At 36.6% G+C, this 72,089-nt stretch overlaps 4 protein-coding genes across 7 annotated transcripts in view; 2 read left to right on the top strand and 2 right to left on the bottom strand.

Annotated features, from left to right (window-relative positions):
* Window positions 1–18,485, top strand: part of LOC122332864 (ankyrin repeat domain-containing protein SOWAHC) — a 22,255-nt gene extending 3,770 nt beyond the window's left edge. Inside the window, exons 2-15 of one of the 2 annotated variants that reach the window (XM_043230306.1) lie at window positions 1,789–1,850; window positions 2,971–3,210; window positions 5,416–5,523; window positions 7,845–7,901; window positions 8,650–8,751; window positions 8,895–8,906; window positions 9,561–9,563; window positions 11,831–11,851; window positions 15,754–15,840; window positions 15,946–15,948; window positions 16,364–16,366; window positions 17,196–17,268; window positions 17,491–17,580; window positions 17,843–18,485. In XM_043230306.1, coding sequence (XP_043086241.1) covers window positions 1,789–1,850; window positions 2,971–3,210; window positions 5,416–5,523; window positions 7,845–7,901; window positions 8,650–8,751; window positions 8,895–8,906; window positions 9,561–9,563; window positions 11,831–11,851; window positions 15,754–15,840; window positions 15,946–15,948; window positions 16,364–16,366; window positions 17,196–17,268; window positions 17,491–17,580; window positions 17,843–18,027 — 1,046 coding nt within the window. In that variant the 3' untranslated portion in view covers window positions 18,028–18,485. The remainder of the gene's footprint in view (window positions 1–1,788; window positions 1,851–2,970; window positions 3,211–5,415; window positions 5,524–7,844; window positions 7,902–8,649; window positions 8,752–8,894; window positions 8,907–9,560; window positions 9,564–11,830; window positions 11,852–15,753; window positions 15,841–15,945; window positions 15,949–16,363; window positions 16,367–17,195; window positions 17,269–17,490; window positions 17,581–17,842) is intronic. The other variant, XM_043230307.1, reaches the window with a different exon arrangement.
* Window positions 18,486–18,526: 41 nt separating this feature from the next.
* Window positions 18,527–26,301, top strand: irx7 (iroquois homeobox 7). 3 transcript variants are annotated; one of them, XM_043230367.1, is made up of 4 exons: window positions 18,527–21,062; window positions 22,683–22,747; window positions 24,840–25,187; window positions 25,381–26,301. In XM_043230367.1, exons 3-4 carry the CDS (start codon window positions 24,981–24,983, stop codon window positions 26,101–26,103), a joined length of 930 nt encoding a protein of 309 aa, XP_043086302.1. In that variant the 5' UTR covers window positions 18,527–21,062; window positions 22,683–22,747; window positions 24,840–24,980; the 3' UTR covers window positions 26,104–26,301. The 3 variants fall into 3 exon arrangements, with proteins under 3 accessions (XP_043086302.1, XP_043086301.1, XP_043086300.1); XM_043230366.1 differs by having other exon boundaries at window positions 22,843–25,187; XM_043230365.1 differs by having other exon boundaries at window positions 22,683–25,187.
* Window positions 26,302–28,426: 2,125 nt separating this feature from the next.
* cd40 (CD40 molecule, TNF receptor superfamily member 5) lies at window positions 28,427–33,284 on the bottom strand. The gene is made up of 9 exons (XM_043230317.1): window positions 33,129–33,284; window positions 32,079–32,163; window positions 31,739–31,861; window positions 31,399–31,548; window positions 31,116–31,206; window positions 30,242–30,297; window positions 29,827–29,928; window positions 29,557–29,576; window positions 28,427–29,480 (listed from the first exon to the last, which is right to left on the bottom strand). The coding sequence occupies exons 1-9, from the start codon at window positions 33,153–33,155 to the stop codon at window positions 29,250–29,252; spliced, it is 885 nt and encodes a 294-aa protein (XP_043086252.1). The 5' UTR covers window positions 33,156–33,284; the 3' UTR covers window positions 28,427–29,249.
* A 4,473-nt stretch (window positions 33,285–37,757) lies between these two features.
* LOC122332731 (uncharacterized protein C1orf87 homolog) lies at window positions 37,758–38,800 on the bottom strand. The gene is made up of 2 exons (XM_043230099.1): window positions 38,353–38,800; window positions 37,758–38,024 (listed from the first exon to the last, which is right to left on the bottom strand). Exons 1-2 carry the CDS (start codon window positions 38,488–38,490, stop codon window positions 37,758–37,760), a joined length of 405 nt encoding a protein of 134 aa, XP_043086034.1. The 5' UTR covers window positions 38,491–38,800.
* Window positions 38,801–72,089: the final 33,289 nt, after the last annotated feature.

Genomic DNA, 72,089 nt, shown 5'->3' with positions numbered 1-72,089 from the left:
GCACCACCTGTGTAATATGATTCGCGAACAAATGACTCTCATGACTCGGTTCTTTTAATAACTCGTTCTCAAAACTGGCAGTTACTGGTTTGAATCAGTCTTATGAATCTTTTACTGAGTGAACTCCGCTACTCAATGATGATTCACTTTCTAAACTTCCATCTCAAAGCTCATTGTATCACTATATTTATAATGTTGATCAACAGAAACATCTTTAGTTCGTAAGCTCATCAATTATTAAAAGCATATTTGACATTAAAAATTAGTTTATACGTCAATACATTAGCACCTCCTGTGTAATACGATTCGTGAACAAATGACTCTCATGACTCGGTTCTTTTAACAACTCGTTCTAGAACTGGCAGGTACTTGTTTGAATCAGTCTTATGAATCTTTTACTGAGCGAACTCCGTCAGAGCCGCTACTGAATGATGATTCACTTTCTAAAAAGGGAAAATATCTTCTTGGGATCTAAATGAAACCCTAACCCAGTGCTGGGGGCATCCGAGTGATGACCCACTGGGAACGGTAGTTGAAAGGGCATATGAGCACAACAGTAATGATGGATTTGTTTGTGCCGCTCTCCTCCCTCTCTGTCATTTAATCATTTTCTATTCTTGTATAGTAATTGGAGCCAGTTTCTGGTTTCTCACTGCTGCAGTCAGTCTGTGCTGAAGTGATGTTGCATAACATCACAAACTCCCACAGGCCAAGAATCAGAGTCCATTGTTCGTGCCAAACGTTACACAGCTAATCTTTCCAGTCAAAAACACACAGCCAGAACAAATCGATCAATAAAGAAGCGTTCAAGGTTTGGTTTCAATCTCAAATCAGGACATGATGTTTTCAATGAAATGGTTCACCCAGAATTGAACATTCGCTGATTAATTTACTCTCAGGCCATCCAAGATGTAGATGAGTTTTCCAAAGCAAAATAGTTTAATTTAATTTAGCATTGCATCGCTTGCTCACCAATGGGTGCCGTCAGGATGAAAGTCCAACAGCCGATAAAAACATCACAATAATCCACTCCAGTCCATCAATGAACATCTTGTTAAGGGAAAAGAGACGTGTTTTTGTAAGAAACAATTCCTTCGTTAAAGTGTTTGCTTCCAGCTAGTCCTCCAATGTAGAAGTGTTCTTGTCTAAATAAGGAGAGACATATGCACAGATCAAACACCATTTGCGAGCAACGTAATGAAGTCTAAAACGGTAGGACAATAGGAGATGGTCTTTTTCACTAGAGGAAGCATCATTATTAATTACGGAGTAGTTTGATGGTTTAAATTATTTATTTTTCAGCTTTTCACTACAAGATATTAATTGATAAACTTTAGTCGATTACTTGTGGATTACTGTTATGTTTTTATCAGCTGTTTGGACTCTCGTTCTGACGGCACCCATTCACTGCAGAGGATCCGCTGTTGAGCGAATGTAATGCTAAATTTCTTCAAATCTGTTGCGATGAAAAGACAAACGAGGATGAGTACATTTTCAGCTAATTTTAATATCTGGGTGAACCATTCCATTAAAGCTACGCTGATTCCGTCACCTTTTAGCACCTTTCAGTGCAAAATGTAACTCATTTTGTGTTCCACAGAAGAAAGCCATACAGGTTTTAATTCTAGCTTTTTTTTCTGATGCTGAGTGCAGATTCATAAAGCAAAGAACGAATGCAAGGTCATATATTGTACGGGTAACCTAAGCTAAAGATGGTAGACGTGCAGTAGAAATGTTTGCAAACACGTACTCATGACACTTTAATCTCTTTTTTTTTTTTCCCTCCAGCCAAATACAGAGAAGAGTTCAAACTCATTATTGATCGAATCGCGGTGGTGAAATCTGAGAATGTGAGTACATGCGTTGTCTAATCATTACTGCACAGTTTAAACGAATCAACTCCTCCATCAGTCTAATTATATAATCATTAAGACATTTTTGCATGTGTGACACGACCACATTTTATTCCCTGTCTCTGAAGAATAGTCGCAGAGGACTCTATTCCCACAATGATTCATTATTTACTGAGCGAGTGGGATAGTCTACACTTTCTCACATTAATACTATACACCACACCCTTATGATCTTGGATCATTGTCCTACGTGTGTACTTTCCCTCGGATGAGATCACTTTCAGTCTGTTCTCAACTGTAATCCATTGTTTTCCAGCCATACCCCAGCATTCATAAGTCTGGGCTCAGTAAGGTTTTCGAAGGCTATATCTTGTACTCCCAAAGAGTGCGTTTATTTGATATAAAACAGTAATAAATTGATAAAATGTATTACAATTTCAAATTAAATTTTCTGTTGAAATTTAATTTATTTCTGTGATGGCAAAAAATAAATAAATAAGTAAATAAATTATTTATATATATATATATATATATATATATATATATATATATATATATATATATATATATATATATATATATATATTTATTTATTTATTTATTTTTTTGCCATCACAGAAATAAATTTTATAATGTATGTGTGTATATATATATATATATATATATATATATATATATATATATATATACACACATATATATATATATATATATATATATATACATATATATATATATATATATATATATATATATATATATATATATATATATATATATATATATATATATATATATATATATATATATATATATATATATATATATATATATATATATATATATATATATATATATATATACATACATATATATATATATATATATATATATATATATATTATTTTTTATAATTTAATGCATCACTGCTAAATAAAAATATGCATTTATTTAACAAAAACAGTTAATTTTGTTTTAATAATTGTTAATAATAATAATAATAATAATAATAATTGTGTTTTAACGGTAACCCAAAACATATTTGTAGTCACAGGAGGTCTTTTTTTTTTTTTTAAAGTAACAGAATGAAGGTAATGGTTCCTTTTTAATTTTTTAGGGAGAGAAATATCTCGTCCTCAAGAAGAAGTATAGACAGCAAATGCAAGAGCGAGAGTCTGGAGCTGGGAAGGGAGGAGAATCAATCAAGCTGGTTCATACAAACCTACAAAATGATCTCCGGGTCGCCAGTCCAGTACAGAACCGTAACCCGACCGCTCAGAAACCAGCGATGGTGGCCTGGTGCTCAGGACCCATGATTACAGTCACAGAGGCACCAAAACCGACCCATACAGATGATGTGAGTGATTATTGATCATAACGGTTCTGTTTCATTCATCGTGGATCAGTATTAAATGAAGATGGAATTTGGAATGGAATTAAGAGGCTTTTAACATCAAACTGTCAAATTCTAATAATACTGATAATTCAAATTCGAATAATTCAAATAATACCGCTTTCTCCATGAAATCATCTCGCCTGAAGAAATAGTCCATAAATAGTGAAAACAGTCCAAAAGAAGATATAAACGGATATGTCGGTGGATTTTGTTGTGAGAGGACAGCATGGGATGGGCTTTTTGTTATTAAGCGTCATTTATTATGAACTTTACGTTGTAACGTTGTAAGGTTAAAATGCTTTATTGATGGATTTGTGACTGCTTTTATCGGCCTCATTCTGACGGCACCCATTCACCGAAAGTTCATTGTTCATTTTCGGGTGAACTGTTTCTTTAAGAGGAGTAAACATCAAATGAACCTATTTTATTTCTCAGTGATTCGTGTTGTCATACATGACGCATCATGACATGATTTTATAAAAAAAACAAAGAAGAAGGAGAAACAAGAACTAAAGAGGAATCCGGAGGAGTGATTCAACCACAGCATTTCATAAGTGTTCTGCGTTGCGACGTTATTCCATCAAAAGATTTGCTTCAGTGTGAGACGTTATTGTTGTCCTAGCATGTGTCATAGTCTCAGTTAGACGAGCTTGACATGTTCGCACCAATTGTGAAACTCGGGTCTTTGTTAATCACTTTCCTGGATATCATTCAGAATCCTGTGTTTTTCTTCAGACTGTTTGCTGAAGCTTTTCTAGTCTGGATTAAATCAGCAGCTGGTGATAAGAGAACGCTTGTCAACGGCAGATAATGTAGTGTTTCGGTTGCCTTATCTTTAGCTGTAGGACTTCAGCTGTTAAAGGCGTTATTTTGAACCGCATATTGAGACTTCCGGCAAGTGGAAAGTATAGTGGGCATGTGAAATTTCATTTTTGGAACGATTAATTGCTATTTTATTTTTTTTTTTTTTTGCTAGGGTTTTAAGATGATCTTCGCTTATCTATGATGCCTTGAAGCATCTTTGGATCGTTTAAGCCTGTGAGGTTTGCTTCTCCGTGTGCTGGACTTGGTCAATACTCTTGTGAAGTTTTTAAGTTCGCAAACAACTGTCACGGCACAACCTTCACATTGCTATGATTTGTAAGCACAACTATTAGTGCAAGTCTATGAGGGTCTTATAATGTGAAAAAGTGGTTTATCTCTCGAAAAAAGGTTAACATTATAGGCATATTCATCCTCAGTTTGTGAGCTGATGATAGGGCAAAGTAAAATTAAAATAAAGTTAATTAAAATTAAAGCTGAAATAAAATGATTAATATTTGATGGGGAAAAACTTGAAACAATCGCCTCTCAGCAACATTATTGAAGCACTAAAAGTACCTAACTGGGGAAAATTATTTTAAATAAATTAAATAAATAAAAAAAAAAAAAAATATATATATATATATATATATATATATATATATATATATATATATATATATATATATATATATATATATATATATATATATATATATATAAATATACCCTAAAAAATTAAATAAATCAATCTAATAAAAAAGCTAAAGTTTTATTCAAAATGTACAAATTTTATGTGAAAAGTATTTAAACATCATAAGAATATCCATTATGAGTTCATATTTTTTAACATTAATCGCTGATAAAAAATAAATAAAGTTTAGGTATATTAAAGTGTTTGTGTGTATTTATTTATTTGGTTTGTAATCTTTCCTTGCTAACTAACTGAAACAAGTTTGAAGCAATACACTTACTACTACAACAAAAATTCAATATATATTTTGTGTATAATAATAGAGACACTGATAGAAGATTCTGCCAAAACACTGTTGATGAGTGTCAGTTTTCACTCGGCGTGTGCAGTAGTGTGAATTTCCTGTTAGCGCTTATTTCAGTCACTTTAAAACTGTGTCTAGAAAACTGTTCAACAGATACAGCCTGCTATATGACAAGCATGGAAGTAGCTGCATTTATTGATGAGCAATGGAAACAAAATCTTCCTACTTCCTGATCTCGTCATAAGGAGCAGCGAATTTCTGCTATTTATGTCTGCTGAGAATGAGTGTGGCCGTTGGCCTGGTGTTTTTGTCAGCATCAGCTGATTTGAGCACAGTTAAGTGTAACTTCTGCTTTTCTTGTGATTAGCAGGCGGACGGCACCCTCTCGCCGCCAGCGGCAGCAGAGGAGGAGAAACCAGAGGAGCTTTCAGCCTCGGACCGAGAAGATGAACTCGACAAGGATTCGGGGTCGAAGGTTAGAGTCAAGTAGCTTCACTACCTTATTTGTTTTGGGGGATTCATCACGCATTATTTAAGATATTTCTGTTGCTCTGCCTGAGATGGAACTGATTGTAATGATTTAGTTGTCATAGAAAGCACCAGAACATGCCATGTCTCTATGTACTTTACAAAACAAAATGCATTTCGTACAGACGATGACTTTAATATACCTTTTGTGATTTAACATGATTAAAATATTAAAATCAAAAGTTTTTGATGCTTTAACCTGGCCTTGAAGTATCTAAAAACCTTTACCATCCAGAATAAAATATTATATCTTAATCATAAATTATATCATTTATAAATAATCAATAAATAATCACTAATTATTTTATACATATTACAATATTAACATATGATATGACAATTATATTATGACAGTAATAATATAATATAATGGTAAATAAAACTAATTATACTGTAATTTGTATAATGTAATTTCACTGAAGTAAATTATCAGCTAATTAAATGGAAAGAATATATGTGTATATATATGTGTGTGTATATACAGTATACAGTATGTGTGCATATGTGTATATATACAGTATATGGTATATATGTGTGTGTGTGTGTGTGTGTGTATATAAAAACTATTATTAAAAACTATTAACTAAATATTTAAAAACAGGATGTGAAGATGTTTTTTAAGTGAAAAAAGGTGGTTTGTCATGTGTCGCTGCTCTTATTTGTACATCCTTATTTATCATTCACCCCAGAGCTAACACAGCAACTGAGGAACCCCTGAACGATGGTCTTATTTGATATCTGTAATGCTAGGACTTACCAAAAGGTGGCGCCAGAATAAATAGCTGGATTTTAAAAGGACCTTATTTCAGCCAGGGGTGACAGCATGAAAGACACGCTCATTTGCATCTGAATGCGGCTTTCTATTCTTGTGCAAAACAGCAACATGCTCCACCTCATTATAGAGAAAATGATCATCTGTGCCCTGCCAACATTTGTATGCAGATTAACCTGCAGAGATGCGGCTAGTTAAAGGCCAATGGCATGACGTGAAAACATATACGATTTAATCTGCTTTAATGCCGTTTTTATTGCATTTTTGAAATATTTAATTTAAGTGCAAGTGATACGAGTAAACAGAGTCTTATAGTTCGCTCTCGGAGTTTAAAACATTCATTGTTTAAACTGTTTAAGTGGAAGAGATTCGCACTCGAAAGCTCTTCACGCCTGAGAGCTCCTTCCAAGAAGTGAGACGAAGCGGGCAAGTACTTCGCGAGAATTATTCATACGGTGCGTCGGAGCTGAAATCATCTGCATAAAATGTGATCTTTTTAATATTTTACAGCGCCGCCAACCTCTTTCGTGGACGCATTCGTCACTGCCTTTCCGGTTTCACAGCTGTGGCGATTCGTCGCATGGAAGAAATAACAATTGCACACGCAATTATTCAGTCGCTCGCCCGCTCTTTTCATTCTGGTGTCGAAAGGGAAATGTCTCTGGCTTGGTTCCTATTCAAGCACAGGTAAACAAACATCGCGCGGCCTTTTTTTAGGAAAAGAGACCTCGTTGGTGTAGCCCATATGAAAGAGTGCGAGTGTTTTCCCACTGTCTCGGACACTCCACATCTGTCCTGAAAACAATTAGCCAATCGCGTGCTCCGTGAAAAAATGACCGTTTTCCCTCACATTAATCAGCCTGACTGACACTTCGGTGCGTGAAGAGAAATCGAGCATCGCTTTGGCTCGCCAAACTAGTGGCTTCTGGTAAAACGGCGTATTATAAAAAAAACAAAAGGCATGGGCAAAGCAATTTGGTGCTCGTTGGAGCCAATCATTCACCTCTGAGGGGTTTTTTTATGGCCGTGTGACCTGTCAAGAGGGCTAATTGGGGGAATTATCCTTTGTTTTTACTGTTCCCCCCCGTTTCCAAGATCAGATTTGTTGTGTTTTTGAGGTAAACGTCCCTGGAAGTCTTGTTTCTGGTATTCAGCGCGAGTCTGCGTACTGATAAACAGAACGGCGTCACGGGTGTTTCCTGCATTTGCTGTGATGCATCTTTGCTGGGGTCCGTTCGCGTCCCGATGGCTTTGTTGGGCCGCTTACGTCGTTTATTAGCTTGAGTTTGTTCGTTCTTCGCAGCGCTGGCTTTCTCTCAGCTCGTACAGGAAGAGGAAGAGGAACCTGTCAAACCCGAACGCCTGCTTTAGCGTGTCGCATTATTTGCGTTACTAACTGTACGGTTTCAGACTGACTCCCCCGGGCTCCAGATGATGCTGACAGGTGGTGTTGTGAGTGATTTTGTGAATCGTATGTAATCCTGTTTCTTTCCCAGAGTGAATCGGAGCAGGATGACGAGTGTGGAGGCAGTTTGGGATCCACCGCTGTGGCTGTGAGTGTAATAACTGACCATAACTTGCCTTATAACAAACACTTAACATTATATATTTACAGGAACATTTTTTGTTACTGCAGTAAATGCTATATGTTATATATGATATATGTTATATAGAAAAAGGAATTAAACCAAATTCACAGACTTTTTCATAAACTTTTATCATGATTTGACATTAAAATAATTAAAGAGTATATCATAATTTGAAATTTAAGCTCAGGTTACTCCAGGTGTCTCTGTAAGATTGGTAGGATAAACACATCACTTTTTTTTTTTTACTATTTGATGAAATAAAAAAAAAATAAAAAAAAGTAATAATAATTTGCCAAGGTAAATGTTTGGTATCATGTGGAATGAGATCGATAAAAAATGTTCATTTTTTTTTTTTTTTTCAGCAAGGACACCAAAAGTGACAGAAAAGACATTTATGAAAACATCCAGAAAAATATTAAGCGGTGCAACTGTTTTTAGCATTTATAATACTGAGAAATGTTTCTCGATCCGCAATTCAGCATATTAGAAAACATTTTGCTATATTTATCTTTTTAAATTGTGATATTTTACAGAATTGCAGTTTTACTGTTTTTGATTAAATAAATGCCGACACGTCCTTCCAAAACATTTTTCAGACTCTTTAGGAGTAGTGAAACTGTAAGTGAGTAGTCATGTGATATGAGGGATACGGAAAATTCAGATTTGATTTCAGTGCGATGTAAAAAATGTTTCTTGTTTGGTTCGTTCTTAGCTTGATCCTCTTGAGAAAGAGTGGATCTTCTCTGCAGCCAGTGGCAAGCTGTCTCACCTCACTCAGCTCCTGAAGCAAGACTCCTCCCTGGCCAATAAAAAGGTACATATCATCACTATTTACTCGCATTGAGTGCCTCTCTGCCTGAATGCATGAATGTAATCTGAATGCATGCATCTCGTATCATAAGCTCGGTTATAATAATGAATTGTTTCTTGGTCTTTTCACATGCTCGGAACAAAAAGGACTTCACCTCAGTAAGTTTGCAACATGTCAACACTGCAATTACAGTAAAAGTTAAAGTATAAGTTGGGACATGACTGAATTAATATGTCCCGTGATATTAAAAAAAAAAAAAAACAACATAAGATCGTAATTAATTTGTGAACTTTTCTGAATGTTAAATAATTTCAATAAATTATACAGTATTAATAAATTAGATGTGTTGTGTTAATAAAGTATAATTATATTAATACACTGTGTTAATAAATTAATAAAATATAAATGAATTAATTTTTAATCAATCATTTAAATGTTTTAAACTATTAAAACATATGTAAAAAAAAACTAAACTTTTAGTTCCTTAAAGTTTAAAAAGTAGGATGACGCTTGAAACATTGATGGAGTGACACATAATCAGTAAGTCACTAAATAATAACCTTCCACTTCTGATATTTGATAGTTTTATTGAATTTCACTGATCTTCTAAAATGTCAAATGCAAAAAAAAAAAAAAAAAAAAAAACATAATAAGGAAGCAGATGTTTCCAAACTTAACTGGTGATGATGGAGTATACACAAAACCTAAGTCTTGAATGAATTTCTAATAAGTTTGTCATTGTAATTTTATTCATTAATGAATTTCTTTCTCTCTCTCTCTCTTTTACTTCTCCTGGATTTCAATTCCAAAAGGGGGTAAGTTCACTAGTTTTCCAAGTCAAGCTCGCATCTTCTAATGAGTTTTCTTGGCTGCAAAGCTGCATTCTTACTCAAAACAGCAATATAGTATTTAGCGATTTTGTTCAAGTTTTTTTTTTTAAGCTTCGTTATGTTTGAGGTCATTACTTCTGCTCATCGAGTGCGTTCCAGCGCGCGTAAACGTTGAGAAGCTCGTCAGTGACGTGCGTGACGTTAACTAGAGTTCTGGACCGCCGCTTCCCTTTGGCTCGTCGCGAGGTTGCCGACTTTCCACAGTTTCCACTCTCGTACCCAGGTGCAACACAGACCAAAGAGCGGAGCTCAACCCCGATCATGCATTTCAAAGGCTTATTTTCAGTAGGATTATGAAAGATAGCTTTTTAGCTCCTTCACCCCACAAAAACAAGCTCAAATCCTTTTATTTGTCCCCCCCCGTGCGCTTAAGAGCTTTGAGCCGGTGTTTGTGGTCCCTGCCTGGGCCCTAGTTCTCACACTGTCCCGTGTCGGACCACCTTCTAAGAGCCTCTAAGCCTTTCGCCTTCCCCGTGCAGACAAGATACAACGGCAGCCATTGAAGTGCGGGAGAGATTAGGCCTCACCTCAAAGACTTCAACCACTTAAAGATAATCTGAAAGTAATAGAGCAGGCTGGGATTAATTGGAGAACAATCCCCAGGAAGGTGGTAAGTCTGACCCCCGTGTGGCTTTGATGCCCCCCTTCCTGGACCGGGACGGCGTGCCAAGGTTTTTGGTTTGGTACAGTACGACTGTGCTAGCGAGATGATAGTTTTAGGGGCATCTTACCTGTTACAAAAAAATGGAGTTTACTCCATTTATGGAAAAAATCGTTTAACAATTAACGTTTCATCAATATGCATATGTACTGAAATCTCACTGAAAAGAATCACTCGAATGGTGACTTGAATACAATCAAAAACACTACATAGAGCTAAAACATGAGATGTTTCTGAAGTTATTGTCAAGAATATTAGTCAAGTGCATCAATGCTGATCAAACATATTGGACTCTCACCACTAAACTTGACATTTCCCAAACTAAATGAACAAAAAATTGATTTTAATATTACATTTCAGCTTCCTCGAACTTTAAAGTAGAATTTGTCTGAGAAAACAAAAGTTTTTTTTTTTTTTTTTTTTTTTTTTTTTTTCCAAGGATGCTCATTTTTGCTGTCCTGGATCTTTTCTGCCACTTCTATTGTTTAAGTCTTAAGTTTAAGTAGTTAAGCTTCGCCTTTAGCCTCTCAGTCGCTAAAGTTACACATCACCCCGAGCCCGTAACCCGACACGACGCGCTTTATCTCTGTTTTCTTTTCACACGTTGGAAGCTCCTTTGGGGGAAAATTCCAATTGAGGCTCTCACAGTGAAGCCCATAAATAAACAGTCACGATCTCAGATGCAGCGTAAACACTCCTTGCTTTGAGCCACTCGAGCAGGACCGCTCGCTTTCTGGCCACAAACGAGATAACGGCCCTGATGTGCTTCAAGGGGAATCAAAGATTAACTGGTGTGACGTCATTTTGAATGAAATTGAACCAAAACATTGTTTTTTTGGGGAGTTCATTTCATGAGAGCGCCGTGCAAGAATTTGTTTCCTCATTTTATTAATTCCTTCCCTTGGTTTAGTCAACTGTGACCATGTTGTTTTACTTCATTACATTGATTACAGTTAATTTAAACTACTAGTTCAACATGGCCATTATTTACTAAAAGGGTTTCTCACTTCACCCTTCCACAAATTAAAACCTAAAAAGGTCTTAAATCAGAGTGGAATATATATTAAATTCATAGTCATGCCATGTTGCATGGGGAAAAAAAATGGAGAAAAAAAAATTTATATATATATATATATATATATATATATATATATATATATATATATATATATATATATATATATATATATATATATAAATATATATATATATATATATATATATATATATATATATATAAATATTATATATATATATATATATATATATATATTATTCCTTTGGCTTGGTTTTCCAATAATAAAAATCATCCTAAATTCTGCTTTCTGAAAAATTGTACAAAAATAAGTGATAATTATGCTTAAAACAATAACAGTGAGGAATGAAAACTTGCTTTAAGTCAATCTTTCTGAAGCTATAGATGGATCTTGCTTTAATAGTAAACTAAGTGTTCTTATTTTGTCTTTTTGCTTGTTTTGCAATACAAAAATGGATTTCTGGTGAAGAACATATTTTTCCTCACTGTGATTAGGAGATAGATGTCTTTAGGTTTGTATAGATTTGTCTTCTTTTTTTTTTTTTTTAACTTAAGCATTATTCATGAGATTTACTTTTAAAAAGCATTTGACGCATTGTGTTTCATTACATTTTCTCCACCTGGTGATAAAAGGTCTAACATTTACTGTCATAAAACGTGCAAAGCCTAACTAAAATACAGTGGACAACGTATGCCTTCAAATATTGTTCATGAAGTAAATACATCTCACTATACACCAGTAACCATCAGCTGTGTTGTTACACGACTATTGCAAAATGAACAAAAATAGAAAGCAGCATTGTTAATAATAAGCAGCCAATCAGCATTACCGAATGATTTGTGAAACAAACTTTGCCGTACTTCAGGTGTAAATGTTAATCCACCTGTTCGCTCATCTCTTTCTCTTTCTCTTCTTCTCCGCCACGTCATCCTCTCCTGATGTATCCCGGACTTCCTCCGCCCAGTTTGTGAGTACATCATTTATCCATCTCTCTTCTTTAAAAGCCGCAGTGAATATGTCTCCCCTGTGCCCCGATGGTAGCCACAAAGGTGCTATTTGGTTAGTGAGAGTTGAGGGTTCCCCGCTAGGCCGAAACAGGAACCCGAGGAACAAGGGTAGGAGACGTCACATCCTGTTGGCCGTCGTCCGTCACGCCGAGCCTCCATGAGACCTGTCGCGCTGTCAGTCAAGCATGTGTGCCGGCCAATCCGTCTCAAGGGTGCGACAGCCCAAACAATAGAGCGGCTGATAGGGAAACCAGACTTCATCTATCACAATATGTCCCGCGGGCAGGACTGGAAACACCTACAGGAGACAGGACCCTCCCGTAGTACACAGCTCACGCTTAAGAATACTCAGTAGTGGAGATGCGATGCGTATTGTGTACAGATGAAATGGCATGCGTATGCAAATATAGATTTCAGACTGTAGTGCACTGTTGTCATGTGAATGTAGTCGGTGAGTTGGGTCTAGTTCTTAGAAACTATTCGTGTAGTTTTGCGTTTTTTTTTAATTGCATTGTGTAAAAACGTCTTTTGTCAGAATCAGGCTTGGTAGTATAATCGTAGCTGAGAGATGCTGCTTGCATTTAATTTTCATAAATAAAAAATAATAAATATATAAATATAAATATATTTTTAATATTTTAATATATTTTAAAATATATTATATATATATATATATATATATATATATATATATATATATATATATATATATATATATATATATATATATATATATATATATTTATTTATTTATTTATTTATTTATGAAAATTAAATGCAAGCAGCATCTCTCAGCTACGATAACTGTTTTAAACCTCAAATTTGGATATTATAATATGCAGTTATGATATATAGTGACACTTAAGACAGGAGTAATGATGCTGAAAATTCAGCTTTGCATTGCAGAAATAACATTTTAAAATATATTGAAATAGAAAAACGTTATTTTAAATGGTAGTATTTCGCAATATTATTTTTTTCTGTATTTATGATTGCAACCTTTAAGCCTAAATCGATGTTTTGTAAAATCATTAATAAGAATCAGAATCACTTTATTGCCAGGTATGTTTGCACATACGAGGAATTTGTTTTAGTGACAAAAACTCTACAGTGCAACACGATAACAAGACAAGACAGATATAAAGAGATATAAAGAGAATTATGTACAAAGACAAGCCAGATATAAAGAGAATTATGTACAATTAACAAAATCTTACTGATGCCAAAACGCTAATGAACTCACTTCAAGCCCATTGCACTGTGGGATATAATATTTGTAAGCTATTCGGAGCCATAGACACTAAAAACAGCCCAGTGCGATATATTGTTGTCACATGACTTCATTTTGTTTACTTCCTATAATTATTTTGTGCTTTTAATGTAGTTTTGTTTAGAAATATCTAGTCCAAATTAGTATTTGACAAATTGATGTAAAAATCAATAGTGTCCGCTGATATAGCACAGAGAACTGATTTAAATGTTTAGTTTGGATACAATTATTTGGCTTTTTTTTATAATGCATTAAAATGAGTGAGAAAGAAATTTGAAGTTAAATAATGCAGATCAGAATTGTATTTTATTCTTTGCTGCATATACGTTTTGTTGCAAAGCAAACAAATTATTTTTTTAATCTTTCATTTTTAAACTTAAAAAGATTGTTCACTTAAAAATAAAAAATAAAAATAGAATCAGAGTTAGATTAAAAATGTCCAGTAACACGAGAACGGCTGATTTTGACCCAGAGTCGTCTTAAAAAAATCCACTTCACATGCTCGTCTTGATAAAGGAGGTGCGTATCGTTCAGGCTGAGGTCAATGGCTTTCCCATCTTGTCCATGGGTCGCGTTTGAAGCTCCGGCGTCCGAGTGCATGTGTGCGGTGCGCGGCCCCTTCTCCTCCTGACAGGCCTTGTCAACAACCTGATGCCTGGGTGGGTCCTCCATCAGAGGGTCATACCAACATCATCAATCTTGCACCCCGTGACAGGCCTGTGCTCCCCCCGCAGTGGGCACACTGGTTTGTTGTTTTGTAATTAGACCGCCATTAGATGGCAGGAAACCGTCCCCTCCACACCCTCTGTGCACAGCTGGGGCCCGCTGGCAGCCTATGGGAGCCCGGGCCGCTCCACCGCGTGGCGCTAAAGGGGGGTGGGGATCTACCTAGTGGGAGAGAATGAACATGCAGGGTGTAAATGATGTATTACAAGATGAATCAGATGGCTTGACGATCGTGTGCTAGCTCAAACAAGCTGCTCAAACAAAGCTGTATGGGGATTCAGAGCGACCCCGCTGCCCAAAAGCCTCGGAGCCCACTGAAAATCTGCTGTTTTTTAGATTTAGACAGAAAATAATCTTATTTTGTTTAGTTTTCTCATTTTGGAAGATGTTAAATGATTCGACGCATTTGATTGATTCTATACATTTTAAATGAATTAATTTTTTTAAATGTTTAAATGGTTAAATAATCATTATTATTGAAAAAAATGTATTAAAACGCAAGCGTGAAAATTATGCAGTTAAACCAATCCTTTCAACCGAGTTCGTTATGTGAAAAAATAATGAAAAAAATAAACGAGTGAATGGAATAAAGTCTAATAAAGAAATATTAAAATAGTCAAATAACGAAATATGAAAAACATAAAAATGCAGAATGTATATAAAAGTCATTTTTGAAGGTATTTTTAAGATTAAGTAGTAATATAAAAAGCGAGCAAATAAATGTAATGAGATCAAATAAATTTACATTATGATGTTATAATGGAAAATATTTAGTATTTTACAATTTCTAGGTTATGTCGAATTAAAACATGGGTGAATACATGAACGAGTGAGTAATTTATGTAAAAGTAAATATTACAATAAAATTATTATCAGTGTTTGAGGATTAAATATTTAGTTTTCTGCACAATTTCTACATCCAATTTAATAAAAGCATTTAAAAATGAATATAAGAAAATGTTCAAATAAAATAAAATATATAAATATATAAATACAAACACATGCATGTATATATTTAAGAAAAATGTTTTATACATTGAATATATTTACATAAGTATATAAATATACACGCTTTTAAATATAAAAATAACTACATGCAGTACACATTATATAAGCATAAACTTATTTCGGAATGCAATCAATCTCTTGATAGCATGAATTAAAATGCATTTTAAAATAAGTAAATATTATAACAAAAAGTCCTACTTGCAGACTGCGTGTTTAGAATTCTGCACAATTTCTAGATTTTCAGATGTAAAAAAAAAACAAAAGCATTTTTAAAAAATGAATGAAAGAAAGGCTGTGCACATGAGGGTGTTGTTTAAACGATGCGTTTTATGCAACCGTCTCTACATATGAATCATATTTAAATGAGTACATGTTAAGTGATGTTACGTTTGAATGTCTCTAACAGACCGCTCTGCACTGGGCTGCAAAACACGGTAAAGAAGACATGACCACGATGCTGGCGGAGGCCGGGGCTGACATCAATACAAAAGCAGTACGTGCCGCCGCTTCACAAATCAATGCTTTTTTTTTTTACGTGCCCAAACTTAAACGCGTTCACTAATCATCGCATTTCTGTGCCTCTCTCCTTCTCTCACAGCATGTAAGTACCTCTCACCTCACATTCACCCTCGCCTGGGTTAATGTTTCTCATGTGCCAGGCTGCCAGAAAGTGTCCGGCTTTCGAAACGTCCGCTTCTGACATAACTCCCGTGAAAGGGTATGCGGGTGCCCAGCTGTGCAAATGAAGCCGGGGCGCTGTTAGAGAATGCCTGTTCATAAATCAAACTCTGTCATGTTAACAGCTTCCCTTAAACAATGTCTTCATGTATTCCAACAGCAGGCTCAGAGCAAAGCAATTTCACTGAATTACCGAGCAATTATGATTCTGTCATTAGATTTTGTTGCCGTAACCTCGGTTAATTTGTGTCCCGTCTTTCTCTCCCCCTCTTCTCTTCTTTCTGTCACTCTCTGATTCTGTTGTGTTGTGTTTTTTGTGATTGGGACATGGGCACTAGGGGGTGAGTGTCCAATTTTACTTCACCCCGTCCGTTTCCTTTGCATTTCTGTTTTGCGGTGAGATTGGTCGCCAGAGATGCTTCAAATAGTAAACCTTTTCTGTTTGGGTCAGTCTCACAAGTAACATTTTCACTCCAAAATTAAAAGAAAATGGATGTGTGCGAAAATGTCACGTTGCAAAAATTTTTAAATATATTTTAATATATTTGTCAGTGTAAAATATTCTGTTTAATTGAAATAAATATTTTTAGCGAATTGAATTTAATACAATATATTTATTTAAGTGTGTTTGTGTGTGTGTTATGTACATATTACAGTAGTAAAAATAATTAAACAGGGTTAATTGTCCTGAAAATAATGTCACTTTATGTAAAATAATTGTTAGTAAAATTTCTGTTTGACTTATGCAAAAAATATATAATATAGATATGTTTATGTATGTGTCACAGCAGTGACTATTATTAAATATGCTTAATAATTGTGCAAAAATGTAAAATATTTTATACATAAAACAATATGAAATACTTTTTGTATAATTAAATGTTATATATGTATATATGTGTATATATATATATATATATATATATATATATATATATATATATATATATATATATATATATATATATATATTTATATTATATATATATATATTTATATATATATATATATTTATATTTATATTTATTATATATATATTTTTTTATTTTTTTTTTTTATTTAATATGTATTTATTTTTCTCTTTTGGTTATGGGATGAAATATGGACTGAACCTGCACTTGCTCTTGACACTTTTTAAAATATCTTTAAAAAAATCTTTTATTCTTACAGGGATACACACCGTTACACATCGCAGCGCTGCACGGTCATCGACACATATTTGACCTGCTGGTCAGGACATACGGTGAGCGTTCATTCCTCACAACCACACATTTCATTTCAGTGCATTTATTTATTTAATTTTATTGTTAAAGCATGGGACTCAAATTAACATAGCAAAAAAAAAAAAACCCCAAAACATCTTGACACACTGCGTCTGATTCATTCAACGTTTCAACAAATACGAAAGCAGCAACATTTAAGTCGCTTAACGCAACGCATCTGAAACATGAACGTGTTTTCGCAGGAGCGAAGGAGAATCTGCGGGACTACAGTGGACACTTAGCGTATCATTACCTCAATTTAAGGGAGACGCAAGTAGAAGAGCACGAGTTATGTGAGTCGGTCTCAATTCTCCTGTTTTTGTGTGCATATGCGCTTCAGCGTGAGGGTGTTTGGTGTGCGGCACATGTGGAAAGATCAGCGCTGAGGATGTTTTCCACATTAGCGCAGGCATGCGGTTTCTCTGAATCCGCGGGGTGCCTCGTGGATCAGTTTTGGACCGTTTGTCTTCACCCTTCCAGCGTGTTGTTTCGTGCACGGTGTGGTCTTTTTCTTTTCTTTTTTTCTTAACGCTGCTTTGATGTTTGTTTTCCAAGCTGAAGTCGGCGAGTGCCACAGCCTCACCCAGGCCGGAGAGCGCAGGAACAGGAAGATCGCCTCCTTGTTTCAGTCTATGAAGAAGTGGGGTTCGGCCGAGGACCTGGCGCCCGTGCCGGAGGAGAGGACCGTTGCTCATCAGCTCATGCTGCCTGCGTTTAGACCCAGAAAGTTCTCACGGTAGACTCTGTGAATAGTGTACAGATGAAAACGCACTTTGCTGCTTTCTTCGCACAAATAGTATGATGTAGGTGTATTCACGTTTGAGTAGCTTTTTAGCTTAATTGGCGTTTGTAGTGTGATTTATAAGTGTATCGTCTTAATTTCTGTGCTAAAGGTCAATAAGCAATGAAAAACTTAAGTTTTAAGTTTAAGAAAAACTGTTGTCTGTATATTAATTTCTAAAAGTCTGCCTTAAATAGAGACCAACTTCAGCTTTTTATTTGCCTTGTTTTCACCTTAAACTTAAAAGTCAGAATCTCAAGTTTAAGGGCCCGCGAGAATGCTTTTCATCCTTTATATTTTAGATATTCTTATTAATAATTTTATAATATATCAATATTTCTCACACACACCCACGTATATAAATGTGTGTAAATAAATAAATAAATAAATACACACACATATGTATATATGAGTGTGTGTGATAAACTGATTTTGTATTTAAGTATAAAAATATGATAGATAGATAGATAGATAGATAGATAGATTTGTTACAATCTACTATTCTATTATTTCACTTTTAAAAATTTAAATATTTTTATGGAATTTAAATACCTTTCTATAGCCTTTTATTTTATTCTTTTCTGCTGCTAATGTCTTTAATTGTATGTTTTAGCCCTTTTTTTTTTTTTTTTTTTTTTTATATATATATTAAAGTAAATGCCTTGCTTTCCAAATGATGATGTTGAGTTTGTGCCTTATACTGGAACTCCGAGGGTCTTTCCGAGTGTTTATTTTCATACTGTAATTTATGTTCCCTTTGCATAAACCTCAAAATAAACAGTACTGTGTACTTCCTGTTCGTTATTCGGTTTTCTTTCCTTTCCCCTCTAATTGTGAAGATCCATTTTTTTTGTAGCTCTGATCTCCCACCTTTCCTCCGGGCCCTTGCTGTAATCTAGCGCGCGGCTCTTTCATCGCTCTCCTGGATCGCTTTAACAAGATTACACCCTATCAGATCTCCCACCTCGGTCGCCGTCCCCCCGGCCCGCACCTTCCCCGGCGAAGCCTCCCCGGTTCCTTTCTCCTCTACCTTCTTTGATGCCCATCGGTCGTTCGGCTTTGAGCTCCCCAGATGGAGCAAATATGGGCCCTGGCGGCCCTCCGTAAGGTCCTGAGCCCTTAATTCCAGCTTAGTCGCAAAAGGCCAGCGCTTGCTTTCTGGTTTTGGGTATCACAGGAGAAGACAGGCAAGTGGTTTTGTGCCTCATTTCTGAAGGGCATGGGGGTGTTTGAAGGATAAGAGGGCCTTGCTGTAATAGATACTTATCTGACTGCCCCGCAGTCCTCAAACACGCTGCTCCTCTGAAGAGATTAGAACCCAGGGAGGGCACATTAGCTCTAATCCCGTGCTTTGAGGGCTCTGCCCCACCCCGCGCTCCACTTATTCTTGCCCCTTCTGTTGCAGGGGGATACCTTGTATCTGGCCCATGTGTAAGGGGAGCCTGTGGCTACACGGGAGGGGGGTCGGAGGGTGTGTGTGTGTCTGTGTTTGCGGGGGGGAGGCCGCTGAAAAGCCCGGAGAGGCCTCCACTGCTGTGTAACTGATTCCCGGCTCTCTGAAGAGATTAGGCGCTACATTGTTGGTTTGGTTGCTCATTTCCATCTGAGGGCCGCTCCCCCTGCGGTTAGGGGCCGCCGTCGTGCCGGGGAGGGGGAACTGAAACCAGCGGCTCAAGGCCTCCAGCTTCCTTGTAGTCTTTGTTTTACAAATGACCCAAAATGTAGATGTCATGTCACAGATGCCTTACAAGCACACCGGGTATTGATTGTGAGGAGAAAACAGTGCATTTGTTAAGCGCTTCGTGAGAGTCTCAATGCTGGCTGTTACTCTGAGTTTCTGATCACAGACGAACAATAATACCTTTTATATATCCATCAGTTCTCATTCTGTCTATCCACCTGACTGTATGTCTATCACACATTTCTATCTGTCATTTATCTATCTTTATCTATCTATCTCATAATTTTTTAATCATCTATCATCACATCATTTATCAGACGCATATCTCTATCATCACTTTTTGCATCATCACATTTGTCTATCAAAACCAATGTCTATCTATATAATCACTTTTTTGTCTATTTCTCTCTATCATCACTTATCAAACGTGCATCTATCATAGGCATATCTCTTTTTATCCATCAAACGCGTTTATCTATCTATATCATCATTTTATCTATATCTCTCTGTCATCATATCTATCATAACATTATCTATTAAACGTGTATCTATCATCACTTTTTTTGCCTATCATCACATTTTATCTATCAAACGCATATCTATATATATTTATCATCACTTTTTATCTATATCTCGTCACTCTATCTATCTATCTATCTATCTATCTATCTATCTATCTATCTATCTATCTAGCTCATTTGATCTATCAAACACTTATCTATCATAAAATTTTATCAAACGCGTATCTATCTGTGTATCATCTCCTCTATCAAGCACATATCTATCCTGACATTTCATCTATCTATCTATCTATCTATCTATCTATCTATCTATCTATCTATCTGTCTATCTATCTGTGTATCATCTCTATCAAGCACATATCTATCCTGACATTTTATCTATCTATCTATCTATCTATCTATCTATCTATCTATCTATCTATCTATCTATCTATCTATCACATTTTAGATTTGCCTATACATAAGTTTGTGTCCCTTTTGTTGTTACTGCCTTGTTCTGTACTTTTTTGTGTGTGTGTTTTTTTAGCAGCATCCCACTCTTTCGTTTCCGACAGCAGAACACGCAGGAGTCCGGATGCCGTACGGACCGTATTCTCAAACACGCACAAGGATGCTAATGCAGATGGGCCCCAATCTACAGCACAAACTCCAACCACCACGCCGCCTGTCACAGGCTAACGAACACCACCTGTCACTCACCCCATGTGGGGGCTGTCAATCAAATCGCACCCAATAAAGAAAGAGGAGTGGGCGGGCCCGGTCCAGACCCCTAACAAAGGCATCCTCCCATTGGTGAGTACTTGCAATGTCACTTTTCTGTAAAGAGGAGTGATAGAGTGGGGCTGATAACGCAAATGACAAAAGATAGATGGATAGCAGAGGGGGTGATTGATAGAGGGGAGGTGGGAAAGCCTGATAACATTCACGTTCAGCTAACTTCTCTCTGTTTGGGCCTGTGGACTCGGCATAGCTCATTAGCTCTCAAGATGAGGGGCTTGAACGCTAAAAACAACAGCATTGTTTCAGGGGGTCAGCACATTTACGAGGTCATGCCTTTTAAAATGAGAGCCGTCTTGTAATAAATGGCCCACATAACAACAAACTTCTTTTCGAAAGGTGATTTTAAAAGAATGGATATTTATTTCAGTTTCTCTAGGTTCGAAAAAATATACTTCGTAACATCCAAATGACTCGTAAGCTTTTAGGTCAATATTTGAAGTACAACTTCATCTTTTAAAGGTAGAAAAAGCCTCTTAGATCTTGCTTTACTGATTGTTTATTAAGACTAAATTCCTCTTGTTTAGTAAAAAGAATACGTGGGACTGTTCCTTTTGAGCTAGCATTCTTTTAGGTTTCATTACATTTGACCTCTTCTCACCTTTAAACGGCTTAAAAAGCAGCTACTTCCAGAAAAAAAAACTAACATGTCGAAGGTGTGAAACGCTCTCTGCGGATTCCCTTCATGCTTTTGTTAACAGATCTGATTGACACCTGACTATTGGCCATTCTAATGACATGTTCGAGCCTTTTGTCTGCTCAGGGGTATGTGATGAGTGCTAAATGAAGTCACACCTCTGCCCATTGTCATTATCAACTCATTAGGACACATATACTGCGCTCAATGGATGATCCTCCCATTTGCAAAGAATTCCATTTGGGTGAAATGCGGATAGTTTAATTTTCAGTTACCTGGTTTTGTCCTGACATGATTAAAATGATGTTTTCACCGGTAGAAACTGTGGTTTATAATATACACTTTGTCTAAATGTCCAATATCCATGAAGTAAATAAATATTGCAAACAATGTAGATTTGATTATTTTGATTTTTATTTACTGTGCTTTTGTACGGTTATGTTATTAATATAAAAAAAATATATATATATATATATATATATATATAAATATATATATATATATATATATATATATATATATATATATATATATATATATATATATATATATATATATTTATTTATTTATTTATTTATTTTTTTTTTTTGCATGGTTATTCTGTTATTTCTTACTTTACCTGTTATTTTACGGCGTGTCTTAAAGTCAGATTTTGTGCTTATTCATTTAAGCTTTTTTTTATTTTCCACTTATATGTATTCTCATGTCATTGTCAGACTAGGTTAGCTTAGTTCATCTAGTTTATTTTTATTATTTGCCATGCATTTGAATGCTTTATTTGCATTTTATTTTATCTGCTTTTAATATAGGATGGGTCTTACAGCATACGCAGTGGCCTTATCCTATATTAAAACCAGATTCGTACATTATTCATTTATTATCATTATTGTTATGTTTTTATTTTATTTTTATGATTCCATCTGCATTTCTCCACATATGAAGCAACTGTGAATTAACCATTCATTGCCTAAACGATTAATTACGACCTATCTTTTCAGTAAACGTGTTTCGAGACGATTGAAGACTCCGGCTGACCCTGACGTGTTGAAGCAACGCTAAGCCGGTAAGCACCGGCACCTTTTTTCTCTGATCCTGCAGTTGTTGGTTTGCATCGATTAATCTGGTTGATCTGTTTGGTTAACCGCGACCCAAACCAAGAGGATTTTTCGACGCGAGGAGTTCCAGTGGAGCGAAACAAAATTGAATTAAGCTCTCGGGAGAAATCTCCACTCACGCCGATCTTGATTTCTCCGCGGTGAAAGACTGGGAAAAGCTCATCTCTTATCTGAAGTATGTCGGCCTGGTATCTCGCGCCGTTCTCCTCTCGGCAAATGACTGACATCCCGCGAGCAAACAGTCTTAACCGGACCTGTCAGAACACGAGCGCACCTGCATTGTGTGCGAGAAGAGAGGAAAGAGAGGAGAAAGCCGAGTGCGCGAGGAACACAATAATCACAGCCCTGAGCTGCTTATCTCCAGAGATGCAGCATAAGCTTTGCTCTTTGCTCTCCGTTTTCGACCATTGTGCTAGTTGAGTAAATTTGCTCGAGGCCCGAGGGGATCTGAACCCCACCCCGCTTCCAAACTTATCTCAGTTCGTCTGTCAGCCCTCCGAATGTCTCGCGCCTTCGCACAACACTCGCCTTGCAAAACCTTAATAAACACTTCCAAATAAAAGGCCAACCTTTGGGAAAGATCAAGGTGAGCGACGCCACTTTCCGTCGGATATGCCCTACCGAAATGCGACTGAACTTCATTCTGAGACTCTGTGGCAGTTTTAGGAAACAATGCATGCCGGCACTGTTTACTAGATAACAGATTAAAGAGCCAGTTTCAACAAAAAAACTTGTATTTCCAATGTCGGAGAGCCTGCGCCCCCCTGCTATGGGGTTGTTTGCTGTGCTTTTCTTTCCAGGGCATTGGTATGTATGTTTAGGAATTCTAATCTTATCTGAGTATCTCCCTACATTAACATCTGTTATGCTGCAATTACCATATACATTAGTCGACACCTGTTTCGCTTAAACCTATTTAATTACGCCAATTGTACCGGTTTGTTGTGGGCAAAAGCAAAGTCATCCCCTTTTTAAAAGAGGTTTGATGTTCCGTCACAATAAAGGCACATAATTCATAGTCCAGGGTCGTTTTGGAACCGAAAGACGAAAAAATAATAATAATAATAAGCGTTTATTAACGCGCGACGTGCACGGAATTATAATAAAAATATTTCGCTTTTGGTTGATTTGATTTAAAATAAATAAATAAGCGCGTATTAGCAAGATTGTATAACGCGTTGACGTTATTGCATTCAGATTTTTCATAAATAAAGCACGCGATATATTAATAACGTTAACGAAAGGGTTATTTAACAACGCTTTGAGAAATTAAAATAGGCTAACGCATAATCTCAAATGCAAATTTCATTAACGAAAGCGAATCTGTTTTTATACTGATGAATAAAACGTGCGACCGAGTCTGCAACAGTTGGGTGTTTTGTTTTACGTTAAATCTAATGCAAATCAAATCCAAATCGGTGTTAATTAGTTAAAACCGCAACACGAAGGAAGGGTTTTTCTTACTTTTACCAAAAGCATCAGACACGCATTGCACCGTGTTGCTAATCAAATTCTGATAATGGCTCGTCGTGTCGTGTCTTGTATCGGTTTGCTCAGACAAAAAGATGAAACGGTCTCGGCAAGATGGAAAAAAGTTTATTCCGAGTCGTTAATGTGCGACGTTTGTAGGTGTTCCGATGGCTTTCAATCGCTTTTCTCGGCTGAGGATAATTCAATTCAATTTAAGGCTTTACGAGCGATCGGATGAAGTAAAAACTGTGAAAACAAAACCAAAAAAATATTAAACGCAAAATGTCATTTCACGTGCGCAAACACCATTAAAATATTTTTAAACGCGCCTGATATTTAGGCTGTCCTTTTTTATTTCTAAATGCATCTTATTTTCATGCTTTTTGTAGTTTTGTATGAAAGTGTTTTAGATCGTGCAATCGTTTAGGAGCATTTGCCAAAAAAAAATGCGAATTTCAAATGAAGCTCTACTATTTTCCCTCTTCGGTGCGGATAAGCGCGAGATAAGCATCATGAGTTTAAAGACTTTTAGAGGCCGTTAAAAGGAACAACCGAAATTCTCCTTTGAAGGGATTTAGCCCCGGCGAAAGACTTTGGATCGGAGCCGTCAATCAACCGCGGCAGCCCCGCCCACCGACGCGGCTCCGCCTATAAAGAGCGCCCGTGAACTCGAGGGAGTGTCATTCAAACATCAGAGCTCAGGGAGTAAGGATGCCTGCTTCGCCAACGGGGTTTGGAAACTTCTTCATGGACAGAAACATCAACATGCCCGCTGGATATCAATTATTGGGTTGCACGCCCGGAATGCAACAGCCGCCGCCACATCTCGTGGGAATGGCTGGGGTTCCCTTACCTTTCTCAGGAATACCGGGGTACAGTTTCATCCCTTATCCTCATCCAGGACACATCGCGCACATTGTAAGTATACTGAAGTGTTATTAAAGATATATTTTATATGCATTACAAAACAATTCAGTGCGTTTTTTTAATTTTATTTCGTACGCATTAAGCCTAATGCGTATGATAAAAATAATAAAACAACCCATTTGTTTCTTTATTGTTGCATTTCGACACGCACAACACCTGAACTGAATCTCTCGCTTACTTTCAGAGCAATTCCTACGACCTCAAGGCTGCGTCTCCGTATCACCAAGCCCTCCTCGGGCGCGGAGGACCCTATTACGCCCCGTATCGTCCCATGCCAGCCGACGACCCGAGCAGGGTCACCAAAGTGGCCACCAGAGAGAGCACCAGCGCCCTGAAGGCCTGGCTCAGCGAGCACCTCAAAAACCCGTATCCCACCAAAGGCGAGAAGATCATGCTCGCCATCGTCACCAAGATGAGCCTCACGCAGGTGTCGACGTGGTTCGCCAACGCGCGCCGCCGCCTCAAGAAAGAGAACCGGGTCAGCTGGGCCTCCAAAGGAAAGTCCGACGAGGAGGATGAGGAAGAGGAGGGCGAGAGCGAGGAGGAGGGGTCTTTGAGGAAATGCACGGAGGACGAGGACGAGATCGATCCTCAGACGGTGGATGAGGAGGAGGAGGAGGAGGAGGAAGACCGTTTAGCGGAAGGACTCGATCAGCAAAAGGAAAGCGACAGGTCCGACGCGTCGCGCGAAGGGAAAAAGGAGGCGTGCAAACAAAACGCCGACGTCCAGAAACCCAAGATCTGGTCCCTCGCGGAAACCGCCACTTCAGACGTCGCCAAGAAACCCTGCGACCCGAAACACCTCCACAGCCCAGACTTCGGGAAGTGGTGGGCCGGGTGGCCTTCGAGGGACTCCTACTCGCCCGTGAACCTCTCCACGCACGACCTGCTCAAACAGAGTCAATGAAAGCGTTCTTCCGAGACGCTGTAGACTGAATTTTGCACTTTGAAGCCCGTTGGGAACGTTTCGTCGCGGAAGTTTGCGTACAAGTTTAATCCAAAGGATGCGTGTTGTGTAAATATTGTACAGATATTTTGTTTAAATTATAAATGCATTTACCTGCTGACATATTTTTGCTAAAATAAAACGGTGAAAAATTGAAAAGTTTTGGTCATGGTCAATGGTAACGATAAAAGCCATTTATTTCTTGGTAATAGTTTGTCGAAATAATTTAATATATATATATATATATAATATATATATATATATATATATATTTTTTTTTTAAGTGCTGCATTGTTTTGCTGTTAGGTTTGGTTGCAGCAGACATTTAGCTTTAATGCTATACTTTCTTAAAGTAACAGTCTCGCATTTCAGTTAATTTCACTCGCCAAAGTGTTCGTGACCAGTATCTCAGGCCAACTAAAAGGGCCATCGCTTAGTGCTTATCGAAGTAAAAATAATATACCTGTATATCGATATGATGTTTACGCAAGCAATTAAAGGATCAACACGATGGAAACTGTATCGGCCTGCTGCCTTCAAACACGAAGGCTCGCCTCACCTAATAGAAACCCGGCGCACAGCTAGGCCTAATAAAAGGTACAAGATACATAAAAAGAGTTTAATAGTTAAAAAAAAAAAATCTCGCGCCACATATAGCTTTCGCCGGATGTCAAAAAGTTACTATAACGATGCGCTCGAACGCGCCTCATCCAATCAGCGAGCTGTTTTATAGTCCTATAAAACCTTAAAAAGTACTTTCACAGTCGAACTTTATATATGTATGATAATCGACGTCGTTCAAGAAGAGTTCTCAGATTTTGTGGGCAGATCAAGACGCGTTCAAAGCGTTTTACTTCAAGGCTGGATTTAGGCTTCGTGTTATCAGCGAGGACACTGGGGCCTACTATTAAGGGATTTGCATATCTGCCTCTGATCTGTTGAAACAATTCAAAGCAGCGCGGATTAAGGACATGAATTGTTCCGTTTTAAAGGGTGATAATTAAGATTATTCTCCTGTTTAGTCACGACTTGACAGACGAAAAGTGCCAGGGGCTTCTACCTTTAGTGCTTAAATGTAGGTGCGAATCGCGAGCAGAGGGGCTTGCGGGAAAATAAATGGTATACTGACGCAAAAGTCAATTGCGCGAAGTTAAAACGGAAAGTGAAGTGGTGGTGATATGTAATAAACATCTTTAAATGTAGGGGAAAAGGTCCAAAAGCTGTCCATCACTAGTAGCAATAATAATAATAAAAAAAAAAAAAAAAAAAAAAAATATATATATATATATATATATATATATATATATATATAATATAATTTGTTTATTTTTAATCATGTGCATATTTCCCAAATCTTATAATTTTTGATTAATACTAGTGATATAGACAAAAAGGATAAAATAAAAGAGTCAAATAGTACAATAAACTGCCCCATCAAGCAACGGGGCATCAGAAATCTCGCATCCTTTGGTTTCTTTTATAACTCTCTCTCTGACACAAACACACCAATGGGATTAGGCCTTGGGACAATATTCTGTTTTTGCGGCCTCCCCTCTGCAGAGGGAATGATAAAAGGAAAACTCTTCCTTGCCAATCACTATGGCCTCCATGTAAATTCAAAGGCCTGTGGCCTGTTAATCCAAGGATAATGAGAAAACCCTGGGTACAAAAAGGAGCACCTCCCACCCGCCCCGAGCACATATTCACAGCTAACGCACACTGGGCACAACAATCTCCTCCATGCCCCCCTTTCAGTGGCCCAAATGATGTGTAATCCCAGTCTAAACATGACAGGCAAAAGGCTGTGATATTGAGATAAGGATTGAGGCGCTGAACAATGGCGCGAGATACAATGCCTAAATCGTCCGTCAATGGGCTTCTCGATCCGAGCATATGGTCATGCGCTTCGGATACCAGAGCCTTATTTATAGTTCAACAAGCTACTTTTGGATTTGTTTGCTTAGATGTGCACACAAATAATATCCGCTTCGAGAATCCACACATAGCACCAAACTTTACATTTTCAAAATAAATTCATAGTGATACAAAAATGAAGGGCTGATTTAAGAAAAAGCGTGTTGTGATTTTAAGGTGAGGAAAAATTTGATTGAACGCTATGCTGTTTTATGCCTCAAAATATGGAAATGGCAACCTCTTGTGGACAGTCAGAGTATCCCACAATGCAAGAGCAATTCATGTGCAACTCACTATTTGTCAATAGGTTTTTCTATAGATATCTTACACCTCATAACTATATACAGAGACAAATGAGCAATTATTCACGGATGATCAAGAATGTTTTAATATGTACAGGAATGATTTAATACGCAAAGAGTTGCTTTCCCTCAAAAACACATAAAACGATACAAATAACATATGAAAATATAATCATGCAATGTACAACGAAGACTATTTATACAGCGTAATACAAAGCAACGCGCACATCAACATTTAACAGCGACGACCAAGCATTGCAAAACTTTACACGTGATTTCGTTGAGCATAACCTTAACATTTATTATATTCGCGTTTGCACATGATTTTTGATGGGAGTTAATGTTCTAAGAATGATTAGGCTGTGAAGAAACGGCGTTCCCAAACATGCCAAAAAAATCCGATTTTTAAAGTTAAACGATCATTCTGGAATCTGCGATCTGTTAAATATAAAGCACCGTGCTTAAAACCCGAGATAGGATGCATGTGCGTTTGTTTGGTGCGGCCTTCTTGCGCGCCGGAGCCTTTTTCTTATCAGACTACAGCTGACGTAGGGAAAACCACGTTTAATTGTCTTCCCCCCTCACTTTTTAGAATAAAACAGCGGTTAGTGTCAGTAAAACGAGCGTATGGAGGGCGCGCCAGCTCGCGAAGCCGCCCTCACTACATTTTCTGCTTCCAAATAGTTTAAACTGGCTCCTGTTTCGACCAAATAGCGAGCCGGAGATTGCATTTGCATTAACGCCACGCAAGGGCGTATGTTTGAAAACACAAACCAGTGCTGTGAAGCTACCGTTTCAGTCATTTTCACGACTACGTAAGACTCGCGCCCGTTTGGGACGTTTAGATTAAAGCAGCGCTTACTAATGTCTGTCCGTGTTTTCCGTAGAATTCTACAGAATTGAATTCGATTCCGGATGCGAACTGACCGACTCTTTGCCGTGCTCTTGCTGCACAGGATTTCCATTTTCGGTCATGTTACTCAGCGTGGGGCTCACGGGTATGCTGTCATCATCGTCCTCCTCAGGCTGTTGATTTAACGGCTGGATCGCTCTCTCGATATCTGCATCCGCCTCCAGTTTTTTTATTCTTATGCCTGTTATGGTTTCGGCTTTTTTGGAGAACTAAAAAGGAAAAGAATCCTTGTTATTGATCTCGGTCACTGCAGCGCACGTGACTGAATAGTAAACAGACATTTACCTCTTTGCAGCTTTTGTTACCTAGAGGAAATAAAAAGAGCAATTATTGACAAACTCAAAGCTTAAAAGCACGGTTCACTGAAAAACGAAAATCCCGAAGTTGTTTTGATCCAAGTTTCGTTTTTCCATAGAACACAGATTGTTGTCTTGACGTACAGAAACCTTCAGAATTCCTCAAAATACCTCTTTCTCGTAACTACGACAGAATTTTCGTTTTTCAGTGAGATATTTCTTTAGGAAGTGCACGTTATTTGTTGGTCGCGGTACTTACTTCCTGTGCAGTTACACACTGCAACTACAAGGATGAGGCCGACGACAAACACGACTGCAAGCACCACTCCTATTACAGTTCTGTTATTGGGTTTACCGTCCGCTGAAATGCGACGAACAAAAACACAATCAAATACTTCCTCCTGACGGCGTTAAGCGTGCACCGAAACCGTACAAACACGTCACGGTCTTGTTTTAAATAAGCATGATTTTCTGGTGAAGTGATCAGTTTAGGCATACAGGAACCGGACTCCACCGACGCAACTCTTAAGTTTCACTACTGTATTTTCAACACCCACGCGAACTCTTATACGAACAAATGTACAGCGGTGTCAGTTTTGCACGCAATTAAACAGTCGTATCGATTTGGGATAAAGGCCGCTAAAAGACGAGATCGCGTTATACAGCGCGCTCACCACAGATCCGGTCCGAGGTCGAACTCCCAGGAGCGTTTTCAAATCCATCTGCGCACCTACACAAAGGATAAAGAGAAATTTTAAAAGAAAGTAAAAAAAACAAAAAAAAAAAATCCAACAAACAAAACTATTCAGACATAAACCATAAATTTAAAATGTATAAAAAATATATACACTACGGTTTAAAAAAGTTGGTGAGATGCAATTTTTTTTGAAAGAAGCTCACTAAGGCTGCATTTGTTTGATCAAAAATACAGTAATAACTTCTTTTTTTTTATTGCAACCAGGCTGTTTTGGGTCGCCATTGACTTCCAGAGGGTTTTTTTTCCTACTATGGAAGTCAATGGTGACCCAAAACAGCCTGGTTGCAATAAAAAAAAAAAACCACACAGTCATTACTGTATTTTTGATCAAGCAAGTGCAGCCTTAGTGACCTTTTCCTTAATTATTATTAGTTATTACTGGTACTTAATAATTAATACGGGCTCCTAAATCAGATCTTCTGCGTAATATAGAAAAACCGTGTCGTGTATTTCAGGATTCCATAATGAATAGAAAGTTCAAAAGAACGGCATTTATTTAAAAAATGCAACATTATGTTTTCACTGTCGCATTTGATCAGTTTGATCACATATCTCTGAACTAAACTTTTATACGGTATTGAACGTTTTGTTTGGTCTAGTACCAATCAAATCATTTCAGTTATTTCGTTCCCAAAGTAAGTACTTTTGAAGTGCTAGATCAGGTAGAAATAAAATAATATTACTCTTGCTCGCATGTTACCGTTTAGATTAGACTCAAAATTAATTGCACTGGTCCCTTTTTCCTTCTTTTAGCGCATGACCAAAAAAGGGCAAAAAACATTTTTTCATACTTTGTCCATTCCTTGCAAACGTCAGCCGAAAAACGGGTGGAGAACGTCCCATTTTTACACGCCTCGCACACAGTATCGCTAACCGCCGAGCCTGCCGCGATACAGAGAAACAAGGATTAAACCACATTTCACTGAGAAAATAAGCCACGCTTATAACATCTCTAAATCACATCTGAAACGATGTTCTAAGAGATGTGACGTTATTAATACCCGAGTTAAATAAATCGGTTTGCGCGTGAATACCGCCTTCGAACCGAAAACTCTTCCGTCAGACGGCACAGACCTGTTTTGGCCACTCTCTGTCCAGGCTTGCAAGCTGTGTGCTCCCTACAAGAGTTGCAGTCGTCGTCTTGCGTGCAGTAGTATCCAGGTTTACACTGGCACTTGACCAGGCTGGTTTTACTGGGGTTAGGCTCTGGCTTAAAATGCAAATCTGATTTAAGCAGAAAAGGAAAAAAAACGGTGAGCTTCAGAGAGAACGAGTGGTTCTTATTATTCGCTTTTAAACGATTGATGCATAGGGGTTAAGAGCATCGCCTAAGATGCAATCCTCTAAACGAATGATAAAATAGTGAGACTAAATGTTACGGTCTCTATTATTTCAGCAGCGATGAGCCACTTACTGACGTCGCAGCTGGGCTGGCGATCGCATCTGGTTTCGCTCGTGTAGCCGCTCTGATATTCTCCGTCCTCGCAGTCCTGACACCGAGGGTCCTTGCAGTCGTCGTTCATCAACATCCTCTTACCTGCGACAGACTCACAGTAACTACCCGCTCCCATTGGATGAGTAGAACGGAGGACCAGGATTAAGCGAACGGTATCGATTTATTTCGAGGCCCATCTAGCTAAAGGCCTGCACAATAGACTAGTCTTGCATAAAGGAAGTAGACTTCATGCTAATACTTCCTCCAGACTAAGCCAGCATACCGTCACGCCACATTTAACTGCAGTTCGTCCACGTACCTGGTCCACACTTCTTACAGCACTCTTCACCCTTCAGATAATGCGTTTCCTTTTCACAGCACGACACAAGGTGCAGCAATGCGACCTGTCAAAGGTAAATGGCAAATGCATGACGATATTAAGCGTATTAACCGAAAATCCTAATTAGGTGTTTCCGATTACAGCGATTTTTCAATGACTTATTACGATCGAAATCTTGTGTGTTCGAGCTTTTGGTCAACTTGTTTTCTGTCGATTAGCACAGCTCGGGCCTTCCTTTTTTTTTTGAAAACATGCATTGCTTGCGGATCGTTCTGTCTTCATTACTTGTGAGAAAACCACAACAACCGACAGAACAATATTTGGCAATGTTGTGACATAATACGACTTAAGCAGTGTTTTGTGATCTGGTCATTTTTGAACGGAATTAAAAGTTGTATTTAAAAAAAATCCCCCCCAAAAGTGCGAAAGTTATTGGCATTTGAGTCACGTGACCTAGGAGGTGGCTAATCTGTGAAGAATAAATCTTTTACTATCCTATTAATAATACGCGTAAGATAATATGCATGTGCATTTTTAAATGTCCAAATCATATGATAATCAGCTATCATGAAATGAACGGCGACCAACGCTAAAGTTAAATATCAAGTACGTTTTTGAGCTTTTTGAGTGGACTTCAGATCTCCAAACAGAAACATGGGGCATACTTGAAACCGAAACGACATTTTTACACAGGCAACGCGGAAAGTCCCCGAGATCCCCACCCAGAGTGACCGTTTTGCACCGCAGGCAACCTCACGCCAATGCATTACGCGACTGTTTAACGACGCACATCGTCCACGACGCAAATGTTTTCGTATCTTAAGACGCGGACGCCTCAAACGCGCGCCAGGGAGCTAACCGAAAGTGAAAGTAAAGCCAACGCAAGCGGCGACGACCTAAACGCTGCGCGTGAAAAATAGAAATGACAACAGATGGTAGAAATTGAATAGAATAACGACCTCCGTTACTTTCAAAGCGTAGTTATGGCGCACAAACAGTCACTCGAGCGTGTAAAGCGCATCGACTTACCAGCGCGCAAAGAAAATAAACCCTCATGGTGAGAATATCCTTCGAAACGGACGCCTGTAACAAACTGTTGACGCCTCACAAACACACCAGACGCTAAAGCGTCCGCCCCAGACCTTAAACTGAGGTTTGACAGCCGAGACCGGGGGATTTCTTCCCGCAGACACGCCCACCTGCGACACGTGACCGTTTCCCATTTCCCCACGCTTTTCCAAGAAACCGGCGTCAAGGCATTCGCTACGCTTCAAGTCGTTAGGCTTACGTCACGTTTTAAAGAGATTTCTTGAAAACTTAATAGCATCGCGATATAGCCTGATCTAGCAGGCCTATGCAAATCACACGTTTCTTCATTTGAAAACAGACCTAGATCGTAAGCTGGAATTGGTTTGCCCGTCAGTCCAGTTCCAGACAATGTCACTCAGCCGGGCAGAAGTTCCCAGCTTGACTTTCGCTTCCTCCTGACCACAAGCGCTGTTACCGAGGCCCGTCGTTGCCTTCTGTACTTTTTAACTTTTGCATTTTTGGAAGGAAAGTAATTACGCATTTATTGTCGATTGCAGTGTATTGACCTTTTCAGTGCTTTCGGACGCACAAATAATTGAGGTTTGCACTAAATGACAATTAATTATCGAGTATATATATATATATATATATATATATATATATATATATATATATATATATATATATATATATATATATATATATATATATATATATATAATATGAGTGTCTCATATAGAACAGTATTGTTATTATTAATTAAAAAACTAAAATGTTAGAATTACTTTTCATTATTTAAAATTAAAATAAAAAACAACAACAAATAATAATAATAATAATTAAATAATAATTAAACTAAATAAATACAAATTTATATATATATATATATATATATATATATATATATATATATAATAACTGCATAATAAACAATACTACACACTGACATAGTATTATGGATTTATAATATAAAACAAAAGCCTATATGAAAGACAAAAAAGTGATATAGTCATATAGAACAGTATTGTTATTATTAATAAAAAAACTAAAATGTTACTTTTCCTTATTTAAAATTATTCTGAAATAACAACAATAATAAACTAAAAAAACAAACAAAAAAAAATATATATATATATATATGTGTGTGTGTGTGTGTGTATATATATATATATATATATATATATATATATATATATATATATATATATATATATATATATATATATATATAAAAAAAAAAAAAAAATATATATATATATATATATATATATATATATATATAAAGTAACAGCATAATAAACAATACTACACACTGATATAGTATTATGGATTTATAATATAAAACAATAGCCTATATGAAAGACAAAAAAGTGATAGCAAAACACAGCTCAATAATGTTGATACAATGGCAGCATTTGACAGTTCACACATTCTGCCACCGTGAGAAAAGTTGAGCAAACAGCATGCAGTTTGAGAGTTTTACAGCCACAGGTGAATCCCACCCTTGCTGAAGGGCTCTCCCCTATAAAAAAGAAACAAAAAAAACAAAAAAACCCAGGTCTGGACAGCATGAGGAAACCCCCACATTACAAGGAAGTTGTTTTGGAATATACATGCATGAGTACTTCTAGGGACATGCCCTGGAAGAGAAGAAAGATCAATGACGTAACCAGCCAGATCCCAACCTAGTGACATCTGGACTCAGGTAGTTCGTTTTTCACAGCATAAGGCCGATTGTCTCACTTCCTCAAAAGGTACACTATCTGAGAATGATTTGAGGCATGGCATACTGTAATTAAAGGTGCTGGTGAAAAACCCTTCAGTCCCATGAGGAACACTTCAGAGAATACGGACGTCACATTTTCCAAGTCAGTTTAAAAAAAAAAAAGGGCTAAATTCTCTCGTAAGACACCACAAGGTCTCGTGGGCTCGTTTTATTAAAGTCTGTAGGCCGGTGTGTTCAAAGAGCCAGTATCAAAAAAAAAAAAAAAAAAAAAACCCAAAACATGTACAAGTTTTCACTACACTAATCACTAGACTACTGGTAAATGAAATAGGATGTAAACACTTCCTTTTCTCAGTCTGTCACTTTTTTTGTTGTTGACACATACAGGGTATTTTAAGCAGGCGTTAATAGACACCTACTTCTGAATGTTTGGGAGTTTTTAGTAGTGTTCTCCGAACTTTGTTTTGATTATCCTTAATAGGTTGTTAAAAGCCCTTCAAAACGTTTAAAGATTTAATATTTTATTTTTTGTGAGACCAAAATATTAATTTGAATTAATTACGTGGCAGCTTCACAGTCGGTCGACATATAAAAGTAATAATTAATAACAAAGTCACAGTTAAAATTTTAGGGCGGCTGTTTTGGGGCATTGCTACAGTGTTATATCTTGGCATTGCTCCCTAGGAAGATTATTATTATTATTATTATTATTATTAGTAGTAGTAGTAGTATCATTAGTAGTAACGTTACCTGTAGTAAATATGATTAATTGGTTGCCATGATCGTCAGTGCTTCGTTGCAAGATGTTTGCAAACTCATGATAATGTTTTCCAGCACTCGATGGGCGATGTGACACGTGTTTCGGTCTCCTGACGTCCCGTGAAGACACACGGAAGACAGCGCACGTTCCTCGAGGTAAAAAAGGTTATTTATAATTTCTTTTTAATAGTGAGTAAATATATGAGTTAAACGTCGCCCTCTTGTGTGCGGTTCCGGTATTGCACATGAAAAGTATTTCCAGCAACACTTAAGTATCCCGTGCCTAAAACAATGTAATTAATGCAGTACACATCTGATATATATATATCTATTTATTCATATTTTTACGCCAATTTTCGTACTTGAATATTAAAACTGTAGACTAGAAATGACTATCGAAAATACACGAGCGCCGAAAATACATCTGGATAAAACACAGTTGACTACTGACAAAATAAACCGCAGAAAGCAAGAGGGAGTTAATGTCATAAAAACTAAAAAGAAATAGAAAAAGAAATATTAAGGTTAATTTCATCCCAAAATCGAAAGGAAAATAAGAAATAATAATTTGTTTAATGAAAATGCAGATTATTCTTAGGACATTTATTTATGATATTTTTAATTTTGGATTCATTTTTTTTTGTTTCAATTTTTTTGGAAAAAAAACACGATCTGTTTAAACGAGATTCGCTTAGTTTTCGATGTCGGAAACGTGTCGTTTAAAAGCATTTCGTTTAAAAGCATTAAAAGCATTCATTTAAAAGCAACCTCGTTTCAAGGACGAGGTTAAAAGGTGTGCAGCTCCTTAAGCTGCCTCAGAGCTGAGGCGAGGTGAACTTTGCCCTCTCTCTGAGCGCTACGCGTGACCTCGCCGACCTTCAGAGGACTCAGGTTCAGATCAAAGATGAGGCTGTAGTTCTGCAGCAGGCGTTTGGCTCGGTCTTTATCCACATAACCTGAAAACCAGCGTCGAAGACATCATTTCGGCATGCAAAATCAGTCGATTTGAGTCACGGTGTTTTTAAATCGCTTGTGCTTCAGACAGACTGTATTTGTGTGGTGGCTTTTGCACCTGTGTTTTGGGTGTCACACAGCTGTAAGGCCATCTCCATCTTCTGGAACCCCTGAAGCCACGTTTCTCTTTGTTCTGCACTCCTGCCGCTCGCTGATTCCAGGTCAGCGCCGGCCCAGATCTCCGCCTGAGAGGATCGTGTCCAAAAACATCCATCAAAACGCGTTTTTTCTATTTCAGAAGGCTGCTGACGGAATAAGACGACAGACCTCGACGCTTTGCCGTTTCTCTCGTACGGCTTTCTGTATGAACCGCAGCAAGTGTTGATAGTGCACCTGCAAAGCAAACGCATTAAAATCATTTCGCTTTAAAAGCAATGACATTAGAAATCCTACAGAAATCCATGTGTGCGTAGAAGCACTGAAACAGTGTGATAGTGTGAGTCTTTTGATGTTTACATTTTATTTAGAAGATCTGAAAATGTGTCATGTTTATATAAATATAGCTGAATTAAATGAGAGAAATGTGTGATCTTTTTCAGAAATTGAACTGAACCACATAAAAACATGTGTTTCATCATCCTAATATACTGTATGTGACAGCAAACATGTAAAACAAGTTTTTTTGTCACACTGTGGAATACATTGAGATATAAATATATGTATAAGAATATATATATATATATGAATATAAAAAAAAATATATGTATATATTATATATATATATATATATATATATATATATATATATATATATATATATATATATCTCAATGTATTCTTCTTGAGATAATATCTCAATGTATTCTTCATATGTATATAAATATATATGTATATATGTATATATATGTATATAAATATATATATATATATATGTATATGTGTATATATTTATATTTATATTTATATATATATCTCAATGTATTATTCTTGAGATAATGTATATCTCAATGTATTCTTCATATGTATATAAATACACACACACACACACACACACACACACACACATATATATATATATACATACATATACATATCAAGTTTAGATTTCTGATTTAATCAATAGATATAATTTTTGCTGAATGCATATGGATCCAAAAGTGCATAACGTGTTAACTGATAGCGTCTGCCTGTTAGGTGATCTCCAGTACCTGCTCCGGGTCGCTGGTGTTACTGAAAGACTGGAACATACAGGCCAGCGTGGTGAGCTTCAGAGGGAGCTGCAGTCTGAGGAACAGACACGTGAGTTCAGACCGATGGACGGTTCCTGACCGTCCCGGATCGAGCGACGTCACTTCCTCCTCCACGATCTGGAGCGTTCGTGGTTCCAGATCCTGCAGTTCCTCAGAGACGGACGAGAGGAGGCCGAATTCCCGGCTGGATTTGACTGGCCGCTCTGTCTGGACATGTCGAGTACGATTTTGCTTTTTAGAAATGTAATTTTAACTTAGTATAAACTATCATACGGTAGTGTTTTGTTTTTTTTTAACAAAACTTTTTATAAGCAAGGATGCGATCACAGGAAGCGTCACAGGAATAAGTTACATTTTTAAAACATTTCAATACAGTTAAAAACATTAAAAACAGTTATTTAAAATATAGGAATATTTCACAATATTACAGTTGTACTGTACCTTCAAGCAAATATATGCAGCCTTGGTGAGTGTAAGAGGCTTCTGCCCTCTTTTGTTTGATTTGATTAAAGACAGCTTGCACATTATGTCTTACCCGTGGCTCCGTACTATGAGTATCTGGCTTGAGTTGTTTTGAGTGACCCAAGTTAGTTGTGGACTCCGGATGTATGTAGGATCGAGAGCGATCTCCACACGGTGCCGTCACACACCGTCTGTCAGGAACCTGGATCATTACCAAACCATTAGCATCCAGCTATCTTCTAGCACGTGCTTCAGACTATATAGCACTTTTTTATCTTTCCAGTAAACAACGGGAAGTGGGTTTCCGAACGCTAGACTGTTGTTTTGATCGGTAGGCACCAGGTTTCAGTAGCATGGACAGTGTTTCCCCTAGGTTTTGGGCCTTTTTAAATATCTATTTATATGTCTAATTAATTAGAACAACAGAATAAGTTAACAATTTAATACCAATGTATTAAAGGTTTAACCAAATTACATTTAGGGCCCTATCAAAATGTTTTATTTTTTTCCCCAACCTTGTGTTTTATTCTCACCAGATTTTGTGCATTTTTTAATTTGAAAGCGCCAAAACACGTTTTATATATTTTTACAATAGCCCCATGATTTTTCTTCTCCTTTCTTCTTCTGCGTCGGGTATTTACAATTATTAATGCACATACGATTCCTTGAATTTTTCCTACTGTTCATTTTATATCGTCTTTTGTATTGTTCTGTGTTTGTTGTTTAAAGCATTAATAAAATCGCAAGATCGTAAAAAAGCGAGCAAAAAGACAAAAAAAGGGCGAATCTGTGCCGTTCATTAACACAGAGACACGTGGAATTTATATTTGAATGGTTATATTTAAACGACGTCAGGGGAAACACTGAAGCATTTGACCTCTAAAGTCACCTGAAAACTGGTCAGTGGTAAACAATAATTAAGTCTGAGTTCGATATGATGTTTAGCAGTCAGTAGTTGATTTTTTATTACCTGTCTGAGAGCATCTAACAGGTTTTCTGTGTGCTCCAGGTCACGAGAAGGTGATTTTCTGCTTGAATCTTCGTCTGTGACTCTGTTAGGTGGACTATGTCCGTGCTCCGAGCAGTTTGTTACCTTAAGATGATCTGTAGGACTATATATAATATTAAACGTACAATGCTAAATACAATAACGGTGTTAGATGGCATTTAATGTAATTTTATTTTATTTATATATTTTTATTTTATCTATATATTTTTATTTTATCTGGCACAATTTGTGCTGTGGACAGTGCTAAATATATAAAACAATTAAAATATTTTTTAGTACTATTTATATTTTGCCTGATCCGTAAATGTAATTATAATAAGCAAGTTTATTATTATTATTATTAAATAATCTGCTGATATGCCAATCATAGCCAATACAAGTTATAAATAAATTTTACATAATATTTATTTAAAATATATTTAGATATTGTTTAGTTAATTTTTATTGATCATTTTACACTTTATTTGTTGTATTTATTTTTTGGTACCTTTCTGTAAAATACTTAATTTGTTTCCCACCAACGATCTTCACCACCAGCTGTGGCATGATGGTCTTTCCCGTGGTTTTCCATCCATCCATGATGCAGGAAGCTCCTACAGAGAAGATAATGAGACACAAGCGAGTGATTGTGCAAATACACACGTGCTTATATTGGGCTTAGAAAGGCATTGCATGCTTAAAAATGTCACTGCATTACGTGACAAGATGTCAGATCTCTGAACTATTGCAATTTGAAAAACTGCAGACAGTCTGTCAGTGACTTTAAAGATTATAAATCTATCAAATATACTTCAGCGCCGTGAGTCTGTTTGGTGTTTGAATGCAGAGAAGAAGCAAAGAAGGCAATGACTTACCTACTATGACTGAATCTCTGCTTTTTGTGTCTTCCAGGCCTAGAAAACAGCTCTCTTAAACAGACCTAGCGCCCTTGTCCTGAGCTGATATGTGTCTGAGATACAAGCTCGGGTGAGGGTAGGAGCAGCAACATCCACAAATAAGAGCACAGCCTGTTCTCTCTAGGGTTCTCTGGACTCCAGGGGTACGCCATGGTTACCCGACCAGCCCAACCTCTCTGCCACAGCCACTTTCAGTACATACACAGATAAGAGTGATTTATTACAGCCCGCTTCTGAAAGAAAGTCATTCCGCCTGGCTACACAATGATATGGTAAGTTAATGGGGTTAAAAGCCTAAAACTGGCCTTCTAGCTAACTTACTGAACAGCAGTTGTAAATGTTAATTTATATTATTATTGAAATATTGAAATATTTGAATAATTTTTGAAGTTAATTTTAATTTTGAATTTATTATTTTATTTATTTTGCCCTGCATCAACAACAACAACGATAATAAAATAATTCTAAATTAAATTAATTAGATTTATAGATTAAAATAGATTTATTTTTTAAAATATTTATGTTTTAAGCTTATTATACTTTATTTAGTTTTATTGTGTGGTTTTTAATTTTCTTTTATTTTTTGCTTGATTATACAATGATAAGACAAGTAAATGTATTTATACCCTGCAAAGGTACTATAATAATAATGCACGAATAAATAATTTATTTTAAAATAATAATTATATTTTGAACAAGCTTGTTTTATTTCATACACAATATACTATAAGTTAACTAAAAAGGTTTTTTTAATTTAATTTTATATTATAACATTTTTATTATTTATATTATAAGACATTTGTGCTCTGGACAATAATCATACACAAAAGAATAAACTTTTTTATTGCAAATGTATTAAATTGGAATGTGATACAAGTTTACAAGTAAATAAATAAATGCACATGTAACATACTTTTAAAATATCCGTTCGTTTAGGCCAGTGGTTCCCAACCGGTGTGCCGCGGCACTAAGGGGTGCCGTGAGATCTTTTGAGGGTGCCGCCAAAATTTCAACAAATTTTTTTTATTAAGGCAGAATCAGTGTAAACAGTATTCTCATATCATCTAGGACTAGGTATAAGGTGTTGTTGCATGCAAACTCTCGAAATGAAACAAATAAATAAATAATAATAAAAAAGCTACGGAGATTTTAAATATCTATTTCCTTATAAGGGTGCCGGGAACTTTTGAAAGGCTTTCCAAGGGTGCCTCAAACAAGAAAAGGTTGGGAACCACTGGTTTAGGCCTTTGGGATTTTGTTTTGTTTTTTATACAAACGTCCACCTCTAGGGGGCGACCTAACACAGGAAGTAGACATGTCATTCCCAGTACTTTCAGGTCAAGATGACATTAGTAATCAGAGGCTCATTGCTCATAGATTTATTTATTGTTCTTCAGTTCCGTGGTGGATGAAATCTTCCAGCCGGTGTTCCCCTCACGCTGATCCTATCAGACCTGCACTCTCTGGGTGTAATTATTTTATCCATCAGGATAAATGACTAGTCTGTAGTTTATTTGATGGCGGTATAGCTGCTAATAGAATCGTTTTAATTTTAGCACACTTCTTGATAAGCTACAGGGAGATACAGACAGGTAGAATCGGGTTAATTATCCATAGAGGACCTCAAGCCGGTTAATCCGCTGACTTGGATTGAAGCGTGAGAGCAGGATGTGCTTCTGATTGGACTTGCAGTGGTCAAATGAAAGGCCAGCACGCGGCGGATGAAGAACACAAGTCTAATAAGCGCCGCGGTTCCCTATTTTGTTTGATTTGTGCAAATTAAGGCGTGAAAGTGGCTCTTAATGGATGCGGAAATAGCCAGTTTTGGGGAGCATCAGTAGTCGCGGCACATCCCAGTGTTTCTGCCTTTCTAAACGGCTTAACACGGTTGGAGTGTGAAAGTCAGACGGCTAATTCTGATCTTAATGATCAAAACGCGATCCAGCCGGTGGAGGCTCGGACTCCCTCCACGAGGCAGATTGCACAGCCCCGAAACCTCAAAGGAGCATAAAATCACAGCGCTAACACACGGAGTTCACTCCAACTTCAGAGGCAGGCAAAGACGGTTAAAAAAAGCCGACTGAAAGATGAAAGAGAGAGAGAGAGAGAGAGAGAGCTGGTTAAAGATCTGGGATGGGAACCGAAAGACTGTAGGGTCAAAGCTCACAAGAGGTGGTTGAGGAAGTCCGCCGATATTCCAACCTGTGGTTAAGATACGAATGAATATGTAGAGATTCCGGAATTCTGTCATCATTTGGGATCGGTCCTGATGGGATCGGATAATAAATCCTTTTAGAATGAAATAAGATGCAACTGGATAAGATGAAATTACTGCAGGATTTTTCGAGCAAATGATCTTTAGCAGAACCTTTTTGAATAATGCACTTTTGTTGCATTGGAATTCGCACCGTGCTTCTGGATCGCTTCCGATTTATGATTTATGAAAAAAAAAAAAATTCTAAAAAAAGTTTCCAGTTTCTGATTAAATATATAACGGAAGTGGTGTCAGGAATGCTGTTACTAGCATGTTGTGGTGAGATTCGCACAGGTCAGAGTTTGCGGATGTTCTTTTCTGAGGAGATATTATTATTATTTATATTATTTATATATTTTTATAAATTGTTTATTTAATTATTTAAGTTTATTATTTAACATAACATTTATTTATTGTTCTGTAACCGGATTTATAAAACAAACTTTTTATTTTAATGTTCATTTTTAGGTGTAAGGAAGCACGTTGTGTTTTTCTTGAGTTTTGCATTATTTCATTTTTTTGAATTAATGATTTTTGTCATAAAAGAAACATCTAAACTTAAACTTAATTGTTGGCTACTGCTACAAATATGCCCGTGCAACTTGTTTTGTGCTCCAGGGTCACATATATAAAACCATGTTAATAATTATTAATAAAATAAATATATAATTAAAAAAATTATATATATATATATATATATATATATATATATATATATATATATATATATATATATATATATATATTTATATATTTATATATTTATTTTATTTTATTTTATTTTTTATTTTTGTTTTTACTGTTTTAATTATTATATATTTGTCTTAAAACAGGTCTTGTCTGGTGATAAAAAACAAAGCTTAACCTAATCTTGGCTTGGATCTTATATGATTTGATCATTAACTTAGACTTTGCGCCAGAGACCTGTGAAGATTTCTAGTTTTTAGTTGCTCTAGTCCATCTGCTAAATGCCTTGAATGTAAATCTTACTCCAATTTTATTATTACAGTAAGTCACTGTAGGTGAAAGTGTTAAAGAATCGACTAATTAATCATTAGGGCGAGTCTGTTTGAACATGTGCATCTGAGTGTAAGAATAAGTTGATGGAGGTCGTGACAGAGGCGGCGTGAGAGACAGAGGTGTGTGTGTGTGATAGAAAGAGAGTGATGTATAAGAGGAAGGTGCTGTGGAGACTGACAAGGTGATGAATCACCACTTCCATCCTTTTTATTTCATCTGACGACATCCCATTATCGTCCAAACCCTCACACACTTACACATAAACCATATCAGGACGGCGTTTCTATGGAGAACGTCCATTTAAACGTTTGTATGTGTGCGTCTTTGTGCTGTACAATGGGACATAAAATGTCTTTGAAACATGGAAAAAGAGAGGGAACTGAATTTGATGCGCTTTTCCTGACATTTTTCATAGTACAAAGCGATTCAGCGTGTTTTCGTGTAACTGAAAGGGCGTTTGTTCACAACATTAATCAAGTAAGTGTGTTTGCCGTCTTAAAGGCTGACTGATAGAACTGAAATGAAGATGAATGAAAAACGCAAGGCTTATAGGTGTTGCATTCAAGCATTGATCTCAGGTCGGTTTATTCAAATAGTCCTTTTTGTTTAATTTTTACGCTCTGATTATCATAAGTGTTTCCGTTCATGCTTGTAGGCCTTTACGAATGCAAAGTTACGAAAGCCCAAAGCATAAGAACTATGCGGCTGCTTAGTAGTCTACATGAAATGAAATGTTGTTTTATTTATTTAATTTGTGATATATTATGTCGATGGGCAATGGTAATTATACGAAAGCGCAATATTAAATAATGAGATCATCCGTGCATATCATTTCCATGTCGTTGCGTCTTTTTTTTTTTTTTCTGGCTCAGCGCCAGCCAAAGCGACGTACGTCAAAGGGTTAAATCGATTGCATTTTGGGAGTGGAGGGGGGACAAATTCAACACCGTTAGCAAACTACGGTCGTTCGCTGTATTTCCATTGAATTCTATTGGTAGCGACAGAATTTGAGACCTAGTTGCTTTTGGGAAACGCACCCCATGTCAAATCAGACCTCGGTTAGCTAGCATAGCCTATCTAGCATATCTTCGTTTTAGCGAAGTTCGTGCTTCAAAATCAAAACATCAGCAAATAGACATTTTAATATAATATGCAATTTTGCTAGATTAAAGTTTTTGTCTTTTGCATAAAAGTAACTTTCCTGGGAATATAATATTGTAATAAGGGCCTACCAGGGCCTACCTTTTGGGTTCAATATCCAATATCTGCTGGTTTATTTGTCTTCTTTTCAGTACGCCATTTAACACGTTAAGACTTTGAACGTTAAGTGCACATTAACACCTGACCGCACTTGCAACTGTTACAATAAAAAAATCACAGAAGAGCAAAAACATACCAGGCAAACAATAGTATGATATATGCAACACTACAACAAACAAAACCGATCATGGGTGTGTTAGGTTTGGGGGAATAAACTAGCTTTTGTCATATTTTGTCATTGAGGGGTCCAGAAAAATCCAATTCTGCTTAGGGCCCCATAAAGGCTTGGGCCGGTCTTGTGCAAAGTCATCCTGGTTTCGGGTTGTGTTGAGCGATAAATCTTTGGAGATTCTGTTTAGTGTGTTTCTATCGGGCTGAAATCATAATGATATGTTTAATGGTATCCTGATAAGGTTGGCTGAGCATTAGCGAGGATGGGATTTCTCTGTGGTTTGACACTTTCCTGGGCTGTAATCTCATATCAAGATTTCATGTCTTCTCATTTCAAAAGCAGACACAAGCTGCTCTGTCTTACATAACACCTTAGCGTTTATTTATCTGCGAGGACGACCGCTGTTTATTATTTAAAACATTTATGATTACGGCCTCATTTGCGGAGTTGATTCGTGTCAACCTTTCTGATGGTCGAACGAACAAACTAATAACCTTTAACCAACTAAAATCGAGTTTGTATCTCGCAGTTCTAACTTTATAACACGCAGTTGTGACTTTGGCCGCATTCACACGGCCCTGCATTTGATAAAGCTTTAAGATGACGTGCAGCTTATTTCGCACACCATGCTCTCACGCAGGGCAGAATACATTGCGGAACAAGTCAGAGCAGGTTTCTTTCAGTCTAAAAAAAAAATAATGCTGATTTTGTGTCAGAGCAGCTTTACATTGTCGATGTTTAATGTCAAAAGTCAGAATTATGAGACAAACGGTCGCAGTTACCTTTTTGTATTGTTATTCAGTGGCGAGATTTCGCATGGTTAAGATTATTATGATTCATAAGATCTCATCACTTGTTGATGCAACAAAAGTATTTTTCTTTGTTAGTTCATAAAACCCAAAGCAATGATGTTAAGAAGTCGAACCATTTTAAATTGTTCTCAAATTTAGTTCATCTGCCATGAGCAGTTCATCCATAATGTTAGGAAGCTACTTTTTGTTATTCTAAATACTTAATTATGTCTTTCATTTTTTTCTAGACCTTGACAGTATTTATTGCTTGGCAGTCAATGTGACAATCCCAAGCCTCCCGCTTTTCATCCAAAACGTCTTAAATTGTGTTTCGAACGAAGCTTTTACATGTGTGTAAGTGATTAAGTTTTCATTTAGAGGTGGAGTAACCCTTTAATGTCAGCGCAGACAGCCTCGTGATTAGTGCTTCGACATATACCACAACTGCACTGACGGCGACCCGAGTTCGAATCCCTTTTCAAGGTCCTTTGCTGATCCCGCTCCCTTCTCTTCTCTGTGTTTTAAAATGCTGTTATCCCTAGGGTTGGGAATTGAACCCCGCCAGCAGTATGGCAACGGTACCTAAGTACCCTCTATGTACCGAACCGAATCACAATGTGGATTTCAGTGCCATGCCTGAACGACAAACTCATCAAATCTTCGTAGTATCGTGTTGTTTTCGCATTACAAACACAACTTGGGACATAAGCATCCAAGGAGCATGTGAATGCAGTAATTACACTTGCTCTGGCGACAGCAGATAGCCTTCCATGAGCTAGCTAAGCTAAACATGCTTCAATTAAAATACCTAAAGCTAAACTTCCCTTGTGTTCACATTTTTAAACCTGTTGTCCAACAAAAGAGATCGTTAATAACCCTTTACCTTCACAATAACGGTCAAATGCTTATTTTTTGATCTGATGTAGCTTTAAATGTCTCAGAATGAAGAAGAAATATGTTCCATAGGCTACTTAAAAAAACACACACACAAATTAGAGAGATTGCTTGAATAACAGTGATAAACAATACATTGTTGCAGTCGCGTTTTTATTGTCTTTGTTTGTTCTTTATATCTTCTGTCAACTTCTGTTACAGAGATAGCTCTGCTATGAGTTTAGCTACCTCTCTGGATATATGGCTTTTTTCCCCACTAGGGCTCATATGTTGTCACGTATGAATGAAACATCATGTGTTTATAGTGCTAATTGCCAATTTGTCCATTTTGAAAACATTTGTCTTTTTTGTATGTAAGTATCGGTTCAGGCACCATTTAGGAACCATTTTTAAAGTATCGATTTGGCACCGGTATAGAAAAAAAACAAACAAACGATACCCAACCCTAGTTGTCCCTCTACTGTCCTATATGAATAAAAATACAAAATACAAAATAATGCATTCCCATTTTAATTCACAGTATCTAGTGAATCAGTATTTGTTACGTTATTGTATATTTTAAAATCTGTAGTGACCAACCAGCATCCAGGATCATAACTTTGCAATCGCTCATTATTACATGTGACTAATGGACGATTCTGGGGGCATGTGTTTCCCATCGTCTCTATCAGTGTGATATATTCAACGCAGCAGCTTTTTCCTGTCATAATCTCCTTGTTTTTGTCGCTCTAGTTGAAGAGTTGTTGCGGCAATCTGCGTGATGGTCTCTAATTGATCAGCTTGACAATTAAACACAGAACAAGGCCCGTCTCTGTTTGTCTCACTCTTTCTCTCTCTCTCTCTCTGCCTGTCTGTCTTTGTATGTCTGGCAGCAGCCGCTCTGAATCAGGTTATCCTCTGACAGATAATGGATGTAGTCGGTATCTAAGCATGCTCCCCAAAGCCAGCTCAATCCCTCCAACAAGATAAAGCCGACAAATTACGCGGCCCAAAAAAAAAGTCGCAGGAGGAGAGCCGGAGAAAGAGGGGAAGATGTAAAGAATGAGAGGACATAGGTGAGAGAACAAATGTGCTTAGAGATTAATTGATAATTTGGTGCGCGATCCTCTCGTCGTTAACCTTTAGCGCAGCGCAAATGACGCGTCACTCCATTTAAACAATGGGGTTGTCCGCCGCGGCTGATTGTGTATCTGCTGTCAGGAGGAGCATTGATCAAGAGCTCCGCATCAGTCTAAATGTGCAGGAGTCTCTCAGCACTCCGTTCATTCATCACACGAGCCTCCTCCTGCTCGCGTCCATCCTTATTAATGTCCTCCATGAATGTCAGCACCTCCCTCATAAGTACGGCCAAGGGAGAGCGTCTCACATCCTTCATACTTCCTCAAGGTCTTTAAGAGTTTTAGGGAAACTGACAGTTTGGCGCCGAAAGTTTTCCAAAGGACCTTTAAGGGGACAATTCACCCATAAATTTAAATGTTATCATAATTTAAAGAAATAGTTCACACAAAAATCTCATTTCTGTCATTAGTTACTCATCCTCACGTCTTTTCAAACCCATTTATTTTCGGAATGCAAATGAAGGTATTGCCGATGAAATATGAGAGATTTCTGACCCTCGTTAGACAGAGTCAGAACTGGTTTTCGCTCTTTGTTACCATCTGTGCTTGAAAACCTGGATTTGTAGTTCCTTGCAGAGTTATATTCCATGCATTATTCCATGTATTTCGGTGCGGCTCCAGCGCGGATGAATCTAATGTTTGGAGGTGAATGTGTAGCCGTCACATTCTGTAATCAGAAGCACGTTTAAAACTGGAATGTAATTTAATTTCATTCACATGTGCTTCATACAATCCTTTATGGATTCTAATCCTCCATCAAGATGATTTTTTGACATTTAATTATTCCAGCTGCTGTGGTTCAACTTTAACTACATGAAGCTATGAGAATACTTTTAGTGCGCAAAGAAACAAAAAAATAACGAAAATAACTCATCGAAATTTCATCGCAACCTTCCCAAATTTTAATTTGCCTTCCAAAGATGAATTTAGGTCTTATAGGTTTGAGTTTGCGTAATTAATGACAGATGTTTACATTTTGGGAGAACTATACTTTTAAGGCCAGATGAACTTCATGTATGTAATGTAAATAACTGACTCATAGTAAGTCAGGAGCTAGTTTCATGTTATAATTTTAAAACTAGAAATATGTTTGTGTTACAAAAACCTACCAATCTGCTTCAGAGGACCTGTGATAACCCCCCGAAGGCGTATAGGTTACGTCGCAGTAAGAGCCAGGATCAATAGTTTAAAAAGTCAGATTGTGTTTGTCCGAAAGAACAAAGTCATGTACACCTACAGTGGCTTCGGGCTACAATATGAGGCCATTTTCATTTTTGGGTGAACTGTTCCTTTAAGACAACTTAAAAAGTTTGGTGTAACTAACTTTAGTATGAAATTTATGGAGCTGTGATTGAAAGCGTGCTGGCTTTCTCAATTACAGTGTGGTTTGGTAGCTCCACAGCTCAGCAGAGAAGTAAGATTAGTAATATAATACGGGCTGCCTCAAAAATTATTGGTTGTGATCTTCTCACTATTGATGAGATTTATGTCTCATCTTAGCAGAAAAAAAGGTCTGACAGTCCTAAAACATCCCTCGCTTCCATCCAGATACCTCTTCAGGCAGACATTTATTGTTCATGCTCTTAATTCTTCTGGGATTAATCCATCTCTCCCTGTTATTGATAGCACAAATATATATATATATATATATATATATATATATATATATATATATATATATATATATATATATATATATATATACTGTATGTATTTAATGTATGTGTTTTGTTTTTTAGCTCACCAAGTCAAATTCTGAAAAACTAGGTTGTTATGGCATTAAATAAAAAAATAAATAAAGGTTTCATGGAAACGTGATTTCGGTACAATTTCTAATTAGTACAGTATTACCCAAGATAAAAATACAGTGATTTTCCATTTCTAATTTGTATATATTTCCCTGGAAGTCATTCGATTTCATTCAATTTTAATTTTAATTTCATATTTGTTTCGTTTATTTAGATTTTATTAAATATATTTAAATTGTTGTTTTTTTATATATAGATTAATTTTTGAAATTTAAATAGAAACATAGCTGTTAAAAAAATGTCTTGAAGGCTGTTTCCATAAGACTTAATATATCAACTTTGATGATGATATTATTGATCATTTTTGGCGCTTGATCACTATATTGTCATTGTATGGAAAACAGATATGTGAACATTAATCAAATTTTTTCCTTTTGTTTTCCACAGAAGAAATAAGTTTCATTTTGGAGTAAATTATCCCTTTAGTGTCACCTTGGAAGATTTTATCTTCTTTTCCCTACATTTCAGCCCTCCAGAAAAAAAAAAAAACCCACACTGACCTGATTCGAAAATTACCTGAAATTGTCTCGACATCAGTTGTTTTTTGTCGTGCAATAGAGGATTGTTGCTGGAAGTATCTAGAGCAGGTCCGCTGTGACATAATTATTCAAGGAGCATTTTGTCTAACCTTCACAAACGGCGTTGTTCATCCATTCAGAGCCTCGCGTTTGGGTGGGAAATGTAGCAGGACCAGGGTTCATTGTGGGACCTCAGGAGGCAATGAAGCAATACGTTTCCATCTTTCTGAAGGTCACCTGACCTACATATGCTACAGGAAGTTGGAAAAGAGCTTTTACGGCCAGTTTGCACAGATTTATCAGTGTCACTCCTTAAAACGCGAATAAATGCACATATTTTCTTCCTTTCACAACATTTGTCAGGGATGCTTTGTAAGGCGCGAATCAAAACGGGCCTATTTTACTTGCTAATAGATGTTCCAGTTGTTTTTGTCCGACGTATTCTGAACTAAAACATTACGTATTTTAGCTGCGAACGATGTTTCTTGACGGTGATTTTGGTTGGAGTCATTGTACGTCCCGAGCCAGTGACGTTTCATGTTCCGAATATTTTACGCCATTGCTGAGTTATTTTGGTTGTTCTAGAAATGGCAATAAATAATATAAGAGAGCACTCACATATCGGTCCTAGAGATGCGGCTGACCTAGAAAGACAGTAAAATGCAGGAGGAAAATAGACAAAGGGTCACTCAGTCAGTTCAGCTGCTTTATCTTCAGGCCGTCACCGTGCGCTCAAAAACCCTGTGGTGTTCAAAGTCACCCAAGACCTGTTGGAAACACTTCCCCGAGTCGAACCGGTGTGTAAATATTCACCGTATTGCAATAACCATATGCAAGTTGAGTCTTCCACGCACTTAGGCAGCCTGATTGGCAGGTAAAGTGACTAACGCTGCATTTAAGTCCTTTGGAAATCATAATTACAACTCGACGTGCATTCAAATGCTTTTTGCTAAAGTGAAATGTTTTTGCTCTGTAATGTACTTCTGGGAGCTTTTTTTCGCACTAATGTATCATAATGAAGAGCAAAGGATATGCGTTTAGCGAGCAGTCGATGTTTTTGTCAGTCTTGTTCTCACAGAGAATGATGGGAAATGTAGTTCGCATTAGTCTGTCTCCTCATCAGTCTAGTGTTTCCTAGCGTTTTAGGGTGAGCTATGGCAGTTGCTGATAAACAGTACGCTAAATGTGTACTGAACTGTAGCAGTAAGTGTTTTTTTAATAAATCCCAAGTGTGGTTCACCATCACTGGCCACAAGTCACTTCATAAGTTTATTCAGCGAGGGCACTCTAAATTGATCAAAAGTTGAGGTATTTCAAATATTTCAGTTTTGAATAAATGCTGTTCTTTTGTCATTTCTGTACGTCACTCACTCACTCGTGACACAAGACTTCACTTTCACACATATATTAGGCAGCACTACTGTTTTCATCATTGATAATAATAAGAAATGTTTCTTGAGTAGCAAAATAGCATCTTAGAATGATTTCTGATGACAGGAGTAAGGATACTGGAAATTCAGCTTTGTATCACCAGAATATATTACATATTAAAATATATTAAAAGGGAAAACTGTTATTTTAAATTGCAGTATATTTTCAGTGATTATGGATTTTTGAATATCACGTTTCATGCAGTGTACGTGTAACACAGCTGTAAGTGAATTAAAACATCCCGCAAAGTTTTAAATCTCAAAGTGCACCGTGCGTAAAGGCATTGTCTCTGAAAAGAAAGAGTAGACTCTCAATCATTAGAATGAGTCGTTTTTTTAAAACGAATCCCAAGCGGTTGACATGAAAATTAAATATTAGCATATTTCCAGCCAGCTTGTTAGTCTTTTCATATCGGTTTGAATAAAAATGTAAATTCATTCATTAGGAGCAGTAAAAGCTCACAAACAATGCTTTAAATAAAATCGACCAATCACCGGAAAGCTTAGGAAAAATGAATCGTTAAACAAACTGCATAGGAACCGTTGACCAAATAAGGTAAAAATAAAATAAATGAAAATGTTTTTGACCTTGCATGAATGTCAAAATGTTGTCAGGGACACCCAAAACCAAAATATGAATCTTTCTTAATCCATAGCAGGCGCGCTTTAAAACAGATTACAGATTAAGTTTTCTTTAAAAAACATTTCTATATATCTTACGTCGCTTATGTAAGTATGTTTTAATTAAAACGGTTATGAATTTAAACGAACTCTGTAGGTCTCCCGTCTCAGCCGACGCTACATTTGACATAATTCAAAGGAAGAAATTAAGTTTGATATCGAGCTGAATGAGACTTGAATGAAACCTCTTTTTCCGTGAAATTTTGAAGAGTAAATGTTCGGTTTTCAAAGAGCTGTGGCTCACGGTTGATTGCCTCTCCACCTCTATGTCATTTCATGACAGTGTGTGAATCCACCGCTGATAAGGAAGCTTTACTGACAGAGAGACTGACGGTCTGTCATGGGCTCATTGCACATTGGAAAAAGCCTGTCGCTTGATCGGGTTTAACTCGCTACTAAAAGGGGTCAGCTCTAGATTTACCCCAGGTGCTCGTGCGTTTCTTTAAATGCTAACCAATGCAAATGGCCTCACCGTTATCTCTCAATTATGCCAAATTATTTTAATCCAACAATACTTTAGATCCGTAATGTGTTCGCCGGGAATGACGGATGCCAGCTGTTCTTCAAAGTCGGACAATGCCTGTTTGAGCTGAAGCATTGATGGCTTCTCTTTGCAATAGTGCTTCGGCTCACCCAGGGGACGAGGACGGATAATGGAAGTAGAGAGCCGAAAAAGCTTGAGGGTTTGCTGGGAACACCACGTGCCTTTTCCCTCTGGATCCACCTGAAGGGAACCTGAAGGATTCATTCAAAAGGCACCGAAAGGCTCAAAAAGAAACTGGAAATGCTTGTTTGAAACGCTAAGCGGTTTAGCGTTTCTGCATTCAGCAAGTTAAACAAGAGCTAATCTTGGATTATTATTTTTTTTTTAGTAGTAGTACTTTGATAAAAGTAATACAGTCGAAATAGTGTTTCAAACTCTAGATTGCATTGCATTGCATACATGTATACCGTACTGAACGTTTTGGTCACTTCTATGCTGACTTTGGCTGGTATACATGGCTGAACTGCTCAATCTGGCAACCTGCAATAATAACCATCTTAACCAACTAATAGACCAGTTATGCTCCTTTAAAACAAGTTCTTGATTTCATATTTCTCATAAAACTTATTAAGACCTGGTAGTCAATACATGCAACATTTAGATGATTTTTTTTCATCATCTACGACATTTTTCAATCTTTTTTGTGTCCCACAGTAGAAAGAAAATCTTGCAGGTTTACATCGACTTTAACCTGATTGTGAGTAAATGAAAACAAGTGAACTAATCCGTTTCATCGCATCAGTTTAGAATTTATACTAAACCGGTTTAAGCGAATGCTCGTTCCCATCAAGATCGATCACTATGAAGATAACTATAATAATAACTTCTCTTTATTATAAGCGCACTGAACTTTAGTTGTCTTTTATCGTTACTTTAAATGCTTGGGCTTTTTAAAGTCTAAAGTTCTGTTCTTAATCCCATTCTTATATATTAAGATCGATTAGCCTGTTAATATTTTCATTGTCTTTGGTGTGAATGAGCCTTTACGATTTCTCGTACATAAAAGTTAGCGATTTAATCGAATCTCTACACCCTTAGTAAACCCTGGCATGCAAATGTTGAATGAAATTTCCTTTAATTAATGTGCTTTGTTCAGGTCAGGCGTGCTTTTACTTTAGTAAACGATGGAGGATGCAAAACAGGTGCCAAAATCCCATTACAATGGAGGAAGGACCGGAGCTATATTTAGTCGAGCCTAATTGTCTCGGAAAACAAACAAAAATTCACTTAATGCACCTTTAATGACACGAAAATGACAAATGCGTATGTATGCATATGCATTTTATGGAAAATAGGGGAACATGCAAATACAAGAACCACCCAAATCATTCATTAGGCTCATATCTAGGTCGACTCTCTAGGCACGGAGCGTCTGTTCTCATTGTGCTTGAAAAGAAACTTGCTGGACGTTTATGACAAAACTCGATGTATGATTTTTAAGGGACGCTCAACAAAATCCCCCCACCGTTTTCATAACTCATGAATAATTTCAGAATGCATGAATAATTTATTATCTTGTGACTATCTAGCTCACGAGTGAATGATTTGAAACGTACAACAGGCAGCAAACTCTGTTAGTGTCCGTCGGTTCGCTCACTTAAAACAAACAGGATTATGGGAAAGACGGACAGATTATTCCAGTAGCGTTCCCCGTTAGAAAACGAAGGGAAAATAAAATTGAATCCGCATTTCTTGCTTTTTTTCGCACGCATTTTGGGATTGTCGAATTCCCATATAGGACAGAACAAGAAGGTAGTTTACCTGTGATGCCGTAAATGCTGTCTAGGGAGGGTTTTTATACAGTTTATACAGTCTGTCATTTTTAGCGGTGCTGGTTTTGGAAGTAAAATTCCTATCAATTTTTCCCACATTGATTTTAAGAGTCTTCATTGAAGCATCATAAACCACGAACCAAACCGAGATTGATTTAGAAAAGAAGCGTTTTTTTTGTCAGGTTTGCTGATTGTATTTGTCAGAAAGAAGAAAGTCACATACACCTATGAAGGAGTGATTAATTTTCATTCTTGAGTGGACCGTCCCTTTAAAAACATAGTAGGCTAGGTGTATATTGTATTTGATCTTTTGATATCTCTTGCTACGTTAGGCATGTTAAGCATTTTTCGCGTTTTACAAGTGCTGTTTTTGTGATTTTTATACTGTGGCGAGTGCAGCCTTTTCTTATATCTTTGCTTTTCTTCGTGAGAGGTGTGCTGCTGGATATTGATGGAAATTCGACTTTTTCTGCAGTTTTATGGATGTTTTGCCCTCCTTGGGTCATAATGGGTCAAACACTGTCATATGATACACAATGCGCGTTCTCTTACTTAATAAGCGATTGTAGGACGCCTTGTAGGTTGACTTTGAAGCGCATACGCGTTCGAGTAAGTGAATGTACTGTATATGTCCGTGTACGCGGATGTGCTTAGCAGCGTGTCTGCTGTAATAAAGGTTAATAAGGACGTCTTTTTCGCTGCCACACAGACAGAGCTGTCAGTCCGGTGGAGAACGTGACTCCAACAGGTCTCTGCCACATGCCGCGGTAGAATATTTTAGAATATTAATGGCATACTTGGTATGCTGTTGTCATATGGCTTTTATTAGTATTCTATCAAGCCAATGAGGCGTGAGACCACCAGATGCAGCTCAAATGTCTCTTACTGGGGGAGTTCCGCTATGTGTCGGGTTTGTAGTGTCAGATCAGCGCCCCACGTCTCCCGTTCATACTGTAAGTGAGATGATGAACACGGATGGGTTTATGAATGCTGTGGGCAAACAGCGAGTCTGTGACTCAGCTTAATAACTCAAGGTCACGGATTTGAGCAATCAGAGGCGTAGCCTAAAAACTCCTCATGACATTTTGCCTGTTCAGCAATGGGAGATAAGTCAACTTAAACCAAATTTACTATCACTATATTTACTATTGTATTTATACATATATATATATATATATATATATATATATATATATATATATATATATATATATATATATATATATATATACATATATACATATATATACTATATCTCTCTCTCTCTCTCTCTCTCTCTCTCTCTCTCTCTCTCTCTCTATATATATATATATATATATATATAGATAGATATAGATTTATGTATTTTCTTAACTCCTTTCCAGCCGATAGATCTAGATAGATCATACATTTTTTTTTTAGATAATATGATACTTAAAAATAATAAAATAAATTGTATATAATATCTGTATTAAAATATTTCTATATTTTCTACTATATTGCTATCTACTATATTATATAATACAGTTATAAATTGTAATTACAAAAATAAAACATGTATTATATATTTTCATGATACATACTAACATTTTTTTGCATATTTAGATATCAATTATATTATAATTTATGCATATTTATAATTACACGAATCACATTTTAATATGATATATTTTTTATATAAAGTTTATGCAAAGTATATGTATATTGTATGCATTATATTTATTATTTATCTAAATTATAATGTTAATGACTAAAATGTGTGTGTGTGTGTATATATATATATATATATATATATATATATATATATATATATATACACATTAATTTTTTTATTAATGTATGTATATTAATGACTCACTGAGAAAATGATAAAAAGTTTAAGTGAAAGATTTGTGTGCTTATTTTATGGATACGTTTTATAATAATATATTTATGTTATAGATACAGTAGGATTGCTCTCCCCTAACTGTATTAATTCATTTAAAAGTAACTTCAGCATCATCTCTTTGCGATTCACACTGATACAGATCTCCATGTTGTGAGTCTTTTCGTTTCTTTTGCCTCTCAATCGCTGCAATTATTTTAAAGACCTTATCTGCGAAATATTCATATGCAAACAGTAATGATGAACGAGACAGAAAGAGAAACATTTTAGAAGGGCTACAGTGACTCATGACACCGAACACGCTCAATAAATCAAGACGACAGAGAATGTGTGTGTTTGCGAGAAACAGAAGCAGTGTGAGAGATGATGAGTGTGTGTGTGTGTGTGTGTGTGTGTGTTTCTGCTCTCTTCTCGTCTTAGGCAGCTGAGGTCAGTGCTCTTGACCTGCTTAAATGCCACAGTCACTGAGCGCTTTATCTGCGCCACGCAAATGATCAGCCCCTCATCTGTATTCAGTAGCCCGTCTCTCTCACACACACACACACACACACACACACTGTTTACCACATAACCACTCAAGCACAGCAACGGCATTATCTCATGCTATCACTCGCAGTCTTTTGCACCAGGAAAACTTGATATGCAGGTCCAACAAATATGAAGTAGATGTGACCTGTTCGTCCTGCTGATGCTAATGCTTAAGATGACTTAACTAGTTTGCACGATGAGAAAACACTATTTAAATACATTATAGTGTAGTTATTTAAATATAATAAAATATTTTATACATATTTTAATCTTTTTTTTTTTGGATACATGTATTATAAAATATTATTAATATTTCTTAAACTATTTTATTTTGCATATTTAACACTTTTACAGTTATTTAATCATTTTAATTCTTACAAAGAGACTTTACTGTGAGCTGGACTTAATAATCTTAATGATTAATAATAACCTACATTTTTTTTAGTCCAGTTACAGTATGTTTTCCACTGCATTAAACTCAAAAGATCAGAAAAAGCTAAATTCTTTCATGATCTGACTTATTAAAATAAAATTATATGGTATTATGGTATTCATGCACTAATTCCAGTTACAGACCAAACAGGTTTTAACTGTTAAGTGCATTACATAATGTCTATTCATAGCTTTTATGATCATATACGCTTTTTTAACCATAAAGTGCTTTTTTTTTGGCTTGTTAACTGCTAAATTTAAGCAATTTAAAGTAAATGGTCACCCGTAAATTAGATTTCTGTAATAAGTAATATCATGTGGAGTTTGGATGATTAAATTAATAAATAAATGTATTTATATATATATATATATATATATATATATATATATATATATATATATATATATATATATATATATATATATATATATATGTGTGTGTATATATATATATCTATATCTATATGTGTATATATATATATATATATATATTCAAAATAATATTTAAATAATACAATTAAATAATTAGTATTTGCATATTATATAGGACCTAGTATATATATATATATATATATATATATATATATATATATATATATATATATATATATATATATATATATATATATATATATATAATATTTTTGTTAAATTTTTTTATTTTATTAATATTTAAAAACAGTATTATTTAAATATATATTTCTTCATGAACAAAACATGTCTTCTTATTAAATAATTCAAAGGAACAGTTCACACATAAATGAAAATTCTGTCATCATTTAATCTTTTTTTAACTTTATTTCTTTTCAGGTGAAATTCTGAATCTCCGACAAAACTCGCCTCTTCACAGATTCTCTATTTCTCTTCCACAGGAGCAGCACACGGGGTTTTGACGACATGAGGGTGAATAAATGATGATAGAATTGACATTTTTTGCGTAATTTACCTATTTAGGTAGCTGCCCGCTGGATTATTACCTGCATGTGCTCCCAAACCAGCTGCTTTAATAACACAGACATCCCTTTACATTTAGCTGGAGGAGCTTTATAAAGAGTGCATTTGCGCGCGTGTGTGTGTGTGTGTAAAATTGCATGTGATTTAAATGCATTGAGTGGAATCCCTGCGCGTGTGTATGAGTAATATGATCGAGCAGCTGTGATTGAGGAGAGAAAGCCATTTCATTCAGCCGTGTTTGTGTTTGTGTAATCATTACTTCCTTTTGGAAGCGTGCGCCTGATGGACCGATAACGAGGGCCATTATAACTCAGCCGTCGAATTACACAACAACCAATCAAAACGCAGGGAAGAGGGCGTGGAACTTACCGGGTTTTCACCATCACTGTCGCTCTCTCAATTTGTCCGTCCTCGCTCCTGATCTCTCCAGAGAGATGCGTGTTTCTGCGTGCGTGTTTGTGTCTTCTCATTACGGAGAGAAGCCCAGCGTTACTGTGGGGTGTTTGACCCTAATGTCGTGAATATTCATGAGCGTATACAATCTGTCAGCCGGTGGCCCGTCATTGTGTCATCTTTATCAGCTTGTGTGTCATTTCTCTGGCGCTGCTTGGAGAGGCCTGATTTGTAATTGTGTTGTGAGTTGAAACATGAGTTGAAACCTTTTTGTTGAATTGGTGTATTTGTGAAGTTATTACATACATATCATATCATATGTATATGTATATTTTTTTTTTGTAATATTGAAAGTAAAATAATAAGTAAAATAACATTGAAAACTATTATATCTATCTAAATATAATATTTATTTATAATTGTATTTATTTATATTATTTCGCACATTTGCATATTTAAATATATAAATTTACTACTTAAATTATAAATCTTTATGTATGTATATATATATATATATATATATATATATATATATATATATATATATATATATATTAGTTAATTAGTGCTGTTAATTGCATCCAAAATAAAGGATTTTGTTTACATAATATATGTGTACTGTGTATATTTATTATTGTATATAAATATAATAATATATACATATATATATATATAATATTATATTGTATATATTGTAAATACACACAGCATATATTTTGAAAACATTTACACATATTTGCATGTTTTATATATATATATATAAATTAGATCATATATAAATATATTTAATATATAAATGTCATATTTTTCTTAAACATGCTTGCACGTGTGTGTATTTCTATAAATAATATACACAGTATGCACACACATATTGGTAAAACAAAAACTTTATTTTGGATGTGATTAATGCTGTTTAATCGTTTGACAGCATTAAATGTAATTATTATAAATATAAATATTATTTAAACAATTAAAAATATTAATCAAATAAATGTACTATTATAAAGCAAATTGCCTTTAAATATATTGAAAAATAATATTTAAATATAGTACATTTAATTAATTAAATACAAACCTTTATTACAATTACTAATTGCTATCTATTTTTATAATATTTACATTTAAACAAAATACAGTACATTTAATTATCAATTAATGGTCACTAGGAAAAAGCACAGAGATTGGAGAGACCAAAGACATTTTAGCCTCTGTGTATCCAATCTTTTTTTTTTTTTTCTGCTGACCATACAAACATGGTACACACATACACAAGCACTGTCCGTCCATATCTTCAGACGTAGATAAATTGCCGTTGTACCCGAAACAAATTGGGCCAGGTTAAAGAGAATACGTTTGTGAGAGCGTATAGAGAGGTCGTTCTGCTCCGTGTCCCTGCTGTATTGCTGACAGTCACTTTACTTCAGCCAGCACATATTTCACATCTCTTCAGCGGCTCAGCAAGGATTCCACGTTCAGAGCTCATTACCTCGCCTGGCAATTAATTAATAATAGTGGTGTGTGGCTGGGCACCGTCCGTGGGGATCGAGCTCACGCAGGCCCGCTCATGTGTGCTCTACGTGGGACCGGGGTTCAGGTCATTGATGTGTTTTTGGTTTGAAGACCAGATTTGCTATGAATCTCAGAACTGGGGTACAGCACTGCAATGCTAATGATGGCTAAACTAAATTAATTCACACCACATTCATTCATTTCTTCAAGAAGAGCAACTTGCTCTAGATGAACTCAAGACTCTTCCACAGGATTTATTTTATTTTAATTATTTAAATGTATTTTGGTCAAATATTTGATATTTAATTTTAAAAATATTTAAATTCTTTGTTTTACTTTTGCTTAATTTAGATAAATGTCTTTTAGATTGAAGTTTATGATTACATTGAACTTTTATTTTACGTTTAGTCTGTAATGTGTTTCACTTGCTGTGTGCATTTTGAATTTCAAGTAATTCCAAATATTTTGCCCGTTACCATGCAAAGATAATTACATAAAAGGAATTGTTTAATTATTAAGACATTATAATTTAAACTGATCGAACAGTTACTCTATTTTTTGAGAAACTTGCCACCCCAGTGCTACGGTGTTCTGAGTAGTTGCCAGGGAAATACTATATGGCAGCTAAATTTTGTCTAAATACTGTTTTTGCTGGTTGCTAGGGTGTTTCTATGTGATTTCTAGGCTAGGGTGTTCTGAGCAGTTACTGGGGCTTTTTGCTGTGTTTTGAATGGTTGCCAGGGTGTTGCTATGTGGTAATTATGGTGTTTCTAGTGGTTGCCAGGGCATTGCTATGTGGTTGTTATGTACTCTGGCTGGTTGCTAGAGCATTGTTAGGTGAGTCCTAGGCTAGGGTGTTCTGAGCAGTTACTAGGACATTTTTGTGGTGTTTTGTGTGGTTACCAGGGTGTTGCTATGTGGTTATTATCGTGTTTCTAGTGGTCACCAGGGCGTTGCTATGTGGTTGTTATGGTGCTCTGGCTGGTTGCTAGAGCATTTTTATGTGATTCCTAGGCTAGGGTGTTCTGAGCAGTTACTAGGACATTTTTGTGGTGTTTTGTGTTGTTACCAGGGTGTTGCTATGTGGTTATTATGGTATTTCTAGTGGTCGCAGGGCAATGCTATGTGGTTGTTATGGTGCTCTGGCTGGTTGCTAGAGCATTTTTATGTGATTGCTAGGCTAGGGTGTTCTGAGCAGTTACTAGGACATTTTTGTGGTGTTTCTAGTGGTCTCCAGGGCGTTGCTATGTGGTTGTTATGGTGCTCTGGCTGGTTGCTAGAGGATTTTTATATGATTCATATGCTAGGGTTTTCTGAGCAGTTACTTGGAAATTGTTGTTGTGTTTTGTGTGGTTGCCAGGGTGTTTCTATGTGGTTAGGATGGTGTTTCTAGTGGTTGTTCTGATTTCTGAAAGAGTGTTCCTGTGGTGTTGTTAAGTTGTTGCCAGGATGTTGCTATGTGGTTATTATGGTGTTCTGGCCGGTTGTTAGGGGGGTTCTATATGATTTCCCGAGCGGCTGCCATATGCCATGTTTTAAGCTGTTGTTTTGCTATGTTATGCCATGGTATTCAGAATAGAAACAAAATTCTGTTCACTTTACGGTTCACCAGACATCTGAGTTTAGATAGGACTCGAGTTTAAATACACAATTAGTTTGAGGAGGTTTGTACCAGTTCTCCAGTTACAGTGAGAAAAAAATTCTTACAAGAGATTGTGACAAAATATGTTCTGCCGCTTACGTCTTCAGACTGTGGCAAATGCGTTCGCGGATATTTGCTAATGAGATTATGTACTTATCAAATAAAACGATGGATCCTTACAAGCGGAGCTGTTTAAATCACATTTTGTCTTGTTGCAGGCAGCAGCGTTGTTGTGGCGGCGTGTTTTAATGATGGAAGTAGGCCACAGACCGTGGGAGGGGGCGGACGAGGAGTGTTGCATTAGCCAGTGTTCGTGACACACGCAGTTCGTGTGGCCGCGGATCCTCAGACTGTTGCCGGCGATAATTAAATTTCCCAGAATGAGCACTGGCACTGTGACACAGGGGTAACACCTAGAATATCCCCCTCTCTCTCTCGTTCTCTCCATCTCTGGAGGAACAGATAGAGGCCGGGTGAAACAAATGCGTTTCATCAGGGGACCGCGTGCTGCAAAAAAAAAATCCTATTTGTTCCAAGCTGCTCTTTATCAGCGCTGAAGCTGAGATATGGGCGGCACTGGAAGGTCGTGAAATGACCTAATGAATCCTGTCCAAACTGCATGAAGGGGAGGCGAGACCTGCTTTTAGGCAGATATTGCAGAGAAAGATTTTGTCCAATATTTCCTTCTTTTTTTCTTCTTAGTAAATTGTCATGACGGAAATGATTCCCCGTGAGCTCCGGCTCTTGCGCTCCTCATCTTTCCGTATTAAAATCCACGCGGATGATTCAATTTTCTCCTGCTAATTTACTGCGGCACAACTTTAATATTCTTTAACCTTTGGTGATTAAAGTTTTCTTGAGGTGGGTGGATGGGGAACGGCTAAATCAAAGACTGTTAATCTTCATTCTTAACTTATTATTTCCCATCTCACGTAGCGTAGCGGATGTTCGGCCGTCACGTTATCGCACACGTCATTACTTCACACGAAGACGTCTTGACAGCCTGAACGGAGAACCTTAAAGACTGTGCATAATTATCAGGTGAATTGTTTTTGAGCTCATGTTTACAGCCTGTGCTTTACGCATTTATTTAGCTAGGACAGTAAGTGGACAGAAGTGGGAAAAATAAAGTAAATGGAGAAGAAATTTTTGATCATTTATGAGATGATGCTTCCCCACCATTGAAATAATTATTTGTAAGACAACACTTTAAAGAAATGTATAATCATTTACGAGACAATGCTAGAATTTTCTATAATTTAAGAATTTTTTTTTGCCATCAATGGTATTTTCTGTCATTTGTGAAATAATGCTTCCTACCGTTAAGAGAATTTTTCATCAGTTTTGAGATAATCTGCTAGACAGAATTTTACGTCATTCAAGAAATAAGTCAAAAAGAGCTTCATTACCAACCGTGTTTACACACACAAGGAATTTGACCGAATTCTACCTCATTTATGAGACGGCACTTTCCTCATTTATGAGACAAGACAGACTTTTCCAGCTTTCTGTGTTTTTGGCTGTTATTAAGTAGGAGGCACTATTGGGCATCTTTTGGAAAGAGCGCTGAATCTCTGGATCGAAACGCGGTGAAGAAGAAACAAATACGAGCGATCTTATATGCAAGCATATGCATGTGTAAAATAGCGTTATCATGAGACGTTAAACGGAATATAATCAAAACAACATTAGTGAATGAACCGAGGTTAGCTAGGGGAAGTGTTGAAGCCATTGGTTTTTATCTGTGTTTCGATCGTCATTCTGAATCTGATCCGGATGTGGTCTTTGACAAAAACACAATTTCCTTAGCTTTTACAGTGTTTGGGTGGTTGCCAGGGCATTGATATGTGGTTGCTAGGGTGTTCTGAGCTGTCGCCAGGGCATTGCTGTATTGTCCATCTAGATTTCTGCTCGGATGCTGCTGTTAGGTTGCTGGGTTTTGTGGGTATTTCACGAGATGTTCCTATGTAGTTTTTGGGGCACTGATAGGAGCTCTGCCTTCAGTGTAAATCTATTGCTTTTTTGTCACCTGTCAGGCAGTAATTGTGAGTCAAGCATAATTTGAGGGGTTGTCAGGGTCCCTAATACAAAGTATGAGCAATAGTAATCACGATGCTTGACTTGGCAATCACCACTTACAGCAATGAGTCAACAACTATATCTCTGTCAAAAACGGAATATATTTTGCATACGAAGCAACAGTCTGATTGTCTGTGATTGAAGATAAGATAGGAGCTGGAGTCGTTCATGTAACGCTTGTTAAGCAGTAATTAACAGCTAGCAGCTTAGCTGAATTCTGCTGTGTCAGTAACCGAGGACTTTCTTCTGTTTGTTGTGCTGATTTTATCATGTTTTTTTTTGCTTCAGTTCAGCAGAACATCAATCTGCACAAAACAAATGGGAATAACAAGCATTGTAAACATTGGTAACAGTTTTTCTTCACTGCTGCGAATTAAAATACGGGCAGTTAACAGCACCGGCAGATAAAGCTGATGTTGTGTCCTATCACAGGCTGTTTATTTCAATAGAATTTAATTACGATTTGTGCTAGTGGCTTTGACTTTGAAGATTTTTAATTCAGTAAAGAGTTGTGATGGTTTTGAAGAAAAATGATTTGGTTTTTGGAAAAATTTCAAGCAATTATTATTCACATTTCTGTCCTGTTACTATATTTTGGCTTCAGGCCCCCGAATAATCATTTAGCTCTTTAACACTGTGTGTGTGTGCTCTGTAGTTTTTAGGTTTGAACAAATAAATATTTATATATATACACAAGTCAACATTTAAAGTAGTAAACATATGTATATGTCTATATATATATATATATATATATATATATATACACACACACACACACACACATATGTGTGTGTATATATATATATATATATATATATATATATATATATATATATTATAATAAAGGACATACAGCAATTTATTACATATCACATATATATAATTTCTGTAATAAATTGCTATATTTCTTTTATTATATTATATATAACAATTAATTTATTTAAAAATAAATAGCTTAAAATATTTTACTGTTTTTTTTTCTCAAACATTTCAAAGATGCTTAGAAATAACAGTATTGGTAATTAATCTTTTAGACCACTGTTGTTTCATTTTCATTTCTTTCTTTACACAAAGGCAATGTTTAGTTTCAATTAAATTGAGTTCACATGCATTTTTCCATATATTAACTACTGATTTCTTCTCGATCTTTATGGGTTTAGGTGTTTTTAGTGGCAGCATTTACACATCAGTCTTAACTGAACACGGCAGGCGCCCTGTCACATGGTCGCATGGAGTTCTTGCAAAATTTAAGGCGAGCGCAGATGAAATGCTTCATTATTAGTGTTGTGTCAGAGCGAGGAGGAAATCTCTACAGATGGACACCGGGACAAAGAGCCTTCAGAGAGAGAGAGATAGAAGAGCAGCGTGGGAAATGCATTACGGAGGTATTGATCACAGTGACATGACTATCAGCTGTGACTTCCACAGAAAAGGTCACACGGCTTGAGCCTGTCTCCTAGATTCTGAGAAAACAAGGGAATGAAGGAGACGGAGACATTCAGACGGGCGAAATAATGTAGCCACGTTTGTTCATTTCAAATAAATGAAGATTTTGTAATCACTGGTTGAGTAAATGAAGATTTAAGATACGATATTTAACGTAACATGTTTAAGATAACATATTTAAACCTGTACAACTTTTTATTTTTACTTTCATTGAACACAAAGTGACATATTTAGCCTGTTTGGGCTGCTCTTTTCCACAAAATGAAACCAAAAAATTTGCCCACGAAGAATGTCAAGCTTCAAAAATGACAAAAGATACCCACGCAGCAGTCCATATAACGTATGCGCTGTATTTAAAGGGATAGTTCAACCAAGACTATAGTGTTCAAGTGTTCCACGAAAGAACAAGAAGATATTTTGACCCAAACAGTCTGTCAAAATATATGTCATTCTTCAAAATATATTCATTTGTGTTGAACAGAAGAAAGAAAGAACTTGAGCAAATGATGACTGATGATGAATATTTATTTTTTTGGATGAACCAGCATAAGTCTCCAGAAGTCGTTCAATAAGACTGAAATTTAAAGTGAACATCCTCCCCTCTGTCACAGCTTTCAAATGTATAGGAAAAACATTTAAAATAACAAATAGTCACATTGAGACGTATTCTCTAAAATTGCATTTTAACACGGAATTCTGAGAAATGAAGTTGCAACTGTTACAAAGTTGCAATTATGAAAAATAAAGTCGCAATAATGATATGCAAAGTCACATATAATATTAAAGGGATACTTCACCCAACAATCGATGTTTGCATATGGGATCTCCAAAATGGTGCGGATGAGACATATTGTTGCAAAAAGTCATTATTTTTGTTTTCTTTGCACACCAAAAGTAAAATTATGGTTGAACCACTGATGTCACATTAATTGTTTTACCAATCTCCATGATATGTTTCTGGACGTTGATCGTGTAAGGATCCTTGCTGTCTATTGGAGAGTCAGAGAGCTCTCAGAATGCGTAAAAATATCTTAATGTTGTGTTCTGAAGATGAACAAAGGTCTTGCGGGTTTGGAACGGTATGAGGGTGAGTAAATACACACAGAATTATCGTCACTGGGTGATCTATCCCTTTAAGTTATAACTGTGATCTGTAAAGTCACATTATGACAAATAAAGTTGCAATTCTGAGATTTTGCGGTTGTGAAAAATATTCACATTGTTAAACATACTGGTTGCAATTCAATAATAATAGTAAAAATACTAGTCGTGCGTATAGATATCTTACCTAATAAACCTAATTGTGATTGTCTAACAGTACACGAAAAATAGGTTCAATCAGAATCATATCATGCGTAGGTTTGTTTATATGAACTATTAGCATTTTGCATGCCAGAGAAGAAAGAAACTCATACAGTTTGGAACAACCTAACAGTAAAAATAAGACGACGACATAGCTGAGCCATTCCTCTGAAACAGTGTTGCGGTTATGCATGTTTTTAACAAGTATAAAATGAGATGCGAGTCCGTAACCGAAGGTGTTTGTAGCGAAATGCACCGGCGCTCTGATCCTGCATGTGAATCAGCGTTCTGACTCTAATTTCCTGTGAGAGCGAGCGTGCGTGCGCGAGGTTTTCACCTCGAACGTTCCTCCGCGATCACGATGTTACAAATCAAAGCAGACAGCGATGCCTGCGCCTATTACAGTCCCCTCATTCACCGTAATCGTGACTCATCTCACTTTCCTGTAAATCTTTGTCCTCGGGTTTATGTAGTGCAGTTTAAATCTCCGAAACCCTCTGGGCGTGAAGCGTCTCGTAAAACTGATGAATCTGCTTTTCATGACGGGATTGGCGAAGTCTTATCGGAGCGGCTGGGACGGGCGCTTCAGGCCCGGATGTGTCGGGTTGCACTTCTCGAGGGGAATGCTTCGTTCTGCAGAGCCGAACCCTGACCCGGAGTAACCACGCTCGCAGGCGAGACACAAATGTAGAACAGTTTTTTTGTGCACTATTTTCCATCTGAAGTCAAGTCACCTATATTTACATAGTGCTTTTAACAAAGTCAAAGCACTTTACATCATCAAATGTCTTTTATTCCTCTGATGCAAAACTGAATTTTCCACTCTTCGGCGTCACACGCTCCTTCATAAATCACTCCGTTTCGCTTATTTGCCACTCGAGAAATTTGTTTATTATTATCAATGTTAACCACATTTGGGTTGCGTGATATTGCCATCCAAAATGACACTTTTATTCAGCAAAGCGTTGATAAAATTCACGTAATTCTGATGTTTGTGCAAATCAGAATATTAGAAGGATTTCTGAAGGATCGCGTGACAGGAACGTGGTTGAAAAATCAACTTTGCGTCAGGGATATTTTATCAGTTACATGCAGCCTTGACGAGTAGAGACTTCCTCGAGAAAATAGTAGTGGCCAGTTTTATTCAACTTGGCGCGGAAGTTAACTAAAACGGATGCAACATCCCAAATGCAGCGCAATTGAATAGATAGAACTAGTACTGCTTGACTCCTAGTTGAGAACTTTTATTTCCCGAAAAACAAATGAATAATATTGTTTGGGAAACGCTGTGTTCAGATAACGTGTTCTTCTGGCCTTTAAAAGAAATAAATACGTGTGGGGGGGGAATAATCCTCTCCCATCTATCACACATTCTCCTAGCAACAACAATTGCAGGCTTTTCATTTAATATTTTTATGGGGTGTTAAATAAATCTCATTATGTGATTCATTTGATACCCTCCTTTGCGTCTGAAAGGAAAACTTATTGCATATAATGCATATTCAATAAGGTCAGCCGCTGTTTCCATGCCTTTTCAGAGCTAATTCTAAACTGTGCGTCTTTAGTAAAACCTGACCTTTTAACGGCAAAAGACGGACCTAAATCTTAGAAATCTGACACAATGGTAAATAATTAACGACAGAGGTGTCATTTTTGGATAAGCTATTAATGCATCGTGCATATTTTCTCTTTGCGAGTGTGCGTTAGGTTTTCATCCCATCCGAACAGAAGCGGCTTCCGTCAGATGTCGGTGCTGTTTCGGTTCCCCCTCACGTCAGCTCTGAGTCATGCAGGCTGGGACGGCGCCGCAGTTCTGCAGCATCACTGCAGACTCGCTCACGCACCGACGCTTTGAGCATCGGCCGTCCACGGTCACTCTGACAGTACGTGAACGCTTTTCTCTTGCACTTTATTGAGAAACGAAATAGAAAACTGCCAGCTAAAAGCAATTGTCATCTTCACGTAATAATTATTACGTGCTCTTGGGCTCTGTTTCAAAATCTCTCAGAGTTTGCCCTCGAAGAGTTCAGTGTTAGTTCACAGTAAAAAAATGTTTTTGTAGTTGTAAATAAAACAAGAAAATACTATTTCAGTCTACTTCTTTAAAATATCGCCTTTAATTCAATGTGTTACATTTCTGTGTCATTAATTGAAATTGTGTTTATTTTTTAAGTATGCTGCTCGCCTTATTGTGATAATTTAGTAGCAGACAAAAATATGGGGTAAAATAGATCACAGCAATATATTTAAAAATATATTCAAACAGGTATTTTGAATAGTAAAATATTTCATAATAATTTAGAAAATTATTATAAACTTTTTCTGCATGCTTGTTGGGCAGAAGAGGATTCTTTAAAAAATAAAAATCACTTTTTTACTTTTAGTGTACAAAATCATGATGGCAAGTATTTATTTAGAAACTGCAAAACTGTTTTTAAGATTCTTTGATGAATAAAAAGTTAAAAAGAACGGCATTTATTCAAAATATGAATAATTTCTAACATATAAATATTTGCCATCACTTTTATCAATTTAACACATCCTAGCTGAATAAAAGTTTACATTTCTTTCAAATAAAATAGGAATAAAAATTGACCTACCCCAAACTTTTGAATGTTAGTGTGTATTGCTAGAAGGGATTTCTATTTAAAATAAATGTTCTTCATTTTAATGTTTTATTCATTCAAGAATCCTAAAATAACATCACAGGTTCCAAAAAAATATAAAGTTTCCAGAGCTGATAATAAATTAACATATTAGAATGATTTCTGAAGGATAATGTGACACTGGAGTCTGGAGTAATGATGCTGGAAATTCAGCTTTGCATTACAAGAATAAATTAGATTTTAATGTATAATAAAATAGAAAATTGTTATTTACCATTGTTATAATATATCACTACATGCATTTTTCTCCTGAATTTTGTCCTGTATTTTTGATCAAATAAATGCAGCCTTAATGAACATAAGAAACATCTGCTTACTGCTTACTTTTTCCAAACTTTTATATATATATATATAAACTACTAATACTTGTAGTTGATTTGCAATTAGCACTTCATTTAAGACCCAAAAGCACACAAAGTGAGCACTAAATGAGCCCCAGAGCATGAGGACAGAACAACCCCGCGTCTCCCTATTGTCACTTCATAAGCACATTAGAGACAAGAGAGCTAGAGCTAATTAATATCCAATTAATATGCACGACAGCACTTCAGCAGCCCTTATCGAATGAGAATGCACTGCTTAATGCTTTCACTGAAGGGTTTTTAAATCAGGACTTTGTGTGTCATTAATAGAGAGACAAGATGTAACACGTTTTTATTGAAACCTACACTCTCAGGTGTCAGCTCAACGTGCGTTTTCATAACCCAGATCAATAATTCTCAGTTATCTACCATATTAAGAGTAGCGAATAATCAGAAGTTAAATTCGGTGCTGTATGAATTAGTCATGTACTAAATTCAATTTAAATTGTGAGTTTTTACAGCTCGCTTATGTGAAACATAACTATACTGTGCTTGAATGGTGTTATGGTGTTGTGATATGTACCTTATGTATCATTCGCATGTGATGCATCTTGCTTTTTTTCCGTTAAGGGAAATGAATGCCGCATTTCCACCAAAGAATAAATAAAATTAAAATTAAAAAGTAGCAATTTTATTCCATGTCAGAACCCCCCCCCAAAAAAATCACAAATAATAATAATAGTAAAAATACATAAATATTGAATTATAACATTGTGAGGTAAAAATTTAGAAAAAAAAGTCCAAATAACTTAATAAAAAAATAAATAAATAAATAAACTTGCTATCAATAGTTTTGAAACTGTAGTTACTCATAATTAAATAAAAAAATTTGTGAGATAAAAGACCGTAATCAACTTTATTTGTAGTGCAATCAAGATTTCATAGAGAAGCTATACTTTTTGCTCTCCTTTTATGTTTTTGCTTGCATTTTAGTTTTTGGTTTTTTAGTGAACAGTTTTCGTTTTTGTTCTTTTGTGAACCCACTTTTATTTTATGTATGAATGTGGTAAGTTATATATCGAGTCTGTATGCTTTACCTTTATCCTATAACTCTGTTGTTTGTCGCAACAACAATAACAAAAAAAAAATCACTGTATATAGCATGTGTAACTTCAGCAAGAAAACATCTAGCTGTTTTTAGCATTCCTCTTTGTGCGTGTACTTGTGAAATTGCTTGATCGTGCTCTATTTTAGTTGCGCTGTGAAACAGCGTGCTGCGGCGTTTCAAACGTGTAGAAGTTTGGCACATGGTGAAATAACCCTATTTTGAGTGCACTCGGTCCTCCGCAACAAATATTATCTATCACAGCGTTTCTTCCATCCTGCTCCTCTCTCTGGAGAACGCGGCGTTTGTCTGATTGATTGAATGTCTTGGTTAGACGCATTTCACGCGAGGCTGATACCAAGCTGAGCTCCGTCTGCACCGCGCTGCTACTCATATCAAAGGTAAATGTTTGCTTTCTGACGTAACATTCAAGAGCACACTTCATCTCCCTTTCCTTTTATATATATAAAAAATCATAGTGTGCATAAATATATCAAATATTGCAGAGCGACTATTTACACCCAGGTAAGAATAACGCTAGCTGTGCGGCTATTGCCAGCTGAACCCTGACAGAACTACAGCAAAATGTACGTTTGATGTTGAGTCCATGTGGCCTGGAGGGTGGTACATGAATGACTTTATGTATTACCATCCCAAGGTATATATATGCTGAACGCAAGTAAAAATTGACTTGGGCATGAACAATAATAAATCTAACCTGACTCCTGCTGATGTAAAGCGATGTGAATAATTCAAATCAAAGGCATGTATGCTCAAGGAAATGTCTTCCTCTTCATTTTTTTTGGACATAAAAACAAATTTGAGATTGTAGGGCATTGCACGTAACCGATTTTGTGTGTGTGCATGTGCTAATAATGACCAGTGGGAGTCTGAGACCTGTAGGACCAGGGAGAAATCCCTCCAAGGCGCCAGGCTGGACTCTCCTGTCATCAGAGTTGTGATGGCGTTTTTCTCTCTTTCTCATCCCGAGGGAGCGAGTGACAGAAGGGATGAGAGAAGCCGACTAAAATGTGTGAAAGAAATGTGTGGCGGACTCGAGGCTGCATCCCTTCAGCAACAGATGGGCTCCTAATGAACAATCTCCCAGCCAACAATGTGGAATAAGCTGAGCGACGTTAAGAGCCGCACGTGGAGACAGCAGGACCGCGGAATGAGTCAGAGGGCCACCAGACTCCCCGCTTCAGTCGTGGCTTGTTTTTCCAAAGGAGAGAGGAGATATCGCTACAGGTGAACACAGGAGGTGACCTAAACCACCTGTCCACTGGTTGGTATCCTAGAGGCCGCCTGTTTCCACAGCAACAAAGTGAAAAAAAAACAAACGAACAAGCAGCTTTCTTTTTGGAAACGTGAGCAAATTTTCACGATCAGCTAAACTTGAGGCAAATCTTGCCCCTTCGCCA

The sequence above is a fragment of the Puntigrus tetrazona genome, unplaced genomic scaffold (assembly GCF_018831695.1).
Source record: "Puntigrus tetrazona isolate hp1 unplaced genomic scaffold, ASM1883169v1 S000000148, whole genome shotgun sequence".
NCBI classification, from domain to species: Eukaryota; Metazoa; Chordata; class Actinopteri; order Cypriniformes; family Cyprinidae; genus Puntigrus; species Puntigrus tetrazona.
Note: the sequence above shows the minus strand (reverse complement) of the source record. Positions and strands in the feature narration are given on the sequence as shown.

Bases quoted from the DNA above. Each gene is read 5' to 3' on its own strand.
- irx7 (XM_043230367.1), top strand. From the start codon at position 24,981: ATGCCTGCTTCGCCAACGGGGTTTGGAAACTTCTTCATGGACAGAAAC. The intron at 25,188-25,380 runs GTAAGTATACTG...GCTTACTTTCAG, and splicing joins CAGGACACATCGCGCACATT to AGCAATTCCTACGACCTCAA.
- LOC122332731 (XM_043230099.1), bottom strand. From the start codon at position 38,490: ATGATCCAGGTTCCTGACAGACGGTGTGTGACGGCACCGTGTGGAGAT. The intron at 38,025-38,352 runs GTAAGACATAAT...CGACATGTCCAG, and splicing joins CTCATAGTACGGAGCCACGG to ACAGAGCGGCCAGTCAAATC.
- cd40 (XM_043230317.1), bottom strand. From the start codon at position 33,155: ATGAGGGTTTATTTTCTTTGCGCGCTG. The intron at 31,549-31,738 runs GTAAGTGGCTCA...TGCTTAAATCAG, and splicing joins CCAGCCCAGCTGCGACGTCA to ATTTGCATTTTAAGCCAGAG. The intron at 29,929-30,241 runs GTGAGCGCGCTG...GTCGCATTTCAG, and splicing joins GACCTCGGACCGGATCTGTG to CGGACGGTAAACCCAATAAC.